Raw genomic sequence first — 64,999 nt, 5'->3', positions numbered from 1 at the left:
ATCTTCTGCGCAAATTTTCCACTAACTTCACTGCTGCTAAAACCACTTTCTACAATGCAAACTGGAAGCCTCTGCCCACAACCCTCAAAAACTCCACAACATATTCTTATCCCTACTCAACCCTCCGACTCCCCCTGACCCATCTTCCCCAACAGCTGATGGTTTTGCCAACTTCTTCACAGGGAGGATTGAAAAAATCTGTGAGACATTCTCCACCACAAATCCTACTCTACCCTCTGAAAATACTACAACTGCTCTAAATCAATTTTCTAAGCTCACATCTGATGAAATCATTCAGATAATATCTACAGGCAACCCAACCACCTGTCCACTAGATCCAATCCCTTCTGCAAAGCTTCAAACCATCTCCCCTGACCTCATCCCTTTAATTTCTTATATCATATACAGCTCAATGTCATCTGGTCATGTACCATCTGTCTTTAAAACAGCCAGGGTTCCAATCCTAAAGAAACCCACTGTTGATCCTACAGATATCAACAACTACAGACCAGATTCCCTCCTCTCATTTCTTTCTAAAATCCTTGAGCGCTGTGTCTACAATCAGCTATCACTTCATCTGTCACAGAACAACCCCCTGGATCCTAACCAGTCTGGCTTCAGAACAGCTCATTCTACAGAGACTGCTCTTCTGGCTGTTACCAAGCAGCTACATGCGGCCAGATTGGCAAAACTGTTGTCGGTTCTTATTCTCCTCGACCTATCTGCAGCATTTGACACCGTTAACCACAAGACTCTCTTGTCAATCCTGAAGAGGCTTGGAATTCAGGGCTCAGCATGGCAGTGGTTTGCTTCCTGCCTTGATGAGCGATCTTACCAAGTGACTTGGAAAGGATCCACCTCTGCCTCACATAGACTCTCCACTGGTGTCCCTCAAGGCTCAGTGCTAGGTCCTCTTCTTTTCTCCCTCTACACGAGATCACTTGGTTTTCCTAGTTGTGATCTCCATGCTGCTTCCAAAATCTCTGCATGTCTAACTGACATCTCATCTTGGATGGCAGTCCATCACCTCAAACTTAATCCCACCAAAACTGAACTAATATTCATTCCAGTAGATTCTTCACCCCATCAGGATTTTGCTAGTTACCTGGACAACTCACAGCTCTCTCCTTCTACAACCTGCAACCTTGGAGTAACAATAGAAAACCAACTCTCCTTCTCGACTCACATCAGCAATCTTTCCCGCTCATGTAGATTCCTTCTCTACAATATCAGACGAATCCGCCCTTATCTGTCAACCCAGGCCACACAGCTACTGGTTCAGTCCTTTGTAATCTCATGACTGGATTACTGTAACTCCCTTCTAGCTGGTCTACCTCTATGTACCATCCGACCTCTACAACTCATACAAAATGCAGCAGCACGACTGATCTTTAACCTTCCCAAATTCTCCACACCGCCCCTCTGCTACGTCCCCTCCACTGGCTCCCAGTAGCTGCACGCATCAGGTTCAAAATACTGATGCTGGCCTACAAAGCCAAACATGGAGTAGCACCATCCTACCTCACAGCCCTTATTACACCTCGCACTGCACCTCGTATACTCCGAGCCTCCAGTACTGCTCGCCTGGTCCCTCCATCACTAAAGGTAATTCATCTAGACTCTTCTCCGTCTTGGCCCCTTGGTGGTGGAATGAACTACCCCTTGAGGTCAGAACAGCTCAGTCACTGAGTATTTTCAAATGGCAGCTTAAGACCTTCCTCTTTAAAGAATGTTTAGGTTTACTTGTAAACTCCTTATTGTCTAACTTGTGTACAGAATCTACAACAGAGTGAAAAAAAAGATTGTATTCATAGTTGGGGGTCCTAATGAACCAGAACTGATCACTTCATCGATGGTAACTTTGTAAGTCGCACGTTGTAAGTCGCTCTGGATAAAGGCGTCTGCCAAATGCCTTAAATGTAAATGTAAATGTTACAGACTGACATAAAGAGCATATATGCGACATCAACAACCTGGACTATTTGAAGAGCTAAAACATGGTCCACAAGTAGTTCAAGAGTTATATTTAAATTAAACAAAACATGTAGACAACAAAGAAGACAGACAGAACTAAAAAATAGCAAAATTAGTAATTAATAATTTTTTTGTAAAAAAATATGCAAATAGTGCTGTGGTAATGTGCAAATATGGCTATAACCTTTTTCCAGATGGCAGGAGGGTGAAGAGTGCATGTGAGGGGTGTGTAGAGTCCTTCACAATGCTGGTGGCTTTCTTGATGCAGTGTGTACTGTAAATGTCTGTTATGGAGGGAATAAAGACTCTTCTCAGCTGTCCTCACTATCCGCTGTGGTCCGATGCAGTTTCCAAACCAGACAGTGATGCAGCTGGTCAGAATGCTCTCAATAGTCCCTCTATAGAAGTTGTTGAAAATGGGTGGTGGGAGGTGGGTTTTCCTCAGCCTCTGCAGGGTTTGTGTTCTTGACGTGTTCTAGTGTTCTTCACACAAGATCCATCATTGTTCAGTGGGGAGTTGTCCTTCAGTTCTCTTCTGAAGTCAACAATCATTCTGTCAGTGTTCAGAAACAGATTGTTGAATTTACACCAGTGTGCCAGCCATTACACCTCCTCTCTGTACACTCATCATTCTTGCTGATGAGACCCACCACGATCGTGTCATAGCAAACTTGATGATGTGGTTGAAGCTTTGCACCTCTGCAAGGTCGTGGGTCAGTAGGGTGAACAGCATTGGACTGAGCACACAGCCCTGAGGAACTCCAGTGCTCAGTGTGGTGGTGCTGGAGATGCTGTTTTCGATCCGGACAGACTAAAGTCTGAATACAAATTTTAAGGCTTTTATTTACGATATTCACACAAGATCCATTTGGATAAGGGCGTCTGATAAAATGCTGTAAATGTATTAATTTAACAGCATAAAACAAGCCAAAAGCAAATACATTTATCAGACGCCCTTATCCAGAGCAACTTACAATCAGTAGTTACAGGGACAGTCTCCCTGGAGCAACTTAAGGTTAAGTGTCTTGCTCAGGGACACAATGGCAGTAAGTGGGATTTGAACCCGAGTCGTCTGGTTCATAGGCGAGTGTGTTACCCAGTAGGCTACTACCACCCTCTGAATAGAAACTGCTCAGGTTACATGGTAGATCTTAATAACTGTATTATGTATGTTTAATAATGGTTGTGTTTAATTGGTTCTAAATTACATTGGAGATTTTGGAACACTGGAAAAGAATATGAGAATTATTGTTTTCCAACAGGAAAACATTACAAAGAAAACATTGTCTCTAGAAGAGTCATTGATCATTAGCATGCAGACTAGATAGAACATCTAAACACTGTTGTCTTTGAGGCCCAACTTCACATACTATACAGATAATAAATGAAATAACACTTCATAAAGACTTTTTATGAAAAACAAACATGTATGCATAATATGAATACATATAATCGGTTCAATTTGTAAAAGACATCCTTCTTCTCAAATTCTGGTCATCCGTTCTCATTGGCTTCCAACTTACTGCAGCTTTGATACCATTGACCACGGCATCCTTCTGTCTGGACATCTTCCTTCCCTCAACATCACTAATACTGCCCTCTTTTGGTGAAGGTCAAGGTCCTGATCCTGCAAATGCTCTGATTTGGTTAAATCAAAGGAAGATCAACATTGATGCTGTCCAGCAGCGGTGGCCCAGATAAGGTTTCAAATTCCGAATCCAGGGTTCAAGGTACCGTTTCCAAACACTGCTGCCTGTGCGCCTTTCATGGCTGGCCGGTACAAATGGTGCTCGGTTAAATGCAGAGGACACATTTTGTGCTGTGCTGCCGTGCATCACAATGACAAAACAATCACGGTCACTCTTGCCAATTATGCTGCAGTGTCATGTTAGGCTGGACATGGCGATGAAGGAGGATGCATACGCACGACATAACAGGACAGGGGTTTTATTACATAACACGAGACAGGGGAACATCACCACGCAATGACCTGACGGTGAACAGACACGAACATGATAGCTTTACAGGGAGTGCAGAATTATTAGGCAAATGAGTATTTTGTCCACATCATCCTCTTAATGCATGTTGTCTTACTCTGTATAGGCTCGAAAGCCTACTACCAATTAAGCATATTAGGTGATGTGCATCTCTGTAATGAGAAGGGGTGTGGTCTAAGGACATCAACACCCTATATCAGGTGTGCATAATTATTAGGCAACTTCCTTTCCTTTGGCAAAATGGGTCAAAAGAAGGACTGGACAGGCTCAGAAAAGTAAAAAATGTGAGATATCTTGCAGAGGGATGTAGCACTCTTAAAATAGCAAAGCTTCTGAAGCGTGATCATCGAACAATCAAGCGTTTCATTCAAAATAGTCAACAGGGTCGCAAGAAGCATGTGGAAAAACCAAGGCGCAAATTAACTGCCCATGAACTGAGAAGTCAAGCGTGCAGCTGCCAAGATGCCACTTGCCACCAGTTTGGCCATATTTCAGAGCTGCAACATCACTGGAGTTGCCAAAAGCACAAGGTGTGCAATACTCAGAGACATGGCCAAGGTAAGAAAGGCTGAAAGACGACCACCACTGAACAAGACACACAAGCTGAAACGTCAAGACTGGGCCAAGAAATATCTCAAGACTGATTTTTCTAAGGTTTTATGGACTGATGAAATGAGAGTGAGTCTTGATGGGCCAGATGGATGGACCCGTGGCTGGATTGGTAAAGGGCAGAGAGCTCCAGTCCCACTCAGATGCCAGCAAGGTGGCGGTGGAGTACTGGTTTGGGCTGGTATCATCAAAGATGAGCTTGTGGGGCCTTTTCGGGTTGAGGATGGAGTCAAGCTCAACTCCCAGTCCTACTGCCAGTTTCTGGAAGACACCTTCTTCAAGCAGTGGTACAGGAAGAATTCTGCATCCTTCAAGAAAAACATGATTTTCATGCAGGACAGTGCTCCATCACACACATCCAAGTACTCCACAGTGTGGCTTGCAAGAAAGGGTATAAAAGAAGAAAAACTAATGACATGGCCTCCTTGTTCACCTGATCTGAACCCCATTGAGAACCTGTGGTCCATCATCAAATGTGAGATTTACAAGGAGGGAAAACAGTACACCTCTCTGAACAGTGTCTGGGAGGCTGTGGTTGCTGCTGCACGCAATGTTGATGGTGAACAGATCAAAACACTGACAGAATCCATGGATGGCAGGCTTTTGAGTATCCTTGCAAAGAAAGGTGGCTATATTGGTCGCTGATTTGTTGTTGTTTTGTTTTTGAATGTCAGAAATGTATATTTGTGAATGTGGAGATGTTATATTGGTTTCACTGGTAAAAATAAATAATTGAAATGGGTATATATTTGTTTTTTGTTAAGTTGCCTAATAATTATGCACAGTAATAGTCACCTGCACACACAGATATCCCCCTAAAATAGCTAAACATAAAAACAAACTAAAAACTACTTCCAAAAACATTCAGCTTTGATATTAATGAGTTTTTTGGGTTCATTGAGAACATGGTTGCTGTTCAATAATAAAATTATTCCTCAAAAATACAACTTGCCTAATAATTCTGCACTCCCTGTATACTCCAGACCCGGAGTCACCCCTGCCGGACCGGATCATGACATGCAGAGTACCACATATGACAGGTTGCATCACTAAAATTAAATCATGAATGCAAGTCAACTGAAAATAAATGATCACAAATAATTCAACATGGGTAACTGATTCAAAAAGCAACCTCTCCTTCCCGTCCAAGCAACATAGCATTCTAAATGACTGCAACATGTATCTTTATGACAAATTGTATCAAAACAAATCTTCACTGATCTTCACCAGTTTAACTCATATTCATCCAAAATGACTTTACATTGATGTGCAAAGGTTGGAGGAAAAAAGGTGTTTGATCCACCAAAGGCATAAAGTTTAAGATGACATTTTAATTTTTCCACATGGTGGGGTGGCAGATATGGTGGTGGCTTCACACCTACAAGGTCAGCCTTGTTTGTGCAGAGTGTGCAGGCTCTTCTGTGTGGGTGCGAGTCTCATCCAAGTTCTGAAATAGTGTCTGGAATAGCACCACTTCTTTCCAGTGAACTGCAACCAGCCATTACGCTGGCTGCTACAGTTTGAAGGATTCTAGTATATTAGCACTAATTACCAGTATGTCTGTGAATTTGTCTGTCAGACTAATTACCAGTAGTTAGCTTTTCTGGGTTTCAATATAGATTGTTATCTGTCTCTAATGTATAAAGCTTTTGTTCCACTCCATAAGCAGTTTTTGTGTTTGATGTTCAGGTTTTCCTTCTTTTTACCCAATCGTTGAACACTGAGGAAACACCAACACGTGGTGAGAATACACTCTCTATGCACACAAAGCAGGACCTTAGAACTATGAGACCACTGCCTGCCATGGTAGTAATAGTTTAATAGTAGAATATTAAGAGTAATGATTCTAATAGTATAATAATAATGATAATACAGGAGCACAAAAGTAATTTCTTTGTATTATTTTTTTATCTGTACAATTATAATACATTGTCCACACATTCACTATTAATTACTGCACAATTCAAATCTGAACTACACATGAACTACAAATATGTTTCCCTATTGAATTTTTCTTTGTTTTATTTATTATCTCCTACACTGCACTTTGTCCACCAACCTGTTTTGGAGAAGCTGCCCAAGTACCTTCGGGCCAAATATTCTTGGTGGATCAGCTCAGTTGCAGTCATATCAAATAATTCAATACTACTTTACATTTTTACATTTTTTTTCATTTTACAGCATTTATCAGACGCTCGTATCCAGAGTGACTTACAATCAGCAGTGACAGGGACAGTCTCCCTGGAGCATCTTAGGGTTAAGTGTCTTGCTCAGAGACACAATGCTAGTAAGTGGGATTCGAACCCGGGTCTTCTGGTTCATAGGCGAGTGTGTTACCCACTAGGCTACTACCATGAAACTACTTCACACGAAAACACATGACAACACAAAAAAATGTACTGTATGCGCTAACAAGGACGAGAAGACAGGTGGCCAGGGCTAATCAGACTGAAAATGCTATTTATTATAAATCAATATTTGTGCTTACTGAAATGGTCGTTTACTGATTTCTACTGGAATCAAGAGAAAAGAATTTGTTTATTTAAAAAAATTAAACTGACAAAATGTGACCATGAAGGATTTTCACAATGAATCTCAATTCTACTTGGTCAACCCAGACATTTACGGCTTTACTGCACTGTATTATTACACAAAGAATTTGCACTTTATGTATAAAATAGGAATAAAGTATGCATATATTTCTGTATTTCATATTTCTGTTTTTCATTTTATACTATTTGTTTTTGGGCCCCTCACATATAACAAACGTTTAATTGGGAGTTTTCCTGAACCACCTCCTTCCTAGTCCACAAGGTGGGAGTGTGGGTGCAGGAAGATGCCAGGTTCTGGCTGTAACTCTCTATCACTTAAATTTCACCTCCGTCCACCTGCAACATGCCTGTCCAGTCTGCACCCCCTGCTGAATTACACCACGTAACTCAATTATTTTTAAAAATTACACAGGCCTGGCACATTTTTATAGGGCAAAAAGCGAACAAACATTGACATTTTTACTGGTTTGAAATAGTCCAACTCGGGTGAATATGAAACATTACACTGTGCATGAAGTAGTAGTCTGTTTGTGCCATCCAGGCCCAGGCATTTCTGTATCGCACACTCTTAATTTATGGAAATTACGTTGAGCATTTGTACATAAAACATTTAAAGATGCACGTGTGCATAAAAAAAAGCCAAAAAATGAAGGCAGTAGCTGTGGCGACACATCTGAGCCCTTGTGGCGATATGAGCTCTTGCAGTGTCTTTGTTTTTGGTGTCAATGGGAGCGAACAGCCCCGTCTAACCAGATTAACGCCGTGAGAAGCGTTTTTTTTTAACATGCACTGACGTTTCTGAGAGCGTTCGCTAACTGTCTCCATTCTGTCCCGTGTACAATGGTTGTGGGTTCATATAAAACGGCGCGCTTGGTGGCATTGTGTAAACTCTGTCCTTAAGCCTCGGCTTAATGAGATCCGAGGACACATCTCGTTTGAGTCCCTCTCCCGGCGTGCCGAGAGAGGTCACGGACGGGTCGGCCGCCGTTCGTTATGGTAAGGCTACCTGATCTCTTTCTGGGAATAGTGCTGAATTATGTGCGCTCCTCGCCATCTGTCCAGGGCATAACTTAACCCAAACTCTTAACCTTCCTCCGGCCACTTCAGCGCGCTTTTACCTCCAGATCAATTCACCCGCCGAAGCAAAAGGATCAAGAGGTTTTCACCGAAAGACTTACTCAATATTGTGATTTAAACATCTTGGCCTACATAGCGGCATAATGATAAACCAGTTTTATTGCGATGTAGTAATCCAGTCTAGTTTATATCTGTTTATTAACTCCCAGAAACACATATCGTCGCCTGCGAATGCTTCTCCATTTGACCTGCTGAGGCCCCTGAATCATAAAGTCACACTGTGGAGACCCGGAATTCCTGGTGATCCATTAGCCACATTAATGTCAGCTGATGTTGGCCATGTCACGAAAAAAAAAGACACAAAAGTGGCTTCAGGCCACCAACATGTACAGACAGACCACAACGGCCACGATTGGTCCACTTGGTGGCGTCCCAATTTTCATTTGGAAGATTCTGTTTTGAGAGAATGCTCACAGCGGCAGGCCAACGCAAAGCTATACGTCTGCTACGACTGGAACCTCTTTGTTGCTCTCAGTAGAACGGTGGCCTTTTACTGCACGTCTCTGTCTGGGTTTCTAGGGCAAACTGTAATTCATCCAATTTCTTGTCATAGCACATATGCCATATTCAAGAAAATGACAAAAACAATAACTTTCCAGGCATGGCATGAAAGTACCCTACTGGACCCTGACTGACCAGATGGTGGCGACAAGGACAACCCCCCCCCCATCTTCACCTCTAACAAGCCCTGCTGTCACACTGCTGGACACTGGCGATGTAACGAAATGTGTAAGACACTAAAGAACCTCACAACCTCGTACATTATGAGCCGGTAGACGATAACCAAACTTTTATTCTCATAGATGCACTCGTTGCAACCGGATGGACTTTTTGTCATCAAATTCTTCCACGTAGCCCTGCAGCACCGAACCCCCACAGTGCGGACAGTGTGAAGCCCGAATGGGAGTCCTGGGCCCTGAATCACGTGTGAGGGGACAAGTTCGATCTGGCTTCATCATAACGCCGACATTTTTATTACCGCTTTCACTCTCTACTGCACGTAAATACCGCCGAACCATGTGACACGCGATGCTGGTCGTCCTGGAACGATGACCCCTGACCTCTACCGGGATAAGTTTCATCCGTTTTACCTCCCCTAAGAGGATCTGAGAGAGACGCGCAGAGGGGCTTCTCCCGTCAGCCGCGGGTGCGCTCCTTAAGGTCCGCGGCATGAACCCGTGGCCTGGAAGAGCCAATGGGCGCCCTGTCTGGCGACGCGGCTGCCGCTGCTGACCTCCCCGTGACTCGCGCTCCCGAGGCGGCCTGACCTCTCCGTGAACCGCGGCCACGCGCACGGAAAGATATAGACCCGAATGCAGCAATATATATATATATATATATTTATACTGCTGTTATATTATTATATTTCCATCTCTGTTTTTATTAATCGGTCATTTTTTGTCTCCTAAATGCAAGAACCACCGTGCACATACACACACAGAACAGTTTCTGAACAGACATATTTTTATATTCGAAATATAAACGAGCAGCGAACTTTCCCAGATTCCCAGGGGCGCGTATGCGACACGGCTGCGACATCCTGCTGCCTCCGTGTTCATAATTCGCCCATCGCCGGAGGACTATTCTCTTTTTTTTTTTTTACTTCCCCACATTCATAAAGTAAAGGTGTTATTGTTATTTCGGGGGGGAATAAACTCAGTACACCTCGGAGAGGAAAACGTGACCCCCACATTATTTTCACATTACAAATACTATTTCAATGTATGGCGTTGATTGAAACCATGGCGTTTTTTCTTAAAAATAATGAAATATCGAAAGTGCCACTGTAAGTATATTTTGTAACCGAGGCCGCACACTGATAATAAAACAACGTTTGAAAAAAATAATAATACATAATAAATTAGATTGAATAATAAAATGTGCTCGTGCTTCTTGTACTAATTTTGTGTTGTTGTTTTTTTTTTACGAGGATGAATATTTCAACGTAATAAATTAAATGAGGGAAAACAGCCGATTTAAGAGCAGGGTCGCGACGTGGGGTTCGGCTTATTCTGTCATCGACTCCGATCTAAATCGATCGGGCGATTTGCTGCGGGATTCACGACACACTCCACGTCGCCAGAGTTAAACAAAGTTCACCAGGAGCTCCGATAATTCATCACCAGCAATAAAAGAGTTCAAAAACGGGGAAAAGTTGACAACTGTCGTTGAGGGAAAAAACAGCTTTCTTCTTTTTACTAATTTAAAAACAGTTTTGCGATCTTGGAGTGTATATACATGGTCAGGAACTCGCCTTTATATCTTCATATCTTCAGATGGAGCTGCAGAAACCCTGGAAGCACCGGCTAAAGTGGGGGTGCAGACCCACCAACTGAGCACTTTTTTATTCATTCATTCCCGCTATTCCGTCCCTGCAGGTCCTTTCGCCACTCATTTTATTATTTTCTTTATTATTAATAATAATAAGAATAATAATATTAAGTTTACAATCTGCACTTCTGAAGAACAGGTTAAAAGCACGTTACCCAATATTTGCCTATTAAACACTAAATAGCCGAAAATAGTTTAACTATTAAATAGTAATAATTGATAAATCTGTTCAGGCTGTTTTGTAAAGTCTGTTTTTATAAATTAAAAAAATGTCTTTAAATATTAGACTAATTATTCTCATCTGGTTGTTTTTGTAACATCGATCGAATTTGATTTCAAAATAATCCACAAGGCACACGCAACTTCACATCAGACCAAGAAGCCTGATAAAAGCCCAGGCTTGGCCAGCAATGCCCTTGCTATAAAAAAAAGACGCAATGCGTCTTTATATCTCACAATATAAAGGTAGATCAATTTAAACTACGGTTTTACTAACTTTATTTGCAGCCTAATGCAACATACGTATGTAATAAACATGCACATCATCTACTCAACGTTTAGCCCTTCTAAACAAGAACAGTCGCGACTAAAAATACACGAAATATGCACGTAGAAAGGCCCTAATTATATCGGCAACATAGAACTAATACATTTTGTATTGTGTAGCCATAGAACGATCATTTCACGGTATATTATAAAGCGTAATTACAGCTTTGGGGCGACGAATGACGTCTGTCCGTAGTTCTCGCGATACTTCAGGCCGCTTGCGTTGCCCGGCAACCGCTGCTGCCGCTCCGAGAAGTTGGCCCGGCGCGACGCGGTCGGCCCGGCGTTTGGCGTAAAACGAATAACGCGGCGAATAACGCGCCCCGGCCGCCATGGCACATCGAAGACTCGGCCGCCGAGACTGTGCGCTTTCGCAGGAGGACCGAGACTTCTGCGAGTTAAAGCAAAAAGCCGCGGAATACGTCCGCGCCAGTGGCGTGGCGCAGACGATAGAAGGTGTTTTGAACGAACTGTTCCTTGAACAGCCCGATGATGTTTATGGCCATCTGGTATGTACGCGGCATAAACTGTGACGACTGCTATCACGACATCTCATGGAAGCAGAGTACAGCGACACAATAACATTTTCTTTTTTTTTTTTTATCTTGTAGGCAAACTACTTTTCAAGACTCTCGGCAAAACCCGTGGTGGCAAAAATTTGTGGGCGAGAGGTGTATGATGCGACAGGCCGATTAAGTGTCCAGGCCGAGTTATTTTGCCACATTAGGAATGAAGACAAGGTGCGTTTTGAACAGACAGGGATCTGGTTGAGTGAGATGGCTGGTGTTTGTTTTTCATGACCCCATATGATCAGTCTGAACAGGGAAGATGGTATCTTTTCTAATTATAATCGACCTTGAATATTCAATTGAGTCTGCAATCAATTTAGACTTCACAAAACCTTTGGAATGCAATTAATTACATGAGAATGTTGATCCATGGGGAGAACCCAGAATAAAGGGAAATATGAGTGGAAAGTTGTGACAAGGTCAAGAAAGTTCTCCTTCCAGCCATGCTGCTTTTTATTTTTAATATTATGTCTATATTATCATGGATAATATGGAAGATGTATGATATAAAAAGACAAGTACTAATATGTATATGCACAATGAAAAATGTGCTTTCGTACATGAATCGTCTACGTCATTGTGAATCGCTGTGCGGAGTTCGGTCATCAGCAGCAATCATCTGATGCCCCTGCTGACTTCTCTGTCCCCGCTGGGGCGGCTGCTCTCTGTCCAGTGGACATGCAGAGCTGCCGTGCCCAGCGACTGCGAAGATCCAGAAAATTGCCTTCCAGAGGCTGGTGATGAGGGTGGCCGTGGGTGCAGACGGGGCCAGTCGGTGGACACTGCGCTCTGCTGGATGAATGAATTTCTCAGCCCCATGCTCAAGGGTGTGGACCCCACTGACCAAACTGCAGCCGACAAGATACTAAGGTAGAGGATTTTTAACAAAATACTTATTTAGTTGTTTCTGTGCAGTGATTTCCTACCCCGAGGGAGGCTTGCTGTGTTTGTGGTTGTTGGCTGCAGCCAATATATGGCGTTATTATAATTTTATCAGGCACAACATTAAAACCACCTGCTTGATAGGGTCCCCATGCCACCAAACAGCTGTGATTCGAAAGTCGAGGGATGAGGATGTCTTGTATCAAGCAGCAGGCCCTTTCAGTCGTACACAATGTGAGGTGGGACCCTCCATGAATCAGAACTGTTTTTCCAGCCCATCCTATATATGCGCCATCAGACTGGGATCTAGTGAATTCAGATGACACAACTTCACCTTGAACACATTGTTGTGTCTCTCAAACCATTCCTGAACCATTAATGCAGTGTGACAGAATGCATTATCCTGCTGAGAGAAGCCATCAGAGAACACCATTTCCACATAGGGGTGTGGGAGGTGTGCAACAATCTCCAGGTAAGATGTACCAAACATCCATGTGACTGAAGGACCCAAGGTCTCCTTATACATCTGTGACCAGCGGTGCATGCACCATACAACATTTTTAGGTCTGTGCTGCATTCGCTTGAATTTCTGTGGGATCAGACCAGATTCATATACAATGAGCCTTAGGTGCCCTAATCCAATACAGAACATTATGTTGTTTTTCACTGAAATGAATATCATGATGTTTGGGGTAGATGGTGGTAAGAAAAGTGAGAAGGTTGCTGGTTCGAATCCCGGACCCCCAAGGTGCCACTGATGTGCCACTGTGCCAGAGGACACGTTTCGTTGTGTCACTGTGTGCTGTGCTGCAGTGTTTCACAATGACAGTCACTTCACTTCACTGAAATGACATCATGATGTTTATTGAGACATGACCTTCATTAGGGAATTTTCCTCAGGGCGAATGACAATAATAATAATAGAAAAATGTCCATTCGCACAGTATAATGAATGAACTGCTGTCAAAATATAAAGAAGTATTCATATACAATCAGCCCAGCGCAGAAGAACAAGTCAATCAAACTAATAGATTCAATAATTCAGCCGTTGAGGCTGAATTCAGCAGTGAGTAAGGACTGATCAAACCAACACAATGTCATCAACATCTGAATTCAGCCCTATCACAGTCTGACATATAAAGCCAACTTGTACTGTTTTAACAGTTTCATGGTCATTCACAAACACACACACAATGTGGCAAATAAAATTTATATTTTATAGTTTATATATCATTCAGTGCTCTACATTCAGCTACATACATATATACATGTTGCATTTGCATATGGATGTGTATGTGTGTGTGTGTGTGTGTGTGTGTGTATATATATATATATGAATGTTCTGCTGTGAAGCTGCTAGTAATCAATGGAATCAAAGGGTTCTATGATTTATGCATGTGCTACAATTTGCATGCGCTTCTGTTTGTTTAAGGGAAGAAATAAATATTCTACTGTAGATATTAGATACTGTTACTATGCTACAGTCATATTAGAAGTGTGTATTTTAGAAATTGAAAATTGAAATGTGACACGGTTATGCTAGTCAACATGTGTTCCTGGTATAAAGTGGTTAACATCAGAGCTGGACCATGGAGCAGTGGACGAAGCTTGTCTGGTCCGATTAATAACATGGTCTTTTACATCATGTGGACGGCCATGTGTGTGTGAAGCATCATTGCTGACCAAGCACACACCTTCATGGAAACAGTATTCCCTGATGGCAGGATAATGTGCCCTGCCACACTGCAAAAGTGGTGCAAGAAGGTTATGAGGAGCATGAAGAATTCAAAGTTGTCCTGTCCTCCAACCCCCCAACATCTCGGTCTGATCTCAATTGTGTTGTGTGTGATGGACAAACAAGTCTGATCAATGGAAGCACCACCTACTAACTGCTAACATATTGATACCAGATTCTGCAGAACACCTACAGAGCTCTCGTGGAGCCCTAAACTGTTCAAATTATGAGTAGAATAGTAAATTGTAAGATTGGACGGAAGGGGCACTTCATGCTATGAATCTTCCATTTTTAATTATTAATAATGCTCCTACTATGACTGATATGAACCCTTTTGAAATGGTTTAAGGCAGCTCTTGTAGTCCAACCAGCTATTTGTTCGTTTAAAATGCTACCACAAGGTAATGTTGAATAAACCAGATGTAAGTAAACGTTCTTTCCTCCTTTGGTTGATGAGGGATATTATGATGTGCATTTGTGTATCTTCAGCACAAGGTCACGTGGTGTTTCTTGATGTCTGTGATTCAGATGGAGAACATTAGGCGACTCAGATCAATGTTTGTTGACCTTGCAGGGCGGGGTGAAGGCTGCTTTGAGCACACAGTGCTTGTCAGAGCCTATTATATCATCGGAGTGAATCCGTGTGTGTGTGCGATAATCAGTCTTTGTTTCCCCTTGTTTGGCTTGTTTATGCTGCAACTCTGAAGTTCTCCATGTAAAACACTGATATGGATTAACCAAGCGATTTCAGTGCAGTACACGAGTGAGTATTTATTTATTTCGTGTGTGTGTGTGTGTGTGTGTGTGGCAGTGATTTCTTAAAGGCACGCTACCTGGAGCACGAGGAAGAGCAGAAGAAGAAGACAGAGCAGGAAACCCAGGGGCACATACGCTCCGCACCCCAAACTCCTCCTCCTCTAGCCCCTCAGACTACAGCTTCCGTCAAAGATAAGAAGGGAGACAAGGGTAGGCCAAGCCCCCAGTGGCTGAGGCATTTAAACCGTCAGATCCAGACTTTGCTGTCTTTACTTGTCAGAAACTTTCTCTCTGTGTCGATGGTGGCCACGTTGTCTGCTGAGGATACGAGGAAGTCGCATCATTCCCCCACCTGTCATATAAAAGGCGGTCTGTTTTTCAGGTCACTGGTGCATTAGAGTTGGGCCAGTGAAAGCTGAAAAAGGGGCACCACGGCTCATTAGTGTTCAGCGGTCGGGGTGAGGTTAAGTGTGCTCTGCCCGGCCTCTAGGGAGCGGTGGCACAGAAGTATGTTACATACACGGGGTGTGAAGAAATCACTCCAGTGCACAGCACTTCCAGAGCCCTCAGCAAACAACTACGCCTCCCAGAGGGCCGTGCAGCAGGCCGGGGAAGTCCTGAAAGACCCTGCCATCCTCAGCCAATGACATTTAATCAGTGTGTCTCTAGGTAAGAAGGGGAGTGCTTTGGAGAAACCAGTTCCTCCCATGGAGCCTCGTGTTCCCTCGCTGGCCGGGAGTGTGGCAATTGGTGCCGTGTCTCTGGCTGTAGCTAAATGTGCTGCCTTGGCGAAGGACATTCCTCTCTATAAACACATCAGAATGCTACGAAATGAGCATGTACGTGGGTACCGTTTAACACCAACACCATAAACAGCACACAGTGTTCTTACGCCTTCTGCAGGGTTCCTACGGTCATGGAATTTGAAAAGAGAATTTTTGCAGGCCTTGAAAAGTTTTGTAATTTGAAATAACCATATGAAGTTATGGAAAAGTCATTGAAATCTGATTGACACATATATGTATAACGAAGCACATAGAACCCGTAAGACTGCACGAGGAACGCTTTCCTACGTTTTACTACCACAACGTTGAAAACTAGCGCAGGCCTATAGTATCTTTGCTGGCTTTACGTAGTGAACCACGTCACGTGGTTGTGCGTGTGTTGCTTTCATATTCCAGCACCTCCACAGCCGCGTCTCCTTTTAATGCCTGACATGATGGGGTACATTTTACTGGGGCTCAGGCTGAGCAAACTTGGAGGAAGAAACATTGTCATTTAAGTTGTCATAGATTTAGTTTAACAATATTTTGGTTCATTTGACTTTTTGTGATTTTTGTGACATTTGCACAGAAATTTGATAATCCTGCTTCTGTTGCAATATTTTCCTACTCAATAAAAAAGTATACAAACATTAGCTTTCAGTGACTGAAATAATGCCTCTAATTGTCTTGACTGTCATTATGTTTATGAGAAACATTTTTTTCTATTGCTTTTCTGTCCATTGGGCATGTAGAAAGATATTTGCACATTTTGAGTAATTTTGGGATTGGGTAGGACTGTAATATTTAATCGGTGATGAGCTGCAGGATGACTGACAGTCTTTTCTGTTGTGTTTATAGACCCTGAGTGACAGTCACATGCCTGTCCCTATGGTGACTGTGTTGAGCTGTGGCAAAGCATCGCCTGGAAAACTCAACCTCATGGAAGAAATCATTGTCATCCCCGCTGCTGGGCAAACAATAAAACAAGTACAGTTCAAACAGAGTCGCTTCTTTGGGATCTGCCATTTAGTGCCTTCAGTCTTTCAGGAGGCTCATTCACTCACTTTCTGAGCAGTAAGAAGCCGTAAGCAAAGGTCAATAAGGTCAAACGCAAACACTCACCACCTCTTCTGGACTGGATGTAAAATGGCACAGCTTAGCACAGTGTGGATGTTAAAAGCCCAACTGGCAGAACATCTTCCCGTTAATGCCCGATTAAGATGAGCGGATCATTAGCAACACATTGATGCATGTGTCATATCAGAGGCGCAGTTTGACGCGTGAGGAGCTTCAGAACCAGCCTAGCAACTGTTCTGCTGCTTTTTTCAGACTATATCCATGGTCCTTGATCTTCAGAATGAGATGAAGGGAATCCTGAGCATTGCTTCACAAACAGGGGTAAGAAGGTTACGCTTTAGAATAGCTATTAAAAAATATTGGTCTGAAGGATAAATCTTACATTTTATGGTTCGGCTTTGTCACTGTCAGATCTATTTGATAGGTTTGAAACTCCTCAAGAATGTGAGCACCATATTTTTCATTCACAGCAGAGCATTTGATGTGTTTATGTGTGAATCCATGAGTTAATATGAAATGCCATCAACATTCCCAGCATTCCTCTCTCTTGACTAGCCTTTGACTACTGCTGTGTCGGACTGCGGGGCTTTGCTGGTGCCATATGATCGTCTTGAGCAACCATTAGACCTAATCACCCAAGCATCCAGCAACCTCAGCCTGGCTCTGGGCAAAGACATACATTTAGCCCTAAACTGTGCAGCTGACAAGATAATGGACTACGTAAGTGAAAGCTTGTGCTTTGTGCTGTGCCTAGACTGAAGTCCACGTGCATGTCCAGACCAGGCACATGTTAAGCATCCAAGGCTTTTGTCTTTTGGCAGGCTAAAGGAAAGTACAGTGTGGTGACTGGAGCAGGCAAGACTCCTGATGAATTAGTTGATGTATATGAATCTTTGACTGTAAAATATCCTGCCATTGCTGCGCTGATTGACCCTTTTCGAAAAGAGGTATGGCCCATTCGTCTACCATATCAAATGCACATGACCAGACCAGAGAAGACCCTTTGAAAAGACAGCTGCTCCTAATAAATGTTGTGCAGTGTGATGCTGGCGACCCCAACTATCCCAGATTCTGACCAACGTGTGCTTGTATCATTCAGATGTGGGGCCACTTTTTTAACATAGTAGTGATTCAAGTTAAATGTCCATTACAAATTTGTGCAAAACTTGTGCAAAATAAATGCTGTAAATGTAAATGCAAAATTAAGGAAAATTTTCTCCTCATGCAAAATGTCATTCCAGAGAATCATGGAAATAAGATAGTCAGAACTCCATAGATTTTGGTTTATTTCTAATTCTAATAAACAGTGATACCGATGTGTTGTACACAGCTATATATGGATATGTGAGTGTGGCAATTTCTGTAGGATTTCTGGGAGGTTAGAGTCCATCCAGACCATGTTTTAATGAAAAATGCAATGCTCCAATTTGTTCCATTCTCCTGAAATACCACCTCATGCACGTGTTTTGTTTTTATTTTCCATATTGACATATTTTCTGGGTATATGTTTGTAATGGAAATTTAAAATTCAATTTAAAGGTGCAATTATAATTTTAGGTATTTCAGTGTAGTATTTTTTTGGGGAATGTCAACTGTTAGTCGAAGCTAGAAGATATTTTTTTATTGGCAGCAACCTGCCTATTATTTCTATTTCTAAACGCAGAAGGTGTCTGGATTTTTATTTTCTTGTACCTCATCTTATTGGGCTTACATTCTTACCCATGTAACTCTACCCACAGGACGTAGAACAGTGGGAGAGTCTGCACGCTAGGATTGGGTCATCATGTGGCCTTTTAGCTGAAATGGCATTTCAGTCCCATCCACTCTCCTGGCGTGCGGATAAGAAGCTAATTTTGCCAGGGGTGACAGGCGTTGTCCTGAAACACAGCAATGAAACAACTATAACTGACCTGCTCCACACCACCCCACAATACAGAGGTCAGAGGGAGACTGGAACATTCCCATAATCCACCTTTTCAAACGTGCATATTGATGATGCAAGACGTTGAGCTTGCTGTGCCATCTGAACTCAACAGTTCAAGTCTATCGTCTGTTGAAATTGGTGATCAATGAAATAACTGGATTACCATCTCAGCACTGGTGGCATAGGCATATCTACCAAAAATCCCATGAATACTGCACTTACCTCACCTTAACATACCATTATGTTGCAGTGAATCACTGCAAGTGTGCAAGTCTTCATATTAAGGGCATTTAGCATTAGTACAGTTATTATAGTCGCGGTTTAGGAGTTAAATTAAACAAATTACATTTATTAAATATATATTCCAGGCAAGAAACTTCGACCACAAAAATGTATCACATATGAAAGACAAGCTTGAGTCACTGCAGAGCAGCCGGGTCTGAATAGGGACCTAGGATCGATGTCACTGGTCTGAGCTGGAAATTGACTGGATTATACATCCCGGTGCCGTTAATTACATCAGGTCACGCCACGGACAACTCAGTTACTGCCCAAGGCTTTTTTTTAATGAGCAGGGAGAACCGCCGGTGGGTGCGTAGTATAACAACTCTGCATTTCTCCACACTGTTTCAGGCACGGAGAGCATTTTAGGGCTGTCCAGAGCAGAGACATGTGATGACTGCGTAGTTGATTTGGTGAGGGCCATTTTCACTTACATCTGTGGTTACTGTAATATTACTGTATAGATTATGCACCTATTTTAATAGGACTGGCATATATATAGTCTGGAATGTGTGTTGGTATTTAAATTGTCTTTGTGTGTGTGTGTGTTTGTCTCCACTCGTCAGGCTGTCGGACTGGGCGTCAGGTTTGTGAAAGTGGGAGGTGTGATGGGCGGAGAGCGTCTGGCCAAATGGAACCGGCTGGTTTGTGTTGAAGAAGAATCGGCCCAGCAGGGGATCCAGGGTAAGGCTTTTTTTTTTTCTTGAGATCTTTTTGAGTCGGTGGATAGAAAAAGGGACGGCAGACAAAGCATTGCAGCACACAGACAGAAATGGTTCCACTGGTGAGAACATCTCTCCCTTCTTTCTGTCTCTCATGAAAGAAAAGTGTGTGTCAGGAATCACAAGGAGATGGAAGAAAAGGCTATAGTTTAAAGAAAGGGACAAAAAAAAGTGAAACTAAACAAAAAAAAATGCTCTACCTTGGTTCGGTTAATTGGTCATCTAATTATAGCCTCCGAAGAGACAGTTGTCGCTTCCCATTCGACGAAAAGCCATGCAGCCGGCGACTGTACAATTGTCGAGTTTCCTTTTTGTGAGCGACGTTATGTATTTTTAGTCTTCCGCAGCCGTAATGCGTTAAGCGAGCATTGATCTGTTCACGCTGTTTACAATGGCCTTTCACTGGAACCTTTTTTCGACACAATTCCATTCAGCTTGGATTTATTTATGTGTTTGTTTGCGGTTTTCAGGCTCAAGAAAGCTAACGCTCCCTTTATTCACCGGCAAATCAGACGAGCAGCCAAACACGTAGCACTGGAAGAAGGACGGAGAGCGCGCACAACTCAACCCACAATTCAGTCCATTCGCACAAATGTTTGTTTAATTTGCATGTTGCGAACAGAAGAAGCATAACTGCAGCACCACTGAATATGTTGCTTCATCTGTACACGCGGTTTTATTTACAAATTTGAAACACTGTACCTGGAATATACTGAACATGTTTGACTTGACATTTTCTTTCATTCTACGCATTTTGATTTAAAATTTTGTTGTGTCGTGTTCTTTTTAAAGAAAATGTACTCGTGGTCACTGCTGTGATTTCCTCTCTGATGCAGGATTCACTCGCTTCATTCCACTCCTTTTAGCAATTTTTCTGCAAAATAAAGACAAAAATGTTCATGTCCTGGCCAGTGGCTCGTGATACTGGATGAGTGTAAAGAGCTCTGAATGGATTTGTTTGTGTAGGATTTTACTAACTTTAAAATGAAAGAGAACAAAAAGGCTGTTAAGTCTGAACAGGGAAAAGTTCAGAAAGACCCTTTTCACATGGTGTGTGTGTCTGTCTATCCAAGCTAATCTTAACAAGTGAGCTCATTGTTCACAGGTGTTGGATAGTGTGTCACATCCTGTTCGGAACGCCAAGCAGGCGGAGAATGAAATTCCTAACGGAAGCAATTACTTCACCTCGGCACAAGAGCAGGCAGTCGTCCATGGATGCAGCATTTGCGGCATCTGAGTGGGTTAGTGTGTGTGTGTGTGTGTGTGTGTGTGAGAGATAGAGAGAGTGAGCGACAGTCTGAGACAGTGACAGCACTGTAGCCCTTTCTAGGGCACACTCGCACCCACCTACACATTTTTAAAACTTAATTTCTAACTAAAATTATTCATTCAGTAATTATTATTATTCATGAAATAGGTAGAAGCAATCAAACACACACAATCAAATAAAATATGGTTCATTTACGATATGTTTCCAGAGAAAACCACTTTCACGCTGTTATATTATAACATTAGAAAATGTTCTCATACATTTTTGTCATATGTTGAAAATACAAAAATGCTATTCAAATGCTTCTGCTGCAGCCGACAGTTCGGCTGAATGTCCCATTGTGTGTGACGTTTCCAATTACAACAACAACAACACACACACACACACACAACGTACCGCGCAAACTCAACACACCTGTCACCACAGACCTGAATTTCCACTCCTCCCCTACACCAGTCCAGCCTTAAAGAGGTGCTGGTGTGCAGTGGAGAGCGAGAGAGGGCGAGGACGGAAAAAAAAAAAAAAAAAAAAAAAAAGCAAAACCTCCAATCAGTGACTGAGCCAAGACACAGGGGTGTGAAACCCCCCCACCGCCAATCTCTCAGGCGCCCCACAATGCAATCACTCTGTTCGCAAAATAAACAAAATGACTAACAAAATAGGCTAAATTAAGTGTTTCCCCCACACAGAAGCACTAAAAAGGAGCTTCCTAATTGAAGATCCTTCAGAAAGAGAGCGAGAAAAAAAATGTCTGCATTGTACAGGCTGGCTGGCAATACAATTCAAATGGCAATCGACAGGTTAAAAAAAAAAAAAAAACGTCCAGTTGCAAAATAAGAGAAAGAAAGGGGAAAAAAACGAGAGCGAGAGAACGCCACAATTTCTGGGTAATTGCGCGTGATTGACGTGTGTGTTTACTGCCTGCCAATCAATGTCAGAGGTAGCCACAGGATCAAATCATTTATCCTGTGTCAGAACCGCCGGCGACACGCGCTTTTACGTGCACACAAAGAACGCAAAACTCACAAAATAACAGGCGGCGTGATAACGGTCATCATTCCTGGATGCACCAGGCCGGAATTTTCCGGAGCTTTCGCCTGGTCTAGCCGCAGGCGGGTGTGTGATGAGAAATGTAGTTTTTTTATGAGAATATAAGGCAGGTCTACTTCTACACCGCTGACTAATAAAGGTCGGTAGTAGGGTCCAAGATCACATTACAAGGGGAGTTTGACTTTAATAAAGTGATGTTTGTGTGTGTGTGTGTGTGTGTGTGTGTGTGTGCACCCATGTGTTAAGGTTCCCAAATATGTTGTGTTGTGTACAGATGCAGAGACCAGAGACAATCCCTAAATAAAGATGGGATCGGGCCATAAACACATTAACAGTTTGCATTTAAGTGTATTTCCATTTTATTTACCATCTGCGGGGTGTTTGACTTTCAACGCGTTCAGTACCCCCCCCAGTCTCTTTTCCACGGTGTTAAAAGTGAATTAGAACAAGCCTTGTGGTTAATTAGTTCAGTTGTTTTACTCCATTGACATTGACTTTGATTACTTGCCATCTATTTTCTACCCACTGTAGTCCAACCACAGTTACACACTCTTCTGTGTGACATCTACACAACATCCTGATTGTAAGCCAGTATACACTTACATAAACAAAAGTGAACCACTTCCTGTCCCATTCTCTTGGGAACCCTTCCACACTTACGGTTAGCACTGTCTCACATCTCACTGTCTCAACACTGTCTCTCTCTCTCTCAGACACACACAAACACACCTACACACTTTCTGTGTGTGTGTACTCTCTAGTCCCCAGCAGACATGTTCACACTTCAGTGGGCAGATTGGGCAGAATTGAATTTCCCCGGGCCGTCTTAAGGGATTTGGTGGCCATTCTTCCTGATGAGTCCGCAGTGGAAATTGCACCTCAGCGCTGAATGAGGCTCGAAGCCTCTCATTAGGGCCGTCAACAAAGACGCAGGACCAACAGCGTGGCTACAAAGACATCCGTTGCCGTACCTGGCGCCCAGGTGAGGGTGAAGGCCGGGGAAATTCACACTTACACACATATTCACACACTCTCCTGGCCAGTCAGCTGTGGAGAGGTGGATCCGTAAAGATTAACCCCCTGACCAGACAGACGGCACTTTACACCATTGTAAAGCTTTTATGCATGCACACCTACACGCACACACACACACACACACACAGAGTAGGCCTGTGTTCAGCAGCTCTGTTATGCTCCTTATCTTTCTGATAATATAAATATATACACTTATCATATATATATTATAATTATACACATACATCTAATTATTTATTACTTTGTGTAAGTTTGTGGTACAGTGGCGATTGGTTGAAACAACTTTATTTTTTGACAGGGAATCCTGATAAGTTGGACAGTTTCGAATCCTGTGAAGCAAACTGGTTCATCTCAGTCCCTCCAATTCAGCATAAATATTTCAGTCTGTCTATTCATTGTGTCCTCACACAGATCCTCTCCTTATTAATGTCTAGCTAATCGCTTCAGCACTGTCATGGTTGGTCTGGTCTTTGGGAGAAAATTCCACATTTCCTCTGTGAGAAATGAGCGATTCACTTGCAAAGTACTTGATAAAATATACCTGCTGGGCTGTGTGTATTTGGCCTTGCAGACTCACAATGGACAATGAAGTGTCTGCCCAAATCTCTGCTCCTCACACACTCTGATGAATGCCTCTGTCATTTATTTATGTGTCTATCCCATATTTCTCACACTGACAAAATCCATAGTCCCAAAAAATAAGAAAGCTTTTCTAAATGTAATAAGTATGCACAAAGCAAAAGAGAATATATATTAATTTCTCTGACTCTTCATAACCTCTCTATTCGCAGAACACAGTTGAACACAAATTCTAAACGCCTCAAGACTCCTAATGGCATCAGCATGTTTTCAAGCGCCACTAAAAACAGTAATTTGAGGCTGGAGAACAGGATACTAGGGTCAGGCAGAGGGAAAAAAGAAAATCCTACAATGGCGAGAGGGGCTACAGAAATTGAAAGAAGATCTTTCTGATAGCATGTAATTATACAAGAAGGCTACAAGGATAATGCTGGTCTAGACACGAGCACACGCACACACACACACTTGGCAAATGCTCAAGGCTGCTAGTGCCGATCCGTGGTACCGTTCAATGTTGACAAAGAACAAGTCAACAATTTGGGCCTTGTGGTGGAAAAGGAAAATTGTACAAAGCCTAAGGTTGCCAGACAAAGCATTTCATTTCACCACAATGAAGGGCCTTAATCCCGCACAGACTCTGTCTCCAACTCATGCTCTCTCGCCCACTCACTCACAGGTCAAGCTGATCTTCACCGATGCCTCTGATCAATCATCAGTTCTCGCTCACTTTTCCTGCATCAGATGAAATGTTCTGCGCTCCTTCTTTCTGCGTACGTGGCAAAAGGTCATTCGCCGTCAGGCCAGATTTAGCACATTTGTTTCAGTCGGACAGGAAATGAAGTAGTAGCAATTAACCACCATGCACAGGGCCATAGCCTTTACAGTCCTGCAGTGGGGTCTGTTTCAGTGTTTTGATTCTGTGGGAGTGGTTATGATGTGGAGTTGGTTCATGGAGAGAGACCATGTGAACTTGTATTGGCACAAGATGTTCCTGACGATGAGGCAACAGAGCAGGTTCACCACAAATAGATAAAAGTCTGACAAACCTCATCAGAAACTGGTTAGATGAGTCTTTAGGCCCTAATTGAGAGAGATATGTGTTGCTATACTCACAGCTAAGTGGAACCGGCTAAGATTTATGGCCCTGGTTAGGTTTTGAGTCTACTGAGGATTTGTGGTTTTTGGAGGACTGGTCAGGTTTGGTGTCTCCTGGGAGGTTTTGGTTCTTGGAGTCTTGTTCTGTCATGGGCTGTTTCTTGACCCGACTCACATCCAGAACACTACTAGGGAACTGCTGTGTTGTGGATGAAACTTCCTCACCTAAAAACAAAAGAAGAAAAAAATAAATCTCTTAAATAAATCATCTTATTAAGTAAAGTGATTGTCATTGTGACACAGCACAGCACACGGTGACACAATGAAATGTGTCCTCTGCTTTTAACCATCACCCTTTGTGAGCAGTGGGCAGCCATGACAGGCGCCCGGGTGTGTGGGGACGGTACCTTGCTCAGTGGCACCTTGGCAGCTCAGGATTCGAACCGGCTGCTTCCTTAACCGCTTGGAAGCGGCCGGTTCGAATATATATATATATATATACACACACACACACACACACACACTTACGACTTAAAACACAGCTTTATATGTAAAATCAACAGTGACTGAATTAATATTTGCAAATATCCAGGAAAGCTTCGATTTACTGTCACACCTAGATCCTTATTCTAAACCATTTAAATGGTCTGTGCTGACAATCCGTAACACCCAATTAAGTTTTCTGTCGTTTTCAAGAAGGCAGCCACTCGCAGTTCCCTCTAAGCTCTGTGTGCAGGGAGGAGAAATGTTCATCAACTCACTCGGTGAGTGATAGAACTTATTAGCCACCATAGGAAGGCATTATGACAACTGTAAGCAGTGGTATCATAAGCAGCGCAGCATTATCACATTCTCCTTCCTCACAGCAAATAAAACAGACAGTGAAGAGGATGGAGCCAAACCCTGTCCTAACCAAAACCTGAAATCTTATCCAAACAACCAGACAAGTAGTAGGGAAGCCCCTTAAAGGTTGTATATACATCTAATTTTACATATGCAAAATCATTTATACAGAAAACTGTTTTGTGGACTGCCCAAGTACTGAAAGAAATGATACACATTTGAAATTAAATTAAATTTGGCCTAAAACAGTTTATAAGAACTTGCAACATTCAGCAGTGTTATTTGCTTTGCAGCCAACATTTCAATGTTGTTGTGTGCGTCCTTCTTCACTAAATCACAGAAAAACAGAAGGTGGTGATTAGCACAGATGCACAGCAGTCTGTGTGTGTGTGTGTGTGTGTGTGTGTGTGTGTGTGTGTGTAAATCGTAAACATAAAAGAGTCTCACTGTTGTCCTGTGCATTCTGAAGCACACCTCGTCGCCTAAGCAACACTCGCTCCAGCTCTGAGGGTGCGTTTGTTCTTTGTAGACCAGCTTCATTCTGCTCAGCTTGGACAGGTTGCTTGAATGTGTTCTGCACATTGTTGCACTCACACAGACACACACACAGAGTACACAACGGTTAGCAAATATCACAAAAAAAAAAGAACGAAGCGAGTGTATTCCAAACTGCAAGTGATTTACCAGGATTCCTCTGAGCTCTTGGATGGCAGAGCTGGAGGGGAGTCGCTCGCGCTGTTAAACACAGAGGAAGTACATTAGCGTTCAGACGGCTATAAGCGCATTAAATTGGCCATGCCCCCTCGTTCTTCCAGACCAGCTCAGCCATGGCATTCTGACAGTAATGAACCAAAAAGTTAGTATTGACATCAATACTAATAAACAAGCTTCAAGTTCTAGTTCAGTGTGAACAGTGTGTATGTGTGCGTGCGTGGGTTCTACCTGTGGAGGTCTGCTCTTGCTGGGTGTCTGTCCGACGGGCCGGAGGCGGATGCCTTTCTTAATGCGCTCCATCATTTCATCCACAGCCTGCTGCTTCACATCTTTCTCTGAGCACACACACATTTCAGATAACCCTTGAACACTCGCTCAGTGGCCGCTACACCTGCTCATTACCACGAGCAGCTAAACAGCAAATCATGTGGGTCAATACACTCAATAGACGTGTGATCTAAGGGACCGTGGAATGATCGCTGGTGCCAGACCTCCCGGTGTTTTCTCACACACTCACACACTCACACACACACACACACACACACACACACACACATCTGTCTCCAGTTCACAGAAACTGTGTGAGAAACAAAAGCACCTTGTGGCGTGAAAAAATCCACTGACCCCCCCCATTCTTCCTGCAACATGCCATACATTGTGTGCATCTCTGCACATGCGTAACCTTCCCTATCGTTGTTTCCAGAGGTCACAAGGACTATGAGATGCAATCCACTTGACATGCATCGTAAATGACTTTTTTTATTGTGCTCATTGCTAGCCACTTTTGCTTGTCTTGTTGTGCAGGAGAACAGAAAATAAACACATTCAATGTTTCCCTATATTTTTTACAAAGATTCCAACAAATGTTAAGAACCGCATGTGCATGAAGAGTAAGGATAACACGTTAAAAGGTCCCCATAATCTTAAAATGTACTACGGCACATTGAAGGCCCAATTCTAGCTCTGGCAAAACAATAAGGCTGCTACATGGTGCATTGTGGGACTATATAAATGCCACAAACATGCAACCAATCTGCTCAAGGTTTGCTTATTGTTGCTGCAAATGGTTGAAGAGAATGCCTGGCATGTCAGCAACAGCTAGTGTTTGTCCTTCACTGGCCCTTCCACTGTTTCTGAGGTGGGGCTGATGGATGGCCATTACACAGGACATCCTTGGCACATGGAATTCTCGAGTACCACAGTACTTCTTCACTAAAAAAAGAAAAGAAGAAACCACAACAAATCCAAAATCTTACCAGAGTCCTTTACTGTGTCCTTAGCTGTGTCTTTAACTGCGGAATCTTGAGCCACCAAAGGAATATCAGTGCTGGGGTCTTTCTTTTTCCGTAACATCGATAAGAGGGAGCTGCCAGGGTGGAAAAAGGATTACATGCCCATCAATAGAGCTGCTCCCCAGTTTACCCCTTCTCAAATACGATGTATTTTTAATATAACTAAACATTACACACTTTATATATTAAAGTCTTTTGTGAAAAAAATAAGTTCACTTTTTATCTGAGAACCTAGTATGACCCCCCCTAGCAGAAATAATACATTATGATAATGCAGACCACCAGTCTGGAAGGAAGGAATTCTGACCAATCTTCCATTCACAATTTTGTCAATTGAGAGATGTTTCATCATTATCCCATTTAAATGTCTACCAAGTGATTCAAATTCTGCATATTATTGTCATTTAGGACTATGATCTTTTGTTGACTTTGGCTCATTTTGGCTCATGAAGAACATATAACTTGGCTCCACCCCTTGACTGGACCTGCAAAAATTTAAACACCATACATGGATAAAATTTAAGCATGATGCTGGAATAACTAAAGACCCTTTCAAATTGAATAATTCACAGTTAACTCTTCTGCTGTATTTGCTCTTTTCTACTAAACTGCTGTTCCTGTCGAAATGTTCAGAATGAAGTCTTACTCTATGCTATTTTTGAAATGAAAATGTTTCCTTCTTAGTTTCTCAATGGCAATAGGCTTAATTAAAATGAATGTAGAATTCCTAATGCTAAGTAAATGCATTCTGATCCCCTTTTTTCCCCCAGAGTTTTGAGTAATAAATACACCAAGTGGTCTTAAGAAGTAGAGGGTCTTCAACCTACAGAGGGGTTGACCAGCAACATGCGGCATACCATTTCTAGTGGGATGAATGGCCTTCAGTACTTGACAAGTCAAGATTATATCTTGTTATTATCATCACTACCTAGTAAAGTCTGTCAAACTGATATCAAAAAATGATCTGCCTCATTTTACTGATTTTTTTTATACTTTTCCTTTTTACTAAATTTTTTGTACAAATATTTGTACAAAGTACTTGCCTAATATTGAGTGTGTATGTATGGTTTTGGTGCCCAGAGATGCAATCATGAATAGGACTTATGCAAAGTGAGTGAGTGAGATTTTTTCCAATGTTAAAATAGCATTATCCAGAATGACAAGGTGAGACAATTAATTATTATTATGAAGCCAGGTGAAATACCATTATGGTAATAGGGAACATTTAGAACATATACATAATTTTAAAATACTATACATATACACACAATAAATTATATAAAAAGTATAATTACTTTGTCTAAAAATGACTTTTTATACATCAAGAAAATTATAGGATAACGGATCTGGTCACATTAGAGTAATGACTATTCATTGGCATTTTATGTTAATTGTATTTATTAAATTATTAACCAATACCATGATGATTAAAAAAAGCTTCATATTTTAATTTTATCAAGCTTGCTGACTGCAATCAGTTGCACAGGCAGGATAAATGTTAAATGCAGGCTTGAGATGAAGAGGCAGGTATGCATATAGAAAGAAAAAAGCTTCAAAGAGATCTTGGTTTCGTTTGATATAAAAGAACACGCTAGAACTAATCTGAAAAAAAGGCAGAATACTGCACATTCGGGAGTTTAACATAGTCAATTCAGTAATTTGACAAAATCTCAGTTTGAGGTGAATGCTGAAAGTCTCACCTGAGGGGATTGGAAGAAAGCGACAGGCCTGGGGGTGGTGGCGGAGGTGGGGGTGGTGGAGGAGGAGGGGGTGGAGGAGGTGCAGGAGCAGGGACCGGGTTACTGGCCTGCTGCAGGTTCTTCTTCAGCTCTTCCACTACATGACACAAGTACAGACACGGAAACGGACATGAAAAAGGAAACATTCTGAAGATATTGACGGCACCCCAACATCCATTTATTATTACAACACCACCTGTGGGCCTGTTGGAATTCACAATTGTAAGCAAGTAGGGATGCCATTCGACCACTTCAGCATCACATTTTATTTTAAGTTATGTAGGGTAGCACATAAGGTTCTAATTTCCATGGGACCCTTCCAGTGAACCAGTGAAGTTTAGAAACTAAAACTTCTCCATGATAAAGGATGCTACGGTATAAGGTACCCTGACATGAAAATTAGTTTTTCTTTTATATCGGTCTTAGTGGTCTCCTAATACTGTACAGTATATGAAGTATCTTTCCGAAATTCAGACTTGGCACAGAACTTTAGCCACTTTTAGCCAGTCCCACAATGAGATTTCCCCAGGATACACCGTTTCAGATTGTGTAGCTTTATATGATATTGAGGAGGAGAGCAGCCTACAGAAGTTGAGGGGACGTTCTCGGAAATTACGTCATCACCACTATTCAGCAACCACAATGTTTGATGCAGACTGGAAGTCGTGTCAGCATTGACGCAGAAAAAAATGTAATAAGCCCACTGAGTTTCATGTGACATAAATTAAAAAATACATTTGCGCTTACATCCAATCACCAAGCAACTGCAATGCTTTGCATGTTTGGAAGCCATGACGGTTGGTGGAGTTACTTTTTTCTGTCCTCTGCATTTAGCCATCACCTTAATGAGCAGTAGGCAGCCATGAAAGGCACCTGGGGAAAATTGTGTTTTAATGGTACCTTGCTCAAGGGGACCTCAGTGGCACTGGTGGCTCAGGATTTTAACCCACAGCCCTTCGGTTACGAGTCCACCTCCTTATCTGCTAGACTACCACTGGCCCTTAAAGGCCCCTTGGCACAGTCAAAAGACCTGTTTGGTTAAAAGATTAAACTGATACTCTTGGACATCATATATGAGCACAATTCTCTGGCGTATTACAAAGTGATGTTTCTTATATTGCATGGATGCCCTCAGTGAGGCTGGATGTTCTGATGATTGACTGTGGGTGTGTCATTTTGGGGGCTGGATGCTAAATTTGTTAAATTTGATGCTCTAGCCTATGGACTATTTAATATTTGCATCACCAGCAGAAATCGGCACACATCTTGGTGATACTTAAGTGCCAGCCAAGCAGGAGAAGGACAATTTCATGGGCTGCTTTAGAGGAGCCTTTGTGACACATTCAGTGACTCATTCAGTCGTCAGATGCAACCTTACAAGGATGTGACACCCAAAATGAGACATACCTTGTGTAAAAGAATAATGTTGACCACTGACCTCTGAACCTCATGTCCTTGGCATCTGTTTCTGCCTTAGTGCATCTCTCCCAATATTCCTTCTTTTCCTCCTCCAGAAGCTCCACCTTCCGCTGCAGGGCTGCCACCTCCTTCTGCAGTGGGGCACTAAGAAGCTTCTGCTCCATCTCCTGGATCTGTGTGTGTGTGTGTGTGTGTGTGTGTGTGAGATTGTATAAAGGAAAGTATGTGAAAGTGTATGAAATTATTGTCAGGTATTTGAGGATATATGGAAGGATGGAAGAAATTGTCAAATTTTTGCCCAGTGAACACCCGGAAATCAAGGCCATTCATCAAGTGTCATTTACAATTACCACCTTCTAGCAGCTTTATTGGTCCAGTACCACCAGAGACAGAATTTGGGACCCGTGGACATTGATCTACCTAACAACAATCTTGTTCCTCTCAGTCTGCAATTTTTTTCTGCCATTTGTCACTGACCACTGATGTTAATGTCATCTAGCTTTTAAGTTGAGAAGTGTTATGGGCGGGGTCATGCTAAGCAGCGAGTACACGAAATCCACGAAAGTACTACAGAAGTCAATCATTTTCTAACCTGTAAAACTAATGTCAGAATTTCCTCTACAACTCACCTTCCAAGTGATAAATTCTTCACATCTAATCAACAAATCGATAAATAATTAATGCTAAAGACACACACACACAGATTAAATACAGTGACAGCAAGCTGACATTACAAAGACCCGAATGAACGCAGCGCCTGCGGTGATAATTGTTGATAAGTAGGTGTGGAATGGCGCCAGCCGGCGTTTTCTCTACCCTCTAATAATATGTTAATTGTTCTTAAAATGAAAGCCAGGCTCACCTTTTTAGCCCTCTGCACTAGAGAGCAGGGATCTCACTCGATGATAATTGCTAGAATCTGCCTGAATTGAGTCTCTGCGATTCTCTGGCTTCCTGAAACCCGGTGGTTGTTGCGGTAAGTACTGCCAAGAGTAATTACCAAACCCAAAGACCACTACAATGTTTTTCTGTCTCTCCTCTCAAATATTGTCTCTGGGCATGACAGGGTGCTGTACATCTCAATGGCAGATCGCATGGCCAGAAATTTACTTGCTGTGGACTGTCGGACCCAAGGTCTTTCTAAGGCCTTTGTTGTGGAATTATAAATTATGAATGATTTTATGACCATCCATTTTGTATATAAAATAAAGTTTGCCACTTCAGGACCCCTCGTCTGCCAGACAGCTGCTGTGTAGTGTTGTGATCTGTAGATTTCCTTAAGTGAAATTCAATAATTTCTAAGTTGCCTCTAAGAAATATGAAATTTAAGACAGATTTTGCATCCACGCTAATAAAAATAGTGAAGAGAAGTGAAAGTGATTGTCACTTGTGACACAGCCGCACAGCACATGGTGCACACAGTGAACTTTGTCCTCTGCATTTAACCCGTCACCCTGAGTGAACAGTGGGCAGCCATGACAGGCGCCCGGGGAGCAGTGTGTGGGGACGGTGCTTTGCTCAGTGGCACCTCAGTGGCACCTTGGTGGATCGGGATTCGAACCGGCAACCTTCTGATTACGGGGCCGCTTCCTTAACCGCTAGGCCATCACTGCCCAAATAGAACTACGTACACACAAAGCAAATATCTGTTTGCCAAATTGGAACAGTTTATCTATTGTATGACTGGTGTTTTGTGTGTAAAATGCTCTTCTGCTCTAAACCCTGGAGTTTGCTTACTGTTGTGGTGGATCTGGTGCATGCTGTATTACGCTGGGGTTGACAGGTTGTGAGATTACTGAATAAAGGCCTGTGTTAGTTGCAATATGTGCAAATAAAGTACTTAAGAAGACTCTTTCTCTTTGCAATTGCTTTTACAGCAATAAGCATCTAACTGCATGCTGATAAATTCCAAATGGGTTGTAAAGTTTATATGAGTTGTCAGTTCCACATTGGTCTAGGTTGTAGTTTCTAATACTACAGCCCATGTAACCTGTCATCAAATAATTTGTTGTGCCTAAAATACATTTGCTAATTGGGGGGTTTAATATATTAAAACATTTTCAGTAGATACCCTGTATTCTGAATTTAAATGCTGGTAATAGATTCTTCTAGTTCAGTTCCAATGAACTCAGTTATTTAATTTTCCAAATGTCCAGACGACATTTTCAAGATATTCTTGAAATCAAACCTGACCATAAGCTCACTCGTATCTTTAAAGGTTGAGGGAACCTAATATGTTGCGGGCACAGCCAGACCTGTTGCTGGTGCATTAGCTTCTGGCTCTCCAGGGAATGGGTGAGTTGAGCCACCTCCCGCAATGCTCGCTCCAGGGTCTCATTGGGTGTCACGCTCTGCAGAATGATCTGACTCTGCCTCTTCAGCTTCTTCTGCTCCACCAACATCTGCGCAAACAAGCATTTCGCATTGATGTACACATCAGAATCTAGCAGGGTTAACAGTATGATTTAAGAGTTATATTTACTTTACATTATTTAGAAGAAGCTTTTATCCAAAGCGACTTACAAGAGGAAGACACCAGCAATTCTCGTTTGATTTCTATAGAATATTGAGTTTACAAACTAAGAGCCCTGATAAGGCTCAGACTTGTCAGTGAAGAGCATGCTCTTCACTTATATCCTCAACCTAACCTTCCCCACAAGGTTGGTACCATGTTTTTGTGATATTTTCATTTGCATAAATATGTTTAGGAGGTTTTACTTTTACTTTTTAAATATGTCATTCAAAGGCTACAACCAATAGACCTGAATGAAAACCATATCATCTCTATATCTTATTTAAAACGTAAGACTGAACATTTACTAGCTACAGCACTTTCCTGTAAAAGCTTAGGAAGAAAGAATGAGTATGTTTCTGAATAAAGTAGACAGAATATGAAAGAATACCACTAGAAACTGTAAAATTAATATAACTACATTTGACTACACCAGGGTTCCTATAGATAATGATACTAAGACTAGTAAAAAAGCTAATGATCATTTAACCTACAGGCCAATTGATTGATTGTGACCAAAATATAGGTGTATGTAAGTTATGAAGATCTTATTTATGTGGTCATTTCTGCAGTGGAAAACAGCAGACGTGAGCAATGGTGGGTGCGTGGTGTGTGTTTGGTGGGAGGGGCTCTTGCCTCCCGGGCAAATTTCTCAGCCTCAGAGCGAAGGTCCTTCTCCAACTGCAGGGTCTCCTCTAGAACCTCAAACTCCTCCACAGCGAAGTGGGACACTGCAGAAAACATATTCACGCACAGACAAGATGACAAATGTTTTTATTTATTCGATTTTAACCTTAGGAACCAAAAAAAACTTTTTTTTTCTTCTAAGTTTCTATTGGTTTATTTGAATACAACAAATGCATATACACCCACATAGACATACAAACAAACAATATTTGTACTAATGTCCTTCAAGGGACCCTCTGCATGTCTCATGGCCTTGTCTGACCAGATTTGTAAGAAGTAGACATCATGGAGGTGTCACACACATTGTGAGATGGTGTCAATTTGTGGTAAATAGCAATAGCAAAAAGGCGTAGCAGTACACAATGCGGCTGTCAGACAGCTGGAGGTGCACAGAGTCAACCGCCTCAGACAGTAAATTAATTAAACATTCAGAACCGAATCAACTAGGCATTCAGCCCCAAGGACAAAGCCATTGAGGAGCTCAGAATAAATCGATTCATAAAACACAAGGTACTTTCTTGCCTGAGTGCTGATCTAAGATTCCTTTCTTTCTGTCTACCCTTCAACCACGTTCATTAGGAACCATGAGCAAAAACTGACCTCAGATCTGCCCTGGCACTCCACAGCTATTGTTCACTACAGTCACTCCTGCCACCCAAACCATTACGGGTCAACAATCCACTGAAGTCAAAATGAGCTGTAATATATGACCATGACATCCTTGAGACATTAGACAGGAAGGCTTAAGCGGCTGCCGGCTCAATACAATGAGTCAAAGGTGTGTGTGGCAAATAGAATGAGACAGAGAATGGAGCCACATCCATATGTGTGTGTGTGTGTTTATCTCCTGTATGTCTCCGCACTGTCATTAGTGCTGGCCTCTCGTCAGAAGCAGCGTGGAGGTCCAGGATATACTTGACTCTTCCTGCGCTGCGGTTATGAGGAACGTTCGGTAGAAAGGGAATTGCCTTAATTTATTTATTTTTGCTTGAGCTTAGTGACACTGTGCTGCAGAGTGAGTTCTAGGTCTCACCTCTGTTATATTTCGCCAAGAGCTTCTTTTGTGCCACGTTCTCCGCTATCAAAATGGTATTGTCGTGCTTCTCCGTCAGCAGCTGACATGCAAAAAGAGAGGGAGATGACAAAGTGACAAAAGTGGACAAACTACTGCCACTGGTGGAGGCCTGCAGACAGTTTTGAGTTGCTTTGAAAGAGAAGCTACACATTTGACTTATCCACTCCGTGTTTCCTTTGTTTCTTGCCTCGTCTCGTGTTTTGGACAGGTTCTCTCTTGTTGCTTCCAGATCTGAGCTGACGTGCTTTTTTTCCTCCAGTGTCTGTCCCAGCTTCTCTCGAAGCCCTAACTCATGCAGAGAGAAAACACATTCAGGCAAACATTATTGTCATTTTTAATATTAAATTCAGAACCAGTGAGGAAGGACACACCTGCAATAACTTTCTGACAGTGGATGGAGGTGCAGGCATGTTCATCATCCGCTTCCTCATCCTCATCATCCTCCAGCTTGATCTCAGTAAGAGCCTCAGGGCCAAGCTGGGCCAAGTACAGCATGGACTTCCTCTTCAGTGACCTGTTCTGGCAGTTCAGCTGAAGAAGGAATGAAAATGGACTGCAGGAAAACCGGCACCTTGACCTCAATAAAATCAGTTCAATCCATAAGCAGTGAGGAGCCTTGTCTGTTCATTTAAAAAAGTATAATTAGCTAGAAAACCTGCTTTAAAAACAAATTTGATGCCACATTTATGCTGAGTAGAGCCAATCATAAGAATTCTTCTAAATTTCAAATAAGAAAAAACAGAGGCATAAACTGATCAGCCATAACAGTTTGACAACAACACTTTATATTACAGTGGAACCTGGCATGGGTGGTAGATATTCAATAAGGTTATTTCAGGAGGGAAGAGTGACAGGTGAAAGTGTAGTGCATGTAGTGAATTAGGACTGCATATAGACACATCTTTATGAAGAACTGTAATTGGGTTTAAAAGCAGACCCATAAAACTAAATATTTCATTATATCTTTAGTTTAGACAACACTGAAGATACTTTGATACCCTCTTGCCCATACTTAGGAGCTTTGAAATTATTAGCTCTGTATCAGCTTCTTATCTGGAGGGCAGATCTTATGAGGTGACAAGGAACGGGACTACATCTCCTCCCTGCAAGCTCTCTACTGGTGTCTCACAGGGCTCAGTACTTGGACCTCTCCTGTTCTCCCTTTACACCACTTTACAGGTCATCCTTGCATGGAGTATCCTACTACTGTTATGCAGATAACAGCAAACCTTTCTTATCTTTTCCACCACCAGATGTACAGGTATATCCTGGATGGCAGGACATCATCTGATATTGAAGATTGCAGTTGAGTGGTGAGGTTGGGGGATGACAGTTAACAATAGCCACATGGAGCTTCAGTGTAAGGATAAAAGAGCCGCATGCGGTTCCAGATATGCGGGTTGTCGCTCCTTGATCAAGACTCTTCTATGCCTTGGCTCATTGTTGGTGGAATGACCTTCCACTAGACTGTTCGAACAGATAAGTCATTAAAGATCTTCAAATGCAAGCTAAAAACCTTCCTTTTCAGGAAATACTTTGATTTAAAGGCATCTTATGTAAAAAAGGTAAATGATTTCAATAATTGCTATTTTAAAGCACTTATGTTAGTCGCTCTGGATGTATGCAACATGCTGTAAATGTAAATGATAGAATGTAAAGTAGTCAGTGTACATCTAGTAAAAAAAAGTATAAATTTTCTGTCCTCTCAAAATAATATCCAAATTGTGTCATTGCCAGCATTGCCTTATCTGTCTTCTCCATGGAATTCACTAGAGCGTCACAGGTTGCCACTGGTATGCACTTCCACTCCACCATGACGACCGTCCAGCACCTTTACCCTCAGTTTATTTAGCAAGGCAGTGGTCATCTTGGAGGTGTTTGGGGTTGTTATCGTGTTAAAATACTGGCCTATGGGCCTGTTTGCGAAAGGGTGGGGATCACCCCACCTCTACAACCTCTGCAGCAATGCTGGCAGCAGTCCTGTGACCATGCCTGTCTTGGTGACATTCCCACCAGTGTTAAGTGTTTCCAGAACTGTGAGTAGTGTACTAAATTTACTGTACATAAAATACATGCCACCGGTGAATCCAATGAAATTGTTTACGAAATCTGCCACAGGGTGCAAGGAAGACGTCTGGAGTATGGAACAAATAACCAGTCTATAACCCAGCTGTGACATCAAACCATCACGTGAGCATACTTCTCCCTGTCAAACACCAACAAACTCCCACAGCACTAAATTCTGAAATAAGAGACTGCCGGAACTGCAGAGGAACATGGGTCTGCTTTTAAACCCAATTACAGTTCTTCATAAAGATGCGTCTATATGCAGTCCTAATTCACTACATGCACTTTACACTTTCATATACCTGTCACTCTTCCCTCCTGAAATAACCTTATTGAATTTGAAACGGCCATACAAGTTAATTAAGGAATCCACTAAGTAAAAACTGATGAACGCCTGAACGCCCCCCGAAGACCAAGCAAAGGCATGTTCAATTATGCATATTTCACAAGGAAAGGCTGGTTCAACCAGAGTGCCACTGAAGCCAGCCATCCTTAATCGAGGCATTTATTAATGACATCCAAGTCAGAGAAGATTGCTGCCATTTTGCTTTTTTTCTATTTGTCATTTTTAAATAAAAAAAAATGCAATCAACAAAATAATACTGAGATAAAAAAAAATCAGGCTCTTTGATAATAATCTACTATTGATGAGAGCGGATGTGAAAAAATTACACCCTCGGGCAAATCAAGACGAGCCAGCAGACGAGCAGCGGCGCTCTCTATACAGAGGTCACCATTACAAAGCCCCGGCCCCCTCATCATCTTAAATCAAACATCAAAACAAAATGTCATGTGTTTAGATTGCACTTTGATTTGACAGGCGGGCGTCCGACCGTGCTGCTCTGAACACCGCCTTTTAATTCACAACCCTGGAACTTATAAAGAAAAAGCTCCGCTTTTCATACAGAACCACAAATAGCATTTAAGGAGAAAATCAAATGACAAAAAAAGGAGGCCATTTAACAAATTTGAGGTTTAAAAAACAAACGTCACACCTAGCTAAATTATCTTGGCTATTTAAATGCAAATTTGTCATGAACCAAAACTATAATTTTGCAACATAACTTCAAAGTTGACAGCCGAGAAAAAAAATGTTATGACAGTCTGCTCTGCTATTGAAATTGGTCCTGAGGATGGACCTGTGCACATGAGCTGATTCTGAGTAAAAAAAAAAAAAAAACCTTAATATGAGCAGCACGTCTGTCTCTGATCCTCCCTATTGAGGGCTGGGTCTAAGAAACGTGCTTAAAAAACTAAAATTATGGCTGTCAATCCACTAACATATGTAACTGATTAATTTTACATGTTGCTATAAATGCTGTAAATGTAAATGTAAATGCTATGAATGAATCGCAATTAATTATTTTTTATTATTTTTATTATTAAAATGTCCACCTGTCTGGGTGAGCCTGAAAAAGAAGACATATGTTAAGTGAAGTGATTGTCACATGTGACACACAGCAGCACAGCACACGGTGCACACAGTGAAATTTGTCCTCTGCATTTAACCCATCACCCTAAGTGAGCAGTGGGCAGCCATGACAGGCGCCCGGGGAGCAGTGTGTGGGGGCGGTGCTTTGCTCAGTGACACCTCAGTGGCACCTTGGCAGATCGGGATTCGAACCTGCAACCTTCTGATCATGGGGCCGCTTCCTTAACCGCTAGGCCACCACTGCCCCCAGACACAGGTAGATCATGTTGCTCTTGTGTTTCAGCGCCGTGCCAGCCGTTTGTCACCGTAATGCAAAAGAGGCATCATCTGAATTAAACATTTTTCACCGTCAGTCTCAATCTTGTAGTGATCAACGTGTTCATTTTAACACCCTAATGATAACATAAAAGTTTATTAACATCAAGTGGAAGAATATCAATTCATATCTGAATCTAATGATTCTGAACCAGTCTTTGTTAATATAAACATTGTTTGTAGCAGATATTCTGCTCTTTAGCTTATAATACATTCAGGATATATAAGATAGGTTTTCCATGTTTTCTCTTATATGGCTGACTTTGAACAGATTTATTGCCATTGTGTCTCCTTCTGCCTGGCTATGTGAGCACTTTAACTTCTGTAAAGTCACGTCACATCGTTCTGTGATGAAAATTCTCTTTTTAGCAGTTCTACAGTCACAACCCTTTACAAGCCTCAGTGTCCCTACAATCAATCAGACACACTGCATTCAAAAAGCAAAGAATGAAACTTTCATTTTCCTTCATTGCTGTGGCATGTAAAAGCGCTTTTGATTAAAATGTCGTTTACTGTGAATAGTTAAGTACAAAGAAGAACTGAAAAGGTTTAAACTTTAATATGGTATTCAGGATATTTGTATTCAGGATTTTATGCTATTCAATGCAAATGAATAGCTATAAATTCTAAGACCCCTCAGACCTGTGTCTAAATAAAATTTACTGATGCTCATAAAGTAGGAGAAGGCCACGAGAAGGTTAAAGGGAACCGTGGAGGGCTAGCTGAGGTCAGGGGGACCTACAAAAATGACTGAAAGACATTGGAGTGGAGCGGTGGTGCTCTGACCTATGTGGTGGAGTCAGCAGAAGAAAACATTTCCTGCCTCCTACAAAGCCCTGCATCTGCAGTAATCAATATTTAAACAAGCATGATGCATTTTGGAAACGTCCTCTGGCCACAATATGCAAAGGTGTGTTTGGAGAAAAAAAGGAAAATAACTATTTAGTATCAGCGAGGACGGATTATGCTTCGGCCTTGTGTTGCTGCCAGTGGCTCGGGGAACATTTGGTAGAGGGTAAATGGATTTGAATAAATACCAAAATCTACAACGCAGAACTTCAAGAGGCATAAGATGAATGTTCTGTCATGTCTCTCACAGTCCCCCCTGGCCAAGACATCTTTGAAAATCTGTGGACATTCATGCAACATGAATGAATGAATCCATCAGAATTACTCTTGGCAAATAAAGACGTCGTTAACGAGGATCGAATGTGCGAAAATCCCCAAAGACCTGAAAGACTCTTGGATACAAAAAGTGTTTAGAAGCTGTGATGCATGCCAGAGGGAGTGCTGCAAACTCCTGGACATGTCCAGGACCCAAACGTTGCCAGATTGTGCAACAGCTTCCTTCCACAGGTCTTCAGACACCTGAACACTCAGGGACTGGACTGGCACACATACACACACAAACACACACAGATGACTGTATTTTCTATTATTGCACTGTTCCATTTTGCATAGCAGTAACTTTGTATTTTTATTTGGCACCTTACATCACATTCACTGTCCCTTTTATTTGTTGTCTACATTCGTTTTGCCTTAAATGTTACTCTCGCAGTGCCTGTGTCCCATGTTTGCACTTTATGTAGCCGGGTTTATGTCGGCCCATAACTGTGCGGAGAAACATTGCCACTGAGCAAAGCACCGTCATGGCTGCCCACTGCTCACCAAGGGTGATGGTTCAAAGCAGAGGACGCGTTTCGTTGTGTCACCGTGTGCTGTGCTGTGCTACGCAATGACAATCACTTCACTTTCACTTGAAGGAATTGTCATTAACATATGAAAGAGATGTCTTCTGGTGACCAGTTCATATTCTACTCGCTTAACTCAATATGCCAGCCATCCATACCACCGGAGACTTGCACTTCGCTGTGCAACAGGACCTTTTTACAGGCATAGCCAGCAGAAGACTTTAACTCGTGTTTCGTGCAGAATTCGTTTAATTAGTGCTGATGGTGTCTTTGTGTAAATGTGCAGAGACAGACAGGCCTTTGTTCCACTTTCACACTCTGCTACTCGCCAGCTGCGCCGGACGGCAGCAGCGGCGGAGAAGAGCGGGGAAGAGAAAAGCCTTATTTTCTCCTCCCGAGTAGCAGTGTGATCTGCGACGTGCAGCCGCTCTGTTGGCCCGGCCGCTCTGGCAGCGCTGCAGCTGCTCGCCCGCCCGCTCCCGTCCCACCTGCCTCTTTCAATTTGACAACAGTTTCTATCCGTCACTCCTGCCCTCCACCGAGGCGCTTTCTCATCTGCCTCTTCCTATGTGGTTATCAGGCCGAACCTCCGCTTAAGCTCCGTCCATCAAAAAGACGAGTGGCGCGGGTCTATCATGCCCTGATCGCTTCGTCCGCAGTGGAGATGAGGCGAGGGCTAATGTCGTCTCTGGCTCACCCAGCATTCCAGACATCATAAACGATGATGCCGCCTCACACCTGCAAAGAGTCCCTGCGAAGGATTCCGAAAACGTAATACTGGCTTCTACCCAGAATCCTTTGCAAATAACCCCACATGCACTCCGGAGCCCAGGTGGACTGGCCATCTCTTTTGTCCAGATGCCCCGTGGACACAGACGATTGTGTGCATTATTGAAGAAAGAAAGAAAAAAAAAAATGTCATTCTCTGGATGTGTTTATGATGTCTGGACATCTGTCATTCACCACAGAGCAAGAAATCCAGGATCCAGGCAGGGGATACAGACGCCATCAGAACCAGGATGGCAAACATGTTCATCATACATTGATCAGAAACATAGCAAACGCAATAACTCACATCATGCAATATACCCGTTTATGGTTGAAACGAAGAAACAGGAGAACAAACATAAACTTTCACCAACACAGCTGACCATCCACCTGTGACTGGCATTACAGGACAGGAAAAAATGTCCCTCTTTCTGGAATATCACATTACCATTAATTACTCATTGGCTATCTCCACGTTCACAAAAAGAATAAACAAGAAGGAAGTACTCGCGTTACCTTAGAGGCCAGCGCCTCCACGCTCTGGCGGCAGGTCTTCTCAATCTCCAGGTTCTCTTGAATGCAGTTCACCTCCTCAATCACCTTATGAGACACTGAGGACCAGAGGAAAACAGGCCTTGAGCGCACCTCCTCGGTGATGCATTACGACATGGTGTCATCTCTGCCATTAAAGCACGTCTGTTCATAACACAGGCAGTCAGCGCGTCACAGAACGCCGTAAGCCATAATAATGCTGGGAGCCAACTTTCTTTACGCCGGCTACTCCTGAACCTAATGAAGCAGCTCAGCAAAGTCTTCAGACCATCTTGGGTCTAAAGTTCCTGCTTACTTCTTGAGGGACATTCAAGCACAGAATCGCAACACTTTAGTCGTTTTTGTTTGCCGTGAAGCCATGTTATCATGTCCTCAGCAGTGACTTCTTCCGAGACACACTGGCATTAAAAAAAACGAAGAGCATTTTTACTGGAAAGTCAAATTTGTTAATGAAAACTCAAACTTTCGCACACTTGGGGTCAAAAACAACTCCTGCGAGATGGGCTACACTGCACTTAGCACTGAAGAGCATTGACATTTATTTGTGTCCGTAATCACATGGCTCCTAGGAGCGGGAGCGCGCTTACTGCCACTTAACTAATTAGACATTGTGATCCTGGGAGGAAAAACAGGAATTAGCGCCATTCCGTCGCCCGTCCCTTCCCTCCGGCATCTAATTAAAACCTGATCAACGTATCAAAGTTTCCTTCCGCTGTCAGTTGGCGGGGACTGCAGCACTTAGCTGCCACTTTCCTGGGCGCGCGATCTGCTCCCCGCGCCTCTGCACAATGGCGTGAGCGCTGCCCCGCACCAGATGACACGGTAATTGTAATTACGGGTGGGCATAGTAAATAAACTGCGCTGGGGGCTGGGAACGCCCGAGCAGGGGGGTGTCGAGGCCTGCGACACGTCAGAACTGGCAGTCTTAATTGTAGCCCCCACCACTTCAGTGCCACATCTCGGTATCTTGAACCCCCCCCCCACCCCCGTTGTTTCTGTGAAGACTGGGAGGGGTGGGGTGGGGGGGGTGGGGGTGATTACTCGCGGAGTGAAGCGCTGGCGCATAATGGCACGAGCGCCACCGACAGAGCAGTGAATTAAACTGGGAACTTGATGAGGGGGACAGATGCCTCTGTGGTATTATCATTAAAACACAATGGCCGTGTTGTCATCAACCTTGCCATCGTCAATTGAAAGGACGTGATTGTGTGTTGGGGTCTTCTCCACCCCTCCCTCTCGCTCCCGCCCCCCTCCTCCAACCCCCACCGTTTCGTTTTGAATAGAAGCAATTTTCTGAGGGCTATGAAATCACGTAATAGGCCCTAATATGCAGCTGCCTGGCTTTGCTTGGGCGTCTCTATTAAAGTGGAAGTCACAATACATGTTTAGCGCCGAAGAAGATGCTAGAATCTGAGCAAAGGCCAAGTTTATTCAGACACACGCCTCGCTTGTTCTACTTCAAAAATTATGTACCTGTGCAGCACACACATTTGCACATTCCTGTAGAAACATTTTCGCGCATTGTTAAATAGCGGTGGCCAAGCGTGATCAGAAGGTTGCCGGTTCGAATCCCGAACTGCCAAGGTGCCACTGAGGTGCGACTGAGCAAAGCGCCGTCCCCACACACTGCTCCCCGGGCGCCTGTCATGGCTGCCCACTGCTTACCAAGGGTGATGGTTAAAAGCAGAGGGCATATTTCGTTCCGACACCGTGTGCTGTGCTGCAGCGTTTCACAATGACTTCAATCACTTCACTTTCACTTCACTAATGCCTGCAGTCACGCGGTTTTGTTCTCTAAAAACTGGAGTGCAGGCCAATAACAACATAAAAAAACTCTCTCCAAGCACATAAACTCACTAACAGATGTTAAAAACTGGTAAACAAAAGGGAACTACTTCTATTTTACTCACAGGTAAACAATGGGTATACCCATCACTCCTCTAAAAAGTTTAGAGATTAGAGCCGGGCGACATGGCAAAAAAAAAAAATCACGATATACTTTCTTTTTTTGTTTTTTTTTTTTTACGATTTTTATTGATTTTGCCAGATTGAAACTTGCCCCACGCCGCTTTGACCAAAACCAATAGGGTGACCAGTCATCTTCTTTTCCCTGGGAAATTTGTCCTCTTTTTGAGACCTGGATGCGGCCAGGATTTTCCACTCACGCTAGTTGAAATATTGCTACCACAGCCCCAACCCGGCTCCATTTTCAGTCATTTCGCTCTTTGCTAGCTTTACGCAGTGAACTGCACGTCACGTGGTAGGCCTACAGCAAGCGATGCTTCCATATTGTCTCAATTTAAAGGTAAATGTAAGTACACATACCAAAGGTGCTAATTTCTGCCCTTTTTATTTTGATTGTGTAGAATGGCCAAAGCCGATCACTGACATTGAGCAGAATTTTATCACGACCATATCATCTGTTTTCATCAGAATGAGCTGCTGGGGCTTGTAGAGCTGTAGAAAACGGGGATGAATCTGGTGGGGAAAATCGGGGCAGGGAGGTGCACAGCTCTCTGCACTGGTGGCATTCTGGTGATGGTTCCCAAATTGTAACCTATTCCAGTCAGTGGAATAAGTGATGTAAGCAAATCCAGATTAAGAACCACAACTCCAATGAGACAAAGCGACAGGACACAGTAACCTTACCATCTCCGGAATAGGAATCATGGCAAGAGCAGAGAAGTCTGAGGTGAAGCCTGGAGCCGGCCGGCAGAGGGGTGGAGACGTCTGACTAAACTTCTCAAAATTCAGACTAACACATCCAGGCAATGCAGTTCGGAGTCAACCTACTCCTGCTTGTGTCCATTGGACCCAAACTGTCCTAGGCACTCTGCACACGCTCCACATTTCTATTTCCAGGTCAAAGACATTAGAGGAAATGTGGTGCGTGTGCAGAGAGCCTAGGACAGTTTGGCATAGCAAATGTCAAACTGTTGCTGTATTCCATGACCATGCTAAATTTTGGTAAAACAAGGACAACATGCATCTGACATGCATGCAATAATTAAAATGGAAATGAAAAATGGAGCGTTTACAATCTATTCAATTGACTGCTCAACACGGGACCAACTAAATTGGCTATGTTTGTTTGGACTGTGATGTAAGCCAAGCTGAAATGACCACCTATCAAAGCAAAGTCTGACATATTGATTCCCCTCCCATATATACTGTATACTGGAGTAAGAACAGACGTCTGATGAAATTGCCTTTTTGAGCAACAACTACATCTGGACTAGACTGTATGGAAACATGGTGACTGACTCACATCCTCTTTGCTTTGCAATCCAAAGTTCCCGCAAATGCTGTCTAGTATCTCGAGTTTCCTGTGGAAACTGCCTCTGTTCTAAACTATAATTCTCACATCCATCTTCCTCCTTGTACAAACCGACACACTGAAATTCTATTACTTTTTAACTCACGTTCTCGTCCATAAGACATGAGACTTTTGAATGTTGGGCTTTTTTGTTTTTAGGACGAAAAAAAAAAAAAAAGATGAAATCTTGAATGGCTTCACTTCTATGCAAGTAAGAGGGAATCCTAGGGTTCCCACTTGTGTGTGACCCTACTTCACACCAGCAGTGGTAAATGCAGTGGCCCCTCGAGCAGAGCTGATGGAAATCCAGCATACCAGCTCAGGTTAACATCACTATTCATTAGCAGCATGCTGGAGTCTTTTGTGTTTTGGGACTTATGAGTGTTCAGCTGCACTTGAATGTATGAATGATCAGCTGTGTGCTTTGTGTCTCTTCAACAGGACGTTTATGACGTTTTAAATAAAAAAAAAATGTCTTGCACAATATGCCTGATGTTTTCCGACGTGCGTAAGAATAAAGAATAAGGAGATAATCATGGCTATTACAAGTTGCTATCTATGTATGCACAGCCACGTTTTGTTTTTAAGGCTACCTATGCTTTTTAGAATTCAGGAAGATGACTCAGTTTCCATGGAACATAATGCTTCGTATCAGATGCTTTAGACAACAACACATTGCTAAGTCTAAATAAAGGCTTTAAACGTCCTTAATCATTACGTATAATTAAATGTTATTACATAACATTATCTTAGTAGGGAAGAAATTTCATTCCTTCATTTAGTTCCTTTCATTCCTATCTTTGTATACATGTGGTCCTCACAAATCTATGGAAGAGATGAAGAACGGGCCGTAGTGTGCTTAAGGCAAAGTGTTTGCAATGTGTCTGTTACGGAATGTCACATGGTATGAACCTCTCTCAAAGTCTTGCAGTTTCTTCAGCGCATCGTCCCTCTCTGTCTGTAGGCGAACACACTGAAAGGCAAGACAAGAAATTATACTTGTAATCCACAACTATGTGCATTAATTCCTGAGGAACTACTTAGGAACTTTAATTCCACTTTGAGCCACCTTACTATGGTCCAAAAAATTATTTAATTAAATCTGACTTTATAAAATATGCACAATTATACAGAACCGAGAATCTTCCACAAATGTAAATGGGAAAGGTAACAAATATCCATATCCATGAGAAACATGAATAAAACAGACTGACCTGTGTCTTGGTCCTTTCATTCTCTCTTTGCAGGTCCTCATACCGCTGGATAGCTGCGGAGAAACACGACCTCCAGTAAGACATCATTCTAGATTCTGTACACCCGCCACACCGACTGCTGCACGGCTGCGGAAACAATCGTCTCCCGCATGGAAACTGCGTTTTTTTTTTTACAGCCCAGTCAGACAGAGTCAGGCGAAATTCCACAGACCCACTGGTGATGAAGAAGGCACTCTGCCTTAAACGCAAATTAAGCGCCACTGCTGGGGAGACCAGGAATAATGAAATATTCAAGAAAAACAAGTTTTAGATGCCAGAACAGTCAAAAGCACTTATACGAACAGTAATTCATTTAATGGTTTGAGATTATACAGATATATTAAAAAAAAACTCTGTCCAAACTGTCCAGTTGTCATGATTTCTTTTCACTTATCTGGTCAACAATATTGCTTTACTGTTTATATTGTTTTAAGCAACAGTCAGAACAGGGTGAAATAGGAGGTCCCATGGCAGTAGCTCTCAATCTGAGGCTTTGCCGATCTGGAATGGCTGCCATTGGAAATGTAAAGAGTTTTTTCTTCTCCGATCTGACCAGTCAGAGCACAACTTGCAAATTTTTGATCACCGAGTGCATGCATACAGTAATTCAACACACCTACTATGTGGTGGTTATGGAAACTAAGATGGAGCCGTTGTGATGAACCCAATGCAAGAAACCAGTTTAGTTTTGTAGTAAGAATAAGACCATATTTGATGAATCTGATCAGTCCTTTTGCCATCATGGCTGCTCTGGTCATTATATTGAATGAAAAGAAAGTCTTCAGCACAAGGTTAATCTTCAGGACTGTTGGGAACCATCACCGTTGTCTAACTTAAGGTGGAGGAGAGAAGGCAAGAGTGTGGAATGCTGCCATCACGGCAAAAGCTCCCTGATTTGGAGAGACGCAAACTTTCTGCCTTGTTTGCTATTCTTTCGTTTATTAATCGTGAGTTATTTCATGGCCAATGCAACACCCATAAACGAGTACTTCAAACTTTTGAACAAAAAAATTCTAAGATTGGGGACGTGGGAGAACTTGCTCAGAGCATCTCCAACACTGCAGGGCCTCGCATTCCTGGTACCTTTTTGAAGAGGTTCAAGGGAAAAACATTTACGTTTACAGCATTTATCAGACGCCCTTATCCAGAGCGACTTTCAATCGGTAGTTACAGGGACAGGGTTAAGTGTCTTGCTCAGGGACACAATGGTAGTAAGTGGGCTTTGAACCTGGGTCTTCTGGTGTGTTACCCACTAGGCTGCTATCACCCACAAAAACCACCAGTAGTCACGCGGCGACCCGTGTGTGTGTGTGTGTGTGTGTGTGTGTGTGTGTGTGTGTGTGGAGTGAGACTAGATACTGAAAATGGACCTGTGGACTCCCTACGGTCTCTCAGTGGGACAGCGCCACGCCGCAGGGTTCACTTCTCGGCCGGTCGGGCGTCTCGGATGGCCGCGTCTCCTTCCCGCTCACTCGTGACGGGCGAAAGCGGCGGCGCGCCTGCGCGTGTGCGCGCAGGCCAGAGCGCGCGCGCACGGCGCCGAACCGTCCGAAAGGCCAGCCGAAGCCCATACACGCATACGGCGAGGGCTTTTATGCAGTCAAAGTTCCCCAAACAACGTCACCCGTTCGGCCATGCCACGCCAACGGGGCAGCGTAGCGGTTTGCTGCGTGAACAAGAGGTTCTACTTCCCTAAAGCCAGTTCTCCGGCCTGATTTCCGATGGAAACATCTGGAAAGTCGTCCAGAGGACTGGTCGGATTGTGAAGAAGGGCTCGAAACGGGCAAGAAACTTTTCCCAGGTTTTCCAGCTACAGTAACCACACAGAGCCCCGTCCCGGTTCGGAATACCTTGACTGGATAATTTAGCAATGTTCTCCATCCGCTTTTCCTCCGATGTCGCCATTTGCGTGGAAAAGTGCAGGAATCGTCCCGAAACAGGAAGTACCTGGACTTTACCTGCGACCCGCCCAGCCCTCCTCTCTCTCTCACACACACACACACACGGGTCGAGGGAGAGATTTAAATAGCGGGTTTACTAATTAACCACATTTAATGGCAGTCAAAGAAAAGCTGACACAGACTGTTGTGACACCAATAGCATAATTTAATAATTTAATGACACGAAATAAGATTGATCATAGAGACAGGATTCATTCGAATGAGGAACAGGAGGAAAAAGTGGAATGCTGAGTGTTGTTCTGTGTCACACCATACATGACACGTAAAAGAGAGAGATAGAGAGGGGGGGGGGGGGTTAGCATTCTTTCCAGTCTTTAATGTCACCACTAAGGGGTCAATAAGCCTGCAGAAGACAAGGAACGTTGACAATTTCAGCCATTTTGCACTGGTAAGGGGCAGCAAAGTCTGAAAGTAACTGTGAAAGGGCATCATCTAATAAATCACCGATTGTATATTATATAATGTTGTGTATTCTACAATTCAATGGTCTTGTACACAGTTTTTTTTAAATATGTGAAGAAACACAGAATCCATTGGAAGATGTCACATCTGTGTAGCGTTTAGAAATGTAGTTCCCTTTAAATAAAATATTTGAATCTTTTTCTAGGGAAAAATCCTTAGAATAACCACATCATCTACTAATAAAATAAGGTGATTGTATTATTTCACTTGTACAACTTTTAAAGACGGGGGGGGGGGAAACACACATATATTGTTGGATTCTTTACATGGGCACACAAGTCTACTGACAAAACAAGAGATGGTGGCCTCTTCCTCTGAGTACGGAGGGTCCCAGAGCCCAGAGGACTGTGGGACATGGGTCAGGGAGACAGTGCTGGCTTCAGTGACGAGCTGCGGACTCGCGAGGGTAGAACTCGGCTAGTGTGCTCTGTGGGATTCGCTTCAGCATCTCTTTGGGGAAGATTCGCAGCAGCTGCCAGCCAATGTCCAGGGTCTCAAAGACGGTTCTGTTGTCATACGGACCTAGGAGGCGTTCACAAAGAATTAGCAATGTTTCAGTAAACATATGCAATGTCAGTCCAGAATAGTATTTATTCAGTAGTGATAATATTAATAGTTTGAACATTTAAAATAAAATAAAAAAATTACTATGCATGAAAACCATTACATTATGATGTACACATTGGATTTTTTTTTTTTATCCACCCACTATGTGGGTCTCCACAGACTGGGAAGAAAAGTTACCTTAACAGGTACCTACTGAATGAGCTTGTTTCTATATGACATTAATCGCCATTACATTGTGATAAAACCTCACAACACAGCAAACATTTCAACGCGTGATCCTTGAAATCTTCAAAGAGATCTAAAGAGTACCAGGCTGTCAATGGCCAGAGCAGGCTCTATTTTAAAGAGCAAAGAGTCAGGAAAACAAATGTAGCAGGGTTCATGGAGAGATGTAACAGTATCAAGAATGTCGCCCCTATTCACCTTTTGGCTTTGAAATTCCCTCTATTCATACCTGCCTAAACGGTGTTAAAGAACACATTAACAGACATTCATAAAGCTCGGCATTACGACTGACTGTATTCTGTCTCAATATATTTGTTATATATTGTATGAGAAACACGCTCAGGTTGTAAAGGTGACATCCAGGTTTTACATTTCCTGAATGGCACCTCTCAAAAGTCATTCATTAAACCACAATTAATTCTGAGGTAGCAAGGAGTGAGTACCCTGAGCAATGAAGTTCTTCTCAAACTTCTGAAGGAACTCCAGGTAGAGCAGGTCATCAGAGGTCAGGGCTTCTTCTCCTACAACAGCTTTCATGGCTTGCACGTCCTTTCCGATGGCATAGCAGGCATACTACAGGGAAAGAGCAAGAAAGCAAGAAAGAAAGAAAGAAAGCAGTGACAGAATGAATGAAACCACATAGCAGACATAGCAGATCAATAAGAGTTGGATGATGTATTACCAGCTGGTTGGAGACGTCTGCATGGTCCTTACGGGTCATACCCTCACCAATGGCAGACTTCATCAGACGAGACAGAGAGGGAAGCACGTTGATAGGTGGGTAGATCTGCAAAGTAGAGGAAAAACAAACAATTACAAGAGGTTAGTAGCTGGAGTAGCTCACCTCTCCTGCTCTCACTTTTGCTCTCTATGTAAATAATAAAAAGTCATTATGAGGCACTAAAGATGGAGAGGTTGAACATGTACATACTCTAAAACGGCACACACAGCACTCTAAACGTTGCCACGGTATAAGTGACACGGGTAAGTACCACTATACACAACTTATACTGCATCAAACCCCCCAACTCCTGACCCAGAGGTGCCCACCTGTCTGTTGTGCAGCTGGCGGTCCACATAAACCTGCCCTTCTGTGATGTAACCAGTCAGATCAGGGATTGGATGAGTGATGTCTGCAAGACAGGAAACATTGAAACATTTCCACGCTCGCTACGCTACGCTGTTTCAGCAAGTGGTGTAACATTATGGACTAAAGGTGTGGGTGTTATTTAGTGGCAATGCATACATACAAACGTGTGTGCGTGTGAAAATTACCATCGTTGGGCATGGTGAGGATGGGGATCTGTGTGATGGAGCCATTCCTGCCCTCCACTCGGCCGGCGCGCTCGTAAATGGTGGCCAAATCAGTGTACATGTAACCGGGGAAACCACGACGCCCAGGCACCTCCTCACGAGCGGCGGATACCTGTAACAAGACAGGAACAAGAGACAAGGTTTGAGGCTCAATTCACAATTGGAAAGTGGCACAAGACCACACCTGGGGGCCGGCTTTATTAAAAGAGCCCCATGAATTTCCAAGGTCATGTAGAACACAATGGCAAAAGGAAAGCGGTACTTTCATGCGCAAGCTATTTAAACACACGTTTTGTGCAGTTAGCACACAGGAGCATCAAAACATGTTCAGCTACACAAAGGGATTATTATAGGCATAAAGTAGGGGGTGAGGTAGATTCCCCAGATAAAAAAGCCGAAGAAAAAGCACAGAAAAAAGCAGGTTTAAAGCTTTTATCCACCCTAAAAGGCCAGAAGAGTAATGAAGTTAAGGTATTTCCAGAAAGGCCCAGAACATCAAGTTGCTGTTTTTTTTTTTTATTATAAAAAAGAAAACAAAGCCACTGGGTCTGCCCACTCGGGTGTCTGATCCATACACAGGAAAGAGAAAACAGTTCCGTCGGCTCACGTTTCATGCTTATTGTCAGTGGATTTGCGCTGCCCCCCCAAACGCGGGAGACTGAAAGGATTACATGGCTCTGCGACTTTTATTTCCAATTTGCAACATTTGTGTCTTAGCAGCTGTCCTTTCCAGATCTCTCGCATTCTGTATGGTCTTGATGGAATCGGACACTGGATGAGATTATCAGGGGAGGCATGGAAACGTGAAGACGAGTGGCTGAGAATGCTAAAACCTAAGCCTGTTTTAAAATGTCAAGAGCAGGTCACCCATCCTTTGTTAAAGGATGAGTTCTAATGCCCTCATTCTCTTGTTTGTTAATCACTTTGGCGCTGTTCAGAATTCAATCTGCTGTTGAATAAACTAGGCTTAAAATGTTTAAATAAATTATGGATACTACCATAGGTGTGGAAGAAGGAAAGGCCAGAAGAACCAGAGGAACAACACGAAGTAGATCTATTAAGACTGTCGTGCCAAGATTTTTGGAAGCATTTTTAAAAGAAAATGTCATAATTAAAAAATAGTTCAAGTTTTCTTTTTTACCACGATCTTCATTCTTTTCTGAAAACTGGTGGTGGACACATGAATATTGAAGTGCGTGTAAACAAATATGCAAATATCAATTTACCTCTCTCAAAGCCTCAGCGTAGGAGCTCATGTCAGTTAGAATGACCAGGACGTGCTTCTCGCACTGATAAGCCAGGTACTCAGCAGTAGTCAGGGCTAGGCGTGGGGTGATGATGCGCTCGATGCTGAAGGTACACAGAAAGGAGAAGTTAAAGAACTAAAAAAAACGCACACATTCAAACACTAAACAAAAACCCCTGCTGTTAAATTCAAATCTCAGCTTCCACAGCTGAAAAGACTGAAATCAAGACAAATTATCCCTATAGGACAGAACTCAGCATAATATCCAACCGTCACTGTGACCTTGTCCACCCATGTTTTTTTTTTCAGGAAAGCAAAGCAGTTGGACAATGTCCTTGATCAAAGAAAGACATTCATTTCAAATAACACAGATCTTTTGAGCGTAACTCAAAGCACTATGCGTTATACAAATTGAACACTGACCAAGCCAAGAACACCCACTTGCTAATAATTCTGTGTCATATTTTGACATTTGCAGGAAAGAAAAAGGGAAAAGAAGAGAGTATGTGGACTCACGTTGGGTCGTTGGCCAGGTTTAAGAACAGACAGACATTGTCCATAGAACCATTTTCCTCAAAGTCTGACTTGAAGAATCTGGCGGTTTCCATGTTGACCTGAGGATCAGGTAAGCCAGTTTATTTGGGCAAAATCGCACACATGATAGGGCAAAAGACTTTGATGCATCATGGCCAGGACTGAGAGACTCAGGAGGAGTTTCTATCCTCAGGTCATAAGGATGCTGAACGAGGAGATGCCACCACACCTTACAGCCAGACCATCTGAATGTTCACTGTTGTCTACAGCAATCTGTTACTGTTACACAGTTGCACAGTCTATGCACAGTGCACTTTAGCAGAATACATATCCACTACCCATGATCTATGTTTCTTATGTTCTTATTGAACATAAATATCTTGCTTGCTTTTTTTTACTACTTTACTAGTCTAATTCTCCTTTTATTCTTTTCTTAAATCTATTTTTTTTATTCTATTTATTTAAACTATTACCTTAACACAGTCAAAACAGAGTGGTTTGGGATGCATTTCCCTGTGTGTTGCACTGTTATAACAATGCATGTTACAAAAAAATCTTTAATCTAATTAATGTATTAAAAAGGGCTGAACAGGCCCTACGATCCAGAAGGTCAGACACATTGATTTTTAGCTAAAGGAGAGTGTTAGACTAGTTTTAAATATACAGCAGTCATTTGATGACCAAAAATACTTCACTACATGACTGGTCTGAATAAATAACAAGAAAGCTTACACAAAGCACACACAACTCACCCCCATAGCAGCAAAGACAATAGCAAAGTTGTCAGAACTATAGTCAAGTGTGTCCTTGGATTTTTGCACCAGTCCAGCCTGACGACATATCTGAGCTGCAATCTGATGGAGAATTAATAAAAATAATTTTAAAAAGGGAAAAAAATCTTGGACATTAACAGGTAAGCAGGGCTGCACTAGAGAAAAACCAAAACAGGTAATGAAACCAAAACCAAAAACCAAAATATACAACAAAAGGGGCAAAATGCATCTAGCCTGGTGGCAAAAATATATAGGTACACAATATATACAGTATAATATATACTCAATATATGTAATATATATTATATAACTGCTTTTTCTGGTGACAGAGTAGACAACCTGTGCAAAGTCTCCTTCCACGTCTGTGAAGAAGTCAAATTAAAAAACTAAAATGAAAAACTACAGCTTTGCCTCAGTTTTCAAAATGTTAAATTTTTCAAGGTGCTCCCATCAGCATTATGTAAGACACTTTTTTTGGGACAGTCTATTGATTCAACTACGATTTATACATGGACAACAACAGGAAGTGCCTGTGCACATGACCCCCTGCCCCTGTAATTATGTGCGTGCACACAAAAGCAGTGTGTGAATGACTGACTTCACAGAGCTTTGGCATAAACTGTGTGGAATTTCACGCTTATTGCTTAATGTAATGGTCTGTGTGTGCTGATCCGCAGAGTGGCCCAGTGGTGAACTTTGACCTCGAACACCTGTTCTGCACCGCAGAAAAAAGCTGCCCACGACCTTGTGACATTTGTTAAATGAAACAAATGCTTTTTTTTTTTTTTTTTTAAGATGTCATCCAGGGGGTGGTTTAGAGCCTTATTAGTGACAAGGCGATTATTAAAAGGAGGGTGTCCACACTGACCACACTCTCCTTCCGGTGCTGACTGCCTCAACAAATCAAAATAAACACATCAACAAGTGCCAGTGTGTGTCTATATCAATGGCCACTGGTTAAGGCGAGCTGGGTGGGATGGAGGCATTGTCTGATGTTTGGAGGCTGGGAGAGGGCGGGTGGGGGTTGGGGGTGCTAATGAGTCAGTTTGCAGTTGGGTGACTGCTACAGAGGGGACAGCCACCTCAAGCGTTAAACATCCCACCCAAGGTAGCCCCCTTCCCTGACAAACCTCCGCCACTCACACCACAGGCTGGCCTGACAGACTGATTAGACTAATAGATCACACAGGCTCACAGCAGTGGATTTAGTCCATGGAACCTATGGTTCCACTCTCCCCAATGACTGCAAAGTAACACAAGAACATGAAAAATTTCACCACGTCCTGGTGAGGACAAACAATGCACTGCTCAAAAAAATAAAGATGTAAAACAACACAGTGTAACTCCAAGTCAATCACACTTCTGTGAAATAAAACTATCCACTTAGGAAGCAACACTGATTGACAATCAATTTCACATGCTGTTGTGCAAATGGAATAGACAACACTGAAAATTACAGGCAATTAGCAAGACCTCCCCAATTAAGGCGTGGTTCTGCAGGTGGTGACCACGGACCACTTCTCAGTTCCTATGCCTTCTGGCTGATGTTTTGGTCACTTTTGAATGCTGCCGGTGCTTTCACTCTAGTGGTATCATGAGACAGAGTCTACAACCCACACAAGTGGCTCAGGTAGTGCAGCTCATCCAGGATGGCAAATCAATGCAAGCTGTGGCAAGAAGGTTTGCTGTGTCTGTCAGAATAGTGTTCAGAGCATGCAGGCAATACCAGGAGACAGGCCAGTACATCAGGAGTGGCATTGGATCAGTAATGGTGTGGGGTGGCATTATTTTGGCGGGCCCAGAGACCTCCATGTGCTCACCCGAGGTAGCCTCACTGCCATTAGGTACCGAAATGAGATAATCAGACCCATTGTGAGACCATATGCTGGTGTGGATGGCCCTGCAAGACAATGCTAGAACTCATGTGGCTGGAGTGTGTCAGCAGTTCCTGCAAGACATTGATGTTATGGACTGGTCCGCCCGTCCCCCAGACCTAAATCCAATTGAGCTCATCTGGGACATTGTGTCTCTAAATATCTGTGAATATTCTCAGTAATCGAGCTCATGGTTCTCAAAAAAGGTTATTTCAGTGGCAACTGGACTTGTTTTGGTTTCTTGACAATGTTTCGTCCTTCCATTCCATTCTCAAGTCTGTGAAGAAATGAACGTTATCCAAAGCAAGTCCGGTTGCCATTGAAATAACGTCTCGATCCATCCACCAACGCTACGTTGCACCACAGACTGTCCAGGAGTTGGTGGATGCTTTAGTCCAGGTCTGGGAGGAGATCCCTCAGGAGACCATCCACAACCTTATCAGGAGCATGACCAGGCATTGTAGGGCGGTCATACAGGCACATGGAGACCACACACATTACTGAGCCTCATTTTAACTTGTTTTGGATCAGCCTGTAGTGTGTTTTTCCACTTTAATTTTGAGTGTGACTCCAAATCCTGATCTCCATGGGTTGATTACCATTGACTACTTTTGTGTGATTTTGTTGTCAGCACATTCAACTGTGTAAAGAACAAAATATTTAATAAGAATATTTCATTCGTTCGTTAATTTTTTGAGCAGTGTCCATAATACAAGTTTTGTGCTATTTTAGGTTGAGTCTGCTTCAGGAACCACCATTTCCACTTTAGTCTGTAGGGTTCTACCAAGCCTTTGCTCAGAAAGCAAGATTTCAGAGCTTCTGTCTCCATCTCTCAGTACCCAGCCACCCCCTCTGTCTGTCTCAATCACACTCCCTCCCAGCCACCCACTTCTACCTTCACCCCGACCACAACCAGTGTCTCCTGTAGAACAAAACCCAGGGATGCTTTGGTGAACAAATGTTTGCTGAAGGACGTGAATGAGGCCGATGAGGGGACTGAAGGTAGAGTGTGAATGGGGGGAGGCGCTGAAGCAGCACGTACACAAAGCCCAGCTGACCGCTGGTGAGGAGAATGTCCTGTCTGCACAAAGCCCTGGCACAATGGCTGCCTGTTCCAGCGCCTGCTGGAGTACTGCTCTTCAGCACTACAACTTTCCCTGAGCCTTCTGTTACCATATAAAAACAGATGGACATTCAGTGGACAAGGTTTAAAAAAAAAAAAAAAAAATATCCTCCTCAAAAACCATAACATACTCCTTGTTCTTAATATTATTGAGGACTCAAAGTGAATTGGAATTTAATGGGTACAAATAAAGATTCGGATGGAATTTGGGTGAAAGATGGGCAATGATAAAAAAAAGAAAAAAGCCGATCCTACATACAAATTACACATTGGGAGTGTTCACTATATTCAGCATCTGTGTGTTTTGTTTGGTATCAGCTGTGGTCCAGTAATACCTCCATGTACAAAAGGAGTATAGAAAACAGACGGAGAAACTATAGCTTTTGAGAAAGCTGGGCCGTCAGATTATGATGAGAACAGATCTCTTGATGATCCTCGATGTTCTTTGGGTTGTTGACAGCATGACGACACTTTGAACATTGCAGAGTTTGTAGACAGACTGAGAGACTTACATCAGCTTACGGTATTAGATATTCATCTGAATACAGCATACCTCATTATGTGGCAGGCCAGCAGCTGAGAAGATGGGGATCTTCTGCCCACGAGCAATGCTGTTCATCCCATCGATGGCTGAGATACCGGTTTGGATCATCTCCTCAGGATAGATACGACACTGGGGGTTGATGGGCTGCCCTGTGAACAAATTTCAAATCTTAGGTCAAAAAATAAACCTTGGCTACACAGAAAGGCTTCAGGATAGAATTTAAGTTATACTATATATATAAAATTTTAACTCCAATTGGATACATATATATTAGGGGCAGTGGTGGCCTGGCGGTTAAGGAAGCGGCCCCGTAATCAGAAGGTTGCCGGTTCGAATCCCGAGCCGCCAAGGTGCCACTGAGGTGCCACTGAGCAAAGCACCATCCCCACACACTGCTCCCCGGGCACCTGTCATGGCTGCTCATTGCTCACCAGGGTGATGGGTTAAATGCAGAGGACACATTTCACTGTGTGCACCGTGTGCTGTACTGCTGTGTATCACGTGTGACAATCAGTTCACTTTATTTATATTTACTTTATTAAAATATAATTTAATTTCAGGAGAAAGTTAACCCATTTCATGATCTTACCCATGATGTCCAGGTAATCCTCAGCAAGGACAGTGGGTCCACGGTCAATTGGCTTTCCTGAGCCATTAAACACTCGTCCTGCAGGACAGATTTTGTATGGTGCGCACATCATATTAGACAATCACATGATTTAAAACTATGGGAACGTGCACTCTTACCCAGCATGTCCTCCGATACAGGTGTGCGAAGAATGTCACCTGTAAACTCACAAGCCGTCTTTTTGGCATCAATACCAGAGGTCCCCTCAAACACCTAGTCAGGTCCAGATGACATTTAATCTTTAATTAGCCATTTCCCAATAACAAGGCGGCATAAACAAGGCCAGAGAGGCTCTAAGTCCAGAGCTTACCTGAACAACGGCCTTACTGCCGATGACCTCCAGCACCTGCCCACTCCTCCTGGTGCCATCAGGCAAAGTCAAGTGGACAATCTCAGCATATCTAGGGAACTAAACATAAAAAAAATCAGTACAATGGACCCCAGAGAAAAAAAAAAGAAAACGGCACATGTATGATACCCTTTAAGAAAACAAGTGATTCTGTACCTTGACATTGTCCAAAATGACAAGTGGCCCATTGACCCCAGAGACGGTGGAATAAGCTAATAAAGGAACACACAGAGAGAAGCAGAAATATTTGGAACCGAACAGTTTTAACAACTTTGCATAATGTTCAATGCATTTACACTCACAAAAATACATGGCTGGCAGCCTTACAGATGGAGTATAAATGTGCAGTCTTTGTACACCCTCCATGGCCAAGTTCAGAATGGAAAGCCAAACACACAGAGGCTATTCAATATTAAAAAATATAAAGATGCATGAAATTCACTGTGAAAGCCCACAATCACATGGAAATGAGTGGCTCTCAACCCACCTAATTGTGAGCTGTGACCTTTCCAGTGTGATTTTACAGAGCTACCCCCCCTCCTCCATTTTCATGTCCAAATGTCAAGGTAAGGCAAAATCACATAAGCAGAGGGGAATGTCTCCTGAGGTCCCAAAGGAAGGATAAATAGTTTTCACTTGAAATGACAAAACATAAAGCAACATTAAAATGAAGGCTAATAATTACAATGGGAAAATTAGATTATTGCGATAAGGACGCTAGACCATGAGCGAACAACAAAAACACCAATCTGCTGTGAATACGAACAAAACAGTTCAGTCTCTAGCAGACGGAGGAGAGAAGGAGCAAAGGGGAGTCCGCAGGGGCTCCATTGTTTCCAGCGGGTCTTCCATCAAGGCCCTGGCTTTCTGTTCCTCTTTTTTTTTTTTTTAACGGTGTGAACAGTCAGTCTCTTGGCCAATATCAAAGGCAGTAGGAAATGAGAGCGTACTGGTGCTAACGCGCTGCTCTAAAGAGCGGCAGGGGGCATCCACTATGCTACTAATTAGGCAGCAGCCAACAAAATAACCCATCAATGCACAATCGCCATTTCCCACACACAAACTCGCAGACACACACCTGCATTTTAGCCCTAATAGTCGGAAAGAGAGAGAGAAACAGATAAAGGAAAAAGTGTGAGCGAGTGAGAGAGTGAGAGAGAGAGGGAGGGGGGCACAGCGAGATAGAGAGCTCATACAGAGAAAATAAAGATGGCTGGTCCAAACCGCCTCATTTGGACGCTGCAAACAATGGTCAGTCAGAAGAAGAGACAATTATTAGTCCAGGTTAAGGCCTATGTAATAAGAGCCTATGAAACGCTGAGAATAACAAACTTGCTTGTGATTCACGCATCATTTCACGCACACGTGGGTCTCAGTAAAATATGAATCATATCGAAATATTGGGACCAATTTTCAATCAGTGCTGCAGAAAAATACTTTATAAGAGAAAAGGCCTTAATAAAGTCAACAGTTGGCAGAAAAAATACATAATGTCACAATTAGCATATAATAATTTCAATTATAATACAGTAAATGTGAAAAGTAGAAATGACTGGAATGAGACATGGTGAAGTACGAGACTAATCTGACATCCTGAAGGGAAATGTACCAGATTGTGGCGTTTAAATGCCATGCTTTGGCATGGGCCAAGCCAAGCCCTCTGATTCGACTGCAAATGCATTTTTCGAAACCTTTAGCTAGCATTAGCTCATCCGCATTACATCGAAGTAGTCTATGGTAGTTCTGAATTTTACCAAAAATTCACAACCCAGCCCACAATAAATACACCATGCACCCCACCCCGGGTGCACCCCACCCCACCCCAATCCAATCCAGGAGAGCAGTAGTTAAGCGCAGGGCCTGCTGTGATGGGAAAATAAAGCTTTAGAGTTTCATAATTACCCTTATTACTCCCCGAGAAAAAAAACACTCCCAACAACATGCCCACCACGCCAGCCATATCTTTTTTAACCAATACAGAAAATACATGCTTTTTGCAAATTCCATCATTTTTTCAAGACATTACAGGCCTTTTCTCAGTACCCTTTTCTCCCCCAGACAAATTGCTGAATGTGCTTCTGCTGGATATGTTTATAAATGGATTTAATAGCTACACTTACCCTAGAAATTGCCCATATGTTTCAAAAGAGATACATATGTCTATTTACCCACGACTGATAGTAATTATGATGCCAGAAAATTGCTGCGGTATAATTGTACATCAGCCTCTTTAAAAAAAATCCCTCAAACAGCACACACAAAGGCACTAATGGAAAATATTTGAGATCTGGAATCTTAACACAAACACGGCTCAAGACATTTGCAGGTACTTTGTTCCGCATTAGGCAAATTAGGGTTGAAATGCAGCTAGCGCATCTCCCATTACTGCACTCATAAGGAATAAACTATAGAGGAAGATGGACCAGCATCCTGCAAGGAAAATATTCTTTGCGGAGGGGGAAGAAAAATGCATGCCGCTGCCCATCTGTGGGGCATGTTAAGATACTAAAATATTAATTACATCAGACAAATGATACAGTGTAGTAGAACAAAAAAAACACAGGCCCAAGTGGAGGCCTTCAAAAGCCCCACAGTAAATCTAGAGTAAATAAAAGAAAAATGCAGACATGAAGTAGCAACATTTCCCATTAGGCATGAAAAACTCGGCCCAGCCCTCCCCACCCTCTCCAGGCTCAAGAGTGGCCGTGGGCTTGGCATGCAATGACTCGTAGGGTCAGCGGCTGGGCCGCTCTGCCTGCCACGGCCCATTGTGGTGGGAGATGTTAATTGGTGGTAATCCGGCAGCAGAAGCTGTTTTGGTAGCCTGCCCCTGGCACCCTAAATGACACCTTGGTGTGAAATACTAAAGAGTCCATTCAAGTGAGCCTGAAAGAAACGCAGAGAGAGCAAGAGAATTCCAACACATTTCCAACAACTTTCAGAGAGAGAAAGAGACAGAGGGAGTTGCCTCATCATTCGGCCTCCAGCAAAATCCAATGACATGGTTATACACACACACACACACACACACAGATGTAGGGGGGGGGGGTTCTTAACAGAAACTAATTGCTTTTCACCAGATAGAACACATCCCAAATATGAAAATGTAATAATGGAAGCATTATTTAAAAGCTGACGTATACTGTTCATGTCGTCCTGGTAAAGGACATACATGTCCCTCGGCTGCAGCACAGCATGAAAGGACTAGAAGCATGAACTTCAATAAAAATTTATTGAGAATTAGCACAGACACACAATTTCATTGCAGCACAGATGTTATGTTAAAAAATGTAATGGGCATAATAAGGACTGTATCATGAATAAGAACGGACATTAACAGACCTCTGCAAAACTACACGGCTACTTTCATCACCGTAATTATCATTATGGTGGTGGCAGGGGGTTTTGGTAAAAGAGCTGTAATTGGTAGACAAATTTAAATCCTATTTAAAAAGCTGCACATGAAGCCGTGTGAAAATCCTAAATGACCAGGACTCGCAGAGGATGAAAAGGGAGACCAGTGGACGGAGACAGAGGGAAGGGAGGAATATGGAAAAATATGACAGAATGACAAGGAGAAGACGGAAGGCCACTAGGAGTAAACCAAACACGTGTGTGTGTGTGCGCACTTACTCCTGTCACCACGGTGAGAATGGGTCTGAATAGACAGTGGCAGAACAGGATGGGGACAGGAAAAATAAAGCTATTTGTTGGGGGACACGTCTGGTAACTGCTCTTCGTCAAGACTGTATAGAAGTCTTACCGCCACAGATGACTATTATAGAAAATGAAGGCGGCATGTACATCTCCAGGAACATACAGCACATAAACTGTACAAAAGTTGAACTATTTCATTATGAAACCGTTCACCAATGAGGTTTCATGTCTGTCTCGGTGCTCACAGATGTCTGACTGCTTCAGACATCCCATCACCATATACTTTTCTTTTATTTCTTTCCTTTTGACACGCAGTGTGAAGAAAGACTCAAACGCCCACCACGAGCACTTCCTTTCAATGCCACGATAGCTGATTAATTACTAACAAATGTACAAAGAATTAGTAACAGGAAACAGTATAATAAATAAAGCAGAATTTTCATAAAAAGGATTTTTCCATCTGACATCTGAAGGATTTGTTTACAACCGTGTCATTATGGTTAATTGTTTCCTCGCAAGAAAAAAAAAAAAAAAAAAAAAGACAACTTACTGTATTCAATGTCTTTTCAGCGCATTTTAACGTCTATTTAAATGTAAAACAATGGGCAGCCATCTACTGGGTTAATTGCCTTTGTTGCAACTGACATGATTAAGGCACAATGGGCGCAGCCTGCAACAGAAAGTCGGGCTTTGTGCAGACGGGGCTACATTGTACTACACTCTATTCTCACACTATTTGTTTGTGTCCTCAAACAATCTCCCTGCGGCTTTTTTTCACCATTCACGGAGTGTCACTTTTTTTTCTGCCACACTGATATAATACGATGTCATATCAGGATCTCATAACTCGTCCCCCCAGTCTAGATTTGCCTGATAATAGAACAAAAAGCATTATGCTAAACGAATGGTGGGACAAAAGACTTTGATGTTGATTTCCCTCTTTTTGTTTTCTTCCCTCACTTTTCTGACATCTGATGTAAATTAGTTTGAGAAAAGTGCCTTGATTTAATTTCACAGACACAAGCGTTAAAGGAGCTCACATTATTTTATTATACACATATCCATATATAACCCACATGAGTGTTGGTAAATAGAGGTATGCCGATCAATAGATCTGATAGATCTTTATTTCCATCACTGTGTTAAATAAGGTATAAATATAGCACCCTAGTTACTTTGTTTTGGTCTGAGGGGAGATGGAGCCAGCGTGCGGGCCTTTTTTTTTTTTTTTTTTTTTTTTTAACAGCTACCACCGAGGTGCTTTACGCGGCGGTACACCCCCACCATAGCCCCTCTGTTTTCATGTGCCTCCTATTCCTCCATTAAGTCATTTCTTTCTAGTTTGCTAAAAGGCTTTTAGCCCATGTTTTCCTTTGACACTCGCTACCTGGCCATCTCCTGCAACAGGCAAGTTAAGAACAGCAAATTAACTAGAGGGGGCCAGGCCGCGAACGACATCAATAAGAAACAAACGAGACGGAGAGATGGGGGATATTACCTCACCTCTGGGCTCTGGAAAAAAGACAAAAAAAAGCCCAACAATGCAGGCACAACAATCAATAAATAGAACCATGTTTGGATTTAAAACATGGTTAAAAACCACAGAAATTCATTTAAACGGAGGTACCGACAAGGAGTGGGGCTTTGGAGAAGCATGGAGGTGCGCTGTTACACAGACAGCTAGCGATAACTTAATATAATAATAAAAAATAAAAAGAATACATGGAAACAAGCAAGTGTCATTTTTTACTTTTCAGCACTTAGTAATCACAGGTGGTTAATGTGCACAGGTTTAGCTGGAGAACTATATAAAGGCCAGTCTTACAGCCAGTTCAAGGATCATACAAGAGCAAAATAAGTTAAACGTGAAAGGGTTATTTTGTGCACTCGTGGCTCTGAGGAATTTTATATCAGGCTAAAAATTGCAAAATGAGTTAATAACAAAAAGGTGGGCACCACCAATAGCCATACGATTTAAAATAAAATGGGTTAAATTGTGGAATTCTTTGCATTCATTGAGGACATCCAGAATTTCATCAGTAATGGCCCACAGGAGTTAAGTATTAAAAGTCCTGTGCATCTGTATGCCTTTACGCGAACAGCGGCTAATAGTGTATTATTTATCGGGAATGTACTGTAACAACAACATATCTTGTTATGGGCCTGGATAATGACTGGATATTAGAAAACATTCAAATTGTTATATTTATCTTCACAACAGACCAATTTACACTGCATTACACTATTTTCAAACCAATTACATTTAATTTACAACCCCCCACCCCGCTAAAAAAAATGTAAATTGTGAAACACTGTTAGAAACCTCAACAATAGTGAAAATATCGGTCTGCGATTTCTGGATGGGGAACAGGGCTCGAACCCCGTGCCGGTCACATGAGCGGCGATTAACCCGTGACCCGCCATCACGTCCCCGTGAGTAAGCGGCGCGCAGCTGACGACACGCTCGGACCGACACAGCTTACAACGAACGAGTCGTACAAATAAAAAATAAAAATATATAAAACCCACGCGTGCGAGCATGCGTACAACAGCCACCGCTGCACCGCTCTTCTGCAGTGTTGTGTTACAGTAAGGTCGCGTTAGCTCGGCGACGCGTTTAATCCGCACGGCGGCCATGTCTGGCCCCAGCGGAGCCGCTGCAGCTCGGCTGCGCGGCGGGGGGAAAGGCCCGAGCCCCCTCGGCGGCCCGTCTCCGGAGCGCAGCTGTCGCCCTCGTCTGCCGCGTCCCGCTCGGACCCCGGGAGTCCAGCGCGGGGCCCTCGCGTCGGCTTGTTGTTAGCCCGGGTGCTAGCGCTCGCCGGCTACGTACTCAGCCTCGGTTGAGAGATGTAGTTTCTTGTCACCGCGCGGGAGTGCTGCCGCGCCGCGGCTTCGGGCCCGTTCAGGTCCACGGGCCGGTTCTGTAACAGTGTCGCCATGGTGATGTCGTCCGGAGGTGCAGGAGAATTAACGGCAATTAACGCTCAAAAGTCATATGACACAGGAGGCGGAAGTGGGGCGAGCCGAGGTGAGGTGCGGACGCGCGCTCTCGCGAGAAAACGAAAAAAAAAAAAAATGGCGGACGACGTGAACTCACAGTTGCCAGGTCGGCGTCTTTTGTTGCAGTAATGAAAAAAAAACATACAGCATAGCCTGCGAATGATAGCGCAGCTAATAATTT

General features: G+C 42.8%; 3 protein-coding genes across 3 annotated transcripts; 1 reads left to right on the top strand and 2 right to left on the bottom strand.

Annotated features, from left to right (window-relative positions):
* Positions 1 to 11,394: 11,394 nt before the first annotated feature.
* Positions 11,395 to 20,771, top strand: eno4 (enolase 4). The gene is made up of 13 exons (XM_028990185.1): positions 11,395 to 11,655; positions 11,758 to 11,886; positions 12,389 to 12,585; positions 15,144 to 15,298; positions 15,758 to 15,927; positions 16,711 to 16,839; positions 17,182 to 17,250; positions 17,485 to 17,649; positions 17,751 to 17,876; positions 18,669 to 18,867; positions 19,487 to 19,548; positions 19,702 to 19,819; positions 20,328 to 20,771. Exons 1-13 carry the CDS (start codon positions 11,479 to 11,481, stop codon positions 20,387 to 20,389), a joined length of 1,758 nt encoding a protein of 585 aa, XP_028846018.1. The 5' UTR covers positions 11,395 to 11,478; the 3' UTR covers positions 20,390 to 20,771.
* Positions 20,772 to 22,518: 1,747 nt separating this feature from the next.
* On the bottom strand, positions 22,519 to 48,515 carry shtn1 (shootin 1). The gene is made up of 16 exons (XM_028990186.1): positions 48,412 to 48,515; positions 46,523 to 46,575; positions 46,221 to 46,281; positions 41,957 to 42,051; positions 35,539 to 35,698; positions 35,355 to 35,452; positions 35,126 to 35,207; positions 34,042 to 34,136; positions 33,149 to 33,295; positions 30,913 to 31,066; positions 29,436 to 29,571; positions 27,700 to 27,809; positions 26,672 to 26,778; positions 26,414 to 26,464; positions 26,177 to 26,303; positions 22,519 to 25,111 (listed from the first exon to the last, which is right to left on the bottom strand). The coding sequence occupies exons 1-16, from the start codon at positions 48,464 to 48,466 to the stop codon at positions 24,921 to 24,923; spliced, it is 1,722 nt and encodes a 573-aa protein (XP_028846019.1). The 5' UTR covers positions 48,467 to 48,515; the 3' UTR covers positions 22,519 to 24,920.
* Positions 48,516 to 48,644: 129 nt separating this feature from the next.
* Positions 48,645 to 64,757, bottom strand: atp6v1ba (ATPase, H+ transporting, lysosomal, V1 subunit B, member a). Its single transcript, XM_028990188.1, has 14 exons — positions 64,649 to 64,757; positions 58,318 to 58,373; positions 58,123 to 58,221; positions 57,932 to 58,025; positions 57,774 to 57,851; positions 57,194 to 57,333; positions 53,623 to 53,724; positions 52,853 to 52,950; positions 52,317 to 52,440; positions 51,052 to 51,202; positions 50,827 to 50,909; positions 50,459 to 50,563; positions 50,220 to 50,349; positions 48,645 to 49,506 (listed from the first exon to the last, which is right to left on the bottom strand). The coding sequence occupies exons 1-14, from the start codon at positions 64,755 to 64,757 to the stop codon at positions 49,364 to 49,366; spliced, it is 1,512 nt and encodes a 503-aa protein (XP_028846021.1). The 3' UTR covers positions 48,645 to 49,363.
* Between the last annotated feature and the right edge of the window lie 242 nt (positions 64,758 to 64,999).

The sequence above is a fragment of the Denticeps clupeoides genome, chromosome 8, assembly GCF_900700375.1.
Source record: "Denticeps clupeoides chromosome 8, fDenClu1.1, whole genome shotgun sequence".
Lineage (NCBI taxonomy): Eukaryota > Metazoa > Chordata > Actinopteri > Clupeiformes > Denticipitidae > Denticeps > Denticeps clupeoides.
Note: the sequence above shows the minus strand (reverse complement) of the source record. Positions and strands in the feature narration are given on the sequence as shown.

What these genes read in the sequence shown, in the direction of transcription:
- eno4 (XM_028990185.1), top strand. Translation starts at nt 11,479, where the DNA reads ATGGCACATCGAAGACTCGGCCGCCGAGACTGTGCGCTTTCGCAGGAG. An exon ending in GCAGCCGACAAGATACTAAG is followed by an intron (nt 12,586 to 15,143) that starts GTAGAGGATTTT and finishes TGTGTGTGGCAG; the next exon opens with TGATTTCTTAAAGGCACGCT. An exon ending in CTGGGCAAACAATAAAACAA is followed by an intron (nt 16,840 to 17,181) that starts GTACAGTTCAAA and finishes TGCTTTTTTCAG; the next exon opens with ACTATATCCATGGTCCTTGA.
- shtn1 (XM_028990186.1), bottom strand. Translation starts at nt 48,466, where the DNA reads ATGGCGACATCGGAGGAAAAGCGGATGGAGAACATTGCTAAATTATCC. An exon ending in ACTGCAAGACTTTGAGAGAG is followed by an intron (nt 42,052 to 46,220) that starts GTTCATACCATG and finishes TCTGGTCCTCAG; the next exon opens with TGTCTCATAAGGTGATTGAG. An exon ending in CTGTCAGAAAGTTATTGCAG is followed by an intron (nt 35,453 to 35,538) that starts GTGTGTCCTTCC and finishes TGCATGAGTTAG; the next exon opens with GGCTTCGAGAGAAGCTGGGA.
- atp6v1ba (XM_028990188.1), bottom strand. Translation starts at nt 64,757, where the DNA reads ATGGCGACACTGTTACAGAACCGGCCCGTGGACCTGAACGGGCCCGAA. An exon ending in CATCTCTCAACCGAGGCTGA is followed by an intron (nt 58,374 to 64,648) that starts GTACGTAGCCGG and finishes TTCCTTTATTAG; the next exon opens with CTTATTCCACCGTCTCTGGG. An exon ending in CCTCACCATGCCCAACGATG is followed by an intron (nt 50,910 to 51,051) that starts GTAATTTTCACA and finishes CCTGTCTTGCAG; the next exon opens with ACATCACTCATCCAATCCCT.